This window comes from Mercenaria mercenaria, chromosome 2, assembly GCF_021730395.1.
Source record: "Mercenaria mercenaria strain notata chromosome 2, MADL_Memer_1, whole genome shotgun sequence".
In the NCBI taxonomy this organism is placed as follows: domain Eukaryota; kingdom Metazoa; phylum Mollusca; class Bivalvia; order Venerida; family Veneridae; genus Mercenaria; species Mercenaria mercenaria.
Window position 1 is genome coordinate 51,636,826 of NC_069362.1, and position 65,675 is coordinate 51,702,500.

General features: G+C 35.6%; 1 protein-coding gene across 2 annotated transcripts; it reads right to left on the minus strand.

The window, feature by feature from the left end:
- Nucleotides 1-11,084: 11,084 nt before the first annotated feature.
- LOC123563952 (cytohesin-1-like) lies at nucleotides 11,085-53,941 on the minus strand. Of its 2 annotated transcripts, XM_045357143.2 has the most exons (13): nucleotides 53,923-53,941; nucleotides 53,742-53,809; nucleotides 53,081-53,147; nucleotides 36,090-36,208; nucleotides 35,444-35,524; nucleotides 32,700-32,812; nucleotides 31,911-32,059; nucleotides 27,886-27,997; nucleotides 25,564-25,578; nucleotides 17,935-18,011; nucleotides 16,626-16,779; nucleotides 15,644-15,713; nucleotides 11,085-15,408 (listed from the first exon to the last, which is right to left on the minus strand). In XM_045357143.2, exons 2-13 carry the CDS (start codon nucleotides 53,771-53,773, stop codon nucleotides 15,336-15,338), a joined length of 1,062 nt encoding a protein of 353 aa, XP_045213078.1. In that variant the 5' UTR covers nucleotides 53,774-53,809; nucleotides 53,923-53,941; the 3' UTR covers nucleotides 11,085-15,335. The 2 variants fall into 2 exon arrangements, with proteins under 2 accessions (XP_045213078.1, XP_053392570.1); XM_053536595.1 differs by lacking the exon at nucleotides 25,564-25,578.
- Nucleotides 53,942-65,675: the final 11,734 nt, after the last annotated feature.

Below are 65,675 nucleotides of genomic sequence, written 5' to 3' on the forward strand. Positions count from 1 at the left end.
TCCCTTTATTGTTACTATAAATAGCTTATATTGTAACTTCTTCATTACTAGTCGTAGGGAAAAATCGAGACCACTTTTATGTAGTACAACATGCATGCTACATCCAATTTTGAGGTGTATTTTGACCAATCTCTACCTGGTAAAGATTTTTGTGTGGACATACAATTTTTGGGGGGATTTTTTTTTTTTTTTTTTTTTTTTTTTTTTTTTTTTTTTTTTTTTAAGATTTACTTCCCTTAGTTGTTACTATAAATAACTTATATTGTAACTTTTTATACGCCCGTTTGAAAAATGGGACGTATTATGGGAACGTCCCTGGCGGGCGGGCGGGTGGGCAGCGTCCACAGACCTTGTCCGGAGCTTATCTTCTACATGCATGAAGGGATTTTGATGAAACTTGGCACAGTTGTTCACCATCATGAGACGGAGTGTCATGCGCAAGAACCAGGTCCCTAGGTCTAAGGTCAAGGTCACACTTAGAGGTCAAAGGTCAAATTCAAGATTGACTTTGTCCGGAGCATATCTTCTTCATGCATAGAGGGATTTTGATGAAAGTTGGCACAATTGTTCATCATCATGAGAAGGAGTGTCATGCGCAAGAACCAGGTCCCTAGGTCTAAGGTCAAGGTCACACTTAGAGGTCAAAGGATACAAGAATGAAAACTTTGTCCGGAGCATTTCTTCTTCATGCATAGAGGGATTTTGATATAACTTGGCACAAATGTTCACCACCACGAGACGTAGTGTCATGCACAAGAACCAGGTCCCTAGGTCTAAGGTCAAGGTCACACTTAGAGGCCAAAGGTCAGATACAAGAATGACTTTGTCTGAAGCATTTCTTCTTCATGCATGGAGGGATTTTGATGTAACTTGACACAATTATACACCATCATGAGACGAAGTGTCATGCGCAGTTCCCTTCTTTCGAATTACTTCCCTTTGTTGTTACTATAAATAGCTTATATTGTAACTTTTTCATTACTAGTCATAGGGAAAAATCGAGACCACTTTTCTGTAGTACAATATGCATGCTACATCCAATTTTGAGGTGTATTTTGACCAGTCTCTACCTGGTAAAGATTTTTGTGAGGACTTTTTTTTTTTTTTAAGATTAACTTCCCTTAGTTTTTACTATAAATATTGTAACAGGTATCTCTACCTGGTAAGGAGTTTTTTTTGTGGACTTAGAAAAACAAAACACTTAGTTATTACTAAACAACCACAAAGTTAAAATTCCATTTGCAAATACAGGTGCTAGAGTAAAGAAATTTGCTGTGACGGGCGTATATTGTGACATTCTTGCACTCTTGTTTATAATTGACCATAGGGAAAAGCCAAGACCACTTTTCTGTGGTACAACATAGATGTTACTTTCAAATTTTAGGTGTATTTTAAGGTCTCTCTACCTGGTAAGGAATTTTTTTTGTGGACTTAGGAAAACAAAAGACTTTCAATGATTACTTAAAACAACCACAAAATTAAAAATTCATTTGCATTACAGCAGCTAGAGTAAAGAAATTTGCTGTGACGGGCGTGTATTGTGACATTCTGGCACTCTTGTTTTTTTTTTAAAATGTTCAAACCTCCAACATGTTAAGTTGTGACTGCACAAACCTTGTCCTCAGCCATGTTCAAGATATCTTACTTGATTGTGTTCTCTTAAGGACATCTGTTCTTTTAAGTTCAAAATGTACATGTTAAACAGCAACACCTGGTGCCAAACTACTCAAAGACAATATTTCGTTTCAGTTAAACTTAAGCTCACATTTCAATTAACTGCATTTAATTTTAAAAGCTAAGCTTATTACAGTAAGCATATCCCATTCAAAATAAGTTCTTTAGTCAGAATCAAAGTATCATACATTTATTATGTACTCTTTAATTAAACATTTGTTTTCTGTTAAATTGATTTTGACTAATGAAATTATTTGCTTCTTAGTAACATCCTTAACTTTTTGCCGGATATATTTTTTTGCCATTCCTCACCACAAACCCTTTCGGCGGGGGATACCAATTCATCGAATTTGCTTATTAAATATAGTAACAAATATGCTTCTGTTTTGGTGGCTTTACAAGCCATGTCCAACAGTTACGCAATTTTTGCAGGTACATGCACTGTATTATTAAATAATGACCTGCTAACTTTTAATGTGACATTAGGAACAATGTTACTATGTACACTTACACTGGCCTCAGTGCTGGATATCCGTATATTTTGTTTTTTGCTAAGAAATAATATGAAATAAGGCACTGCCTCAATCAGGAATCGATCCAACTTCAACTCATCCCGTAAGATTTGAAATGAACTGTCTAATGACAGCACGGAAGAACACACTTAATTCAATAGTAAATATTTCATATCGCATGTTACCATAGAGGGATCGATTCCCTATCATTTTAAAGGTAGATTTTGGAATAAAAACAGCAATGCCCATATTTGTACTGATGTGCAAGACGTTGCGGTTCGGAAAAGTTATGTGGACGCTTACTAGGCACAAGGAAAAAACGTATTCTTCCAAAAAAATCCTGTCAGACGCTCTGTGCATGTGCCAGAAAGACACATTTTTAGCTCACCTGAGCCAAAGGCTCACGGTGAGCTTTTGTGACCGGTCAATGTCCGTCGTCCGTCGTGCGGTGTCAGTCGTCCGTCGTGTGTCCGTCAACATTTTCTAAAAAAATCTTCTTGAAAACCACTAGGCAGAATTACACCAAACTTCACAGGAATGATCCTTGGGTGGTCCCCTTTCAAAATTGTTAAAAGAATTTCATTCCATGCAGAACTCTGGTTGCCAGGGCAACCGAAAGGAAAAACTTTAAAAATCTTCTTGTCCAAATCCACAGGGCCTAGGGCTTTGATGTCTGGTGTGTAGCATCATCTAGTGGCCCTCTACCTAAATTGTTCAAATTATCCCCCTAGGGTCAAATACAAACATTTATATAGACTTATATAGGGAAAACTTTGAAAATCTTCTTGTACAAAACCACATGGCCTAGGGCTTTGATATTTGGTATGTAGCATCATCTAGTGGTCCTCTACCAAGATTGTTCAACTTATTCCCCTAGGGTCAAATATGGCCCCGCCCCAGGGGTCACATGGTTTATATAGACTTATATAGGGAAAACTTTGAAAATCTTCTTGTACAAAACCACATGGCATAGGGCTTTGATATCTGGTATGTAGCGTCATCTAGTGGTCCTCTACCAAGATTATTCAAATTATTCCCCTAGGGTCAAATATGGCCCCGCCCCGGGGGTCCCAATTTCTACATAGACTTATATAGGAAAAAAAGTTTTAAAAACTTCTTGTCTTAAACCACAAGACTTAGACCTTTGATATTTGCAGGGTTGCCAGCACTCTGGGTGAATAAAATTCCCTGACTTTTCCCTGACTCTTCCCTGACCAATTCATGTTTTTCACTGACCAAAACAGCCAAACATTTAAACGGCCTCCTGACCTCCCCTGTAGCCGTCCAATCCTCCCATTATTTTTTTTCCAAATGTTTTGTATTTATTTTCCAATATATTAAACATAAACATCAAACACAATGATAATAAACATGGTTTTCTTTCTTGTACGACTGTTTGGTGGTCAAGTCAATGAAACATAATTGTGACTATTGGTCAGTGAAACCTAATTATTAAGAGATACATATCAAAAGCATCTTTGCAAGACATGTAACTATCAAAAATCTAACATCTTTTAAGGTACACTTTCCTCATGGTAAAAACAATGAAGTATGGTTAATAACAAGACCATTGGAACCCTGCTAGTATTAGCAAAATATCATTCTCAAAAATCCAAGATCTGTTATTATACAGTTTCCTAGAGGCAAAAACAATAAAACACCATGACTAATAGCAAGACCATTGGAATCATATTGACAAAGCATCACTCAAAATCCAAGATCTCTTAATATACAGTGTCCTAGTCACTGTGGCAAAAACAATAAAGCATCATGACTAATACTGTTGTAGCAAGACTATTGGAATCCTATTGGCAAAACATCTCTCTCAAAACCCAAGATCTCTCAATAGTTTCCTAGTGGCATAACAATAAAGCATTGATAATAACAAGATCATTTGAAGCATATCTGCAAGGCATAATTCTTAAGGCACACTTTCTTTGTGGTAATTACTTAAATTTAATGCTTGAAGACTGCCATAGCCACAAAAGTTTAAAATGATTAACTTCTTCGAGCTTTGAAATCATTTTTCCCTGACTTTTCCCTGACTTTCCAGGATTTTCATTTTTCACTGACCAAATTTTAAAATTCCCTGACAATTCCCTGACCTTGAAAAAGAAACCAATTTCCCTGACTTTTCAAGACTGCTGGCAACCCTGATTTGGTTTGTAGCATTGTCTTATGGTCCTCAACCAAAATTGTTCAAATTGTACCCATTGGGTGAAAAGAGGCCCTGCCCTGGGGGTCCCAAGTTTTATATAGACTTACATAGGAAAAAGCTTTAAAAATCTTCGTTTGAAACCATACGACCTAGGCTTTTGATATTTGGTATGATGCATTGTCTAGTAGTCCTCTACCAAAATTGTTCAAATTATGCCCCTCGGGTTAAAAGAGGCCCCGTCCTGGGGTCACTTAGCTATTATGTGAGTTTTAAAGGAAAAATACTTTAAAAAATCATCTGATCCTATTTCCAAGACTGTTTAATTATAAACTGTGACCTTGACCTACTGACCTACTTCCTTGTTTTTAGCTCACCTGAGCACAAAGTGCTCAGGGTGAGCTATTGTGATCGCTCACCGTCCAGCGTCCGGCCGTCCGTGCGTCCATCCTTCCGTCCGGCATCGGTCCACACTTTCCTTTAAACAACATCTCCTCCTAAACCACCAGGCCAATTTTGATGAAACTTCACAGGGATGTTCCATGGATGGTCCCCTTTAAAAATTGTTCAAAGAATTGAATTCTATACTGAACTCTGGTTGCCGTGGCAACCGAAAGGAAAAACTATAAAAATCTTCTTCTCAAAAACCAGAAGCCCTAGAGCTTAGATATTTGGTGTGAAGCATTGCCTAATGGACCTCTACCAAATTTGTTCAAATCATGACCCCGCCCCAGGGGTCACTTGATTTTACATAGGAAAATCTTAAAAAATCTTCTTCTCAAAAACCAGAAGCCCTAGAGCTTAGATATTTGACATGTAGCTTTGCCAAGTGGACCTCTACTAAAGTTGTTCAAATTTGACCTCTGGTTCAAAATTGACCTGCCCAGGGGTCACTTGATTTACATATGAAAATCTCAAAAAATTTCTAAAAAATAACCAAAAGGGGCCTAGAGCCCAGAAAATTTGAATGTAGCATTGCTAGTGGACCTCTACAAAATTTTGTTTAAATCATGACCCCCAGGGTCAAAATTTGACCCCACCCCAGGGGTCACTTAATTTTACATAGGAAAATCTTAAAAAATCTTCTTCTCAAAAACCAAAAGCCCTAGGGGCTTAGTATATGGTGTGAAATTTATTACCTAACAGCCCCTCTACCAAGTTTGTTCAAATCTTGACCCCGGGTTCAAATTGACCCGCCCCAGGGGTTACTTGATTGTACATAGGAAAATCTTAAAAAAAATCTTTTTCTCAAAAAGCATAAGCCCTGGAGCTTGATATTTGAATGTGGCATTGCCTATTTGGACCTCTACAAAAATTGTTCAATCTTGACCCCCCCCCCCCCACCCCCCAGGGTCAAATTGACCCAGCCCCAGGGTTACTTGTTGTGCATAGGGAAAATCTTCATAAATTTCTAAAAATAAACCAGAAGGCCTAGATCCTGTTCAAGTAAGCAACTCTACTCAGGTGAGCTATATAGGGCCATCATGGCCCTCTTGTTTAAAATACAGCCTTGAAATTTTGATGACATACACAGTTTTGCACACAAATCGTAAAACTGAATTTCATTGACCATGAATGTGACCTACTGACTTTCTTATATATTTTATTATCAGTTTGACATTTGAAACATGTAGCTCGTATTACTCAGGTGAGCGATCCAGGGTCATCATGACCCTCTTGTTTAATTCAATAGTATATATCTCATTCGGTATATCGCATGTTACCGTTGAGGGATCGACCCGAAAATCGGTAGGATCAGTTTCTTATAACAGTTTTCTACTTCATTTTATCCCTCTATCATAATTATCTACTAGCTTCATTTCATTCTAAATAAGTTTATCTGTGTGTTCATGTTCAAATTGCAAGTCGCCATGCAGTTAAGTCCTTGCCAAATCTTGCATTCAAAGAAATGTTTGTTAATCTGCATGCCAAAACATCATTCTATATAATGTTCAATGATTTTTAAACTAAACAACAGTCTGCAACATGTTACTCTATTCACATTCTTCTTATTGATGACATAGTTTATATGATGTCACCTGTTCACTAACTGGTTCCATGTTAAAATTGATCCAATGAAATTCATTTAGTTATGGTTGCCTGTTGATAAATTAAGATTGGAAATAAGATGATCATGCCTGACTGCCCTAAGCCATAATGGGATGGTTTCTCTCAGAGTGAAAAAAGACCATCAGAGCCTATTGCCCCCCCCCCCCCACCCTTTCAAGTAATAAGAATAGAGAATGGTTTTTATACTTATATAAATGGATTCTCTTTGTAACACACAATTACGAGTTTAATTTTGGCTTGACTATACAAAGTATATAGGGAGCTAGTCCCCGTCCGTTCTGCATACTACCTTGGATTAGTTTTGTTGCACTTCCTTTTCATTCTGTAATTAACTGAAATGCCTTGCTTCAAACCTAAAATAGTTATTCCTCATAATCACCCACATCATATTGCACAAGGGCCGTAACTCTTCCACCAATATGACCTGAATCATACCCACTTTACTTAGAATTTCAGGTTAAAGTTTTGGTGCACTTTCACTGTTATTTTCAAATGGAATTTATTCAAAGTTAAATTACTTGTTCCACATAATAATTTTATGACACAACTCTGGCACCATTTTTAGCTTGCCCGAGCACTTTGTGCTCATGGTGAGCTATTGTGATCGTGCTGTGTCCATCATGCATCTTTCTGTCATCAACAATTTCTTTAAACATCTCATCCAAAGTCACTAAAATGTAATTTGATGAAACTTGGCCTGAATGTTCCTTGGGTTGTCCTCTACCAAAGTTTTTCAAATGGTTCCGCTTGGCTGCAGATAGAAGCCAGAGATAAAAATAGAAAAATCTTCAATGGTCCTTGTGTGATCCTCTACCAAGATTGTTCAAATTAGTTTGATTCGTCAAAAAAACATGGCGACCAGAGGGTGTAAACTTTTCCCTATATACATATATATATATACATTTGTAAATTTTGTATATACAGTAGAAACATAAAAAAAATCTTGTATGAAACTGCTAGCCTGATCACACAAATGGTCCTTGTGTGACAATCTACCGTATCTGTTTCTTATGTGTTCCTTGTATCATTTTTAGCTCACCTGTCACGTAGTGACAGGGTGAGCTTTTGTGATCGCCCTTCGTCCGTTCACAATTTGCAATCAATTTGTTCACAATTTGCAGTCAATTTAAATCAAACTTGCACACAACTTGTATTGGCATAATATCTTAGTTGCTTTCGAAAACTGGCCAGATCCCATCATGGGTTCCAGAGTTATGGCCCCTTAAAGGGCCAAAATTTACTATTTTTGGCTTGTGAACACAATTTTGCAATAAACTTTAATCAAACTTGCACACAACTTGTATAGGCATAATATCTCTGTTCCTTTCGAAAACTGGCCAGATCCCATTATGGGTTCCAGAGTTGTGACCCCTTAAAGGGCCAAAATTTGCTATTTTATGCGTGTGAACACGATAAAGACCACATTTTGCAATCAACTTTAATCAAACTTGCATTGGTGTAATATCTCGGTTCCTTTCGAAAACTGGCCAGATCCCATCATGGGTTCCAGAGTTATGGCCCCTTAAAGGGCCAAAATTTGCTATTTCAGCTTTTGCAGCCATATAGACTTCATTTACGGTTTGATTTGATACAAACTTGCTTAATATTTTCAACAACAATAAATCTTGGATTCCATGATGAATCTGTCAGATCCAATCATAGGTTCCTGAGTTACGGCCCCTGAAAGTGCCAAAATTTGTTAATTTTTACCTTGTGAAGACGATAGAAGTGACATTTTATATTTGATTTTAAACACACTTACACACAACTTTAGTCACACTAAGATCTCAGTTTCTTTCAAAAACCGACTAGATTCCATCATTTGTTCTAGAGTTACTGCCCCTGAATCAAAGAAAAAGCTTGTTAACATAGAGGCCACATTTATGACCCTATCTTCATGAAACTTAGAATGTTTATCTTGATGATTTCTAGGCCAAGGTCGAAATTGGGTCATATGGGGTCAAAATCTAGGTCACCCGGTCATATCAAAGGAATAGCTTGCTAACACTATGAGGCCACATTTATGACCCTATATTCATGAAACTTGGTCAGAATATCTTGATGATTCCTTGGCCAAGTTCTAAACTGGGTCAGTTGGGGTCAAAAACTAGGTCACCTTGTCAAATAAAAGGGAAAAAAGCTTGTCAACACTCTTGTTCATTTGATGTGCATGAAACTTGGTCAGAATTTTTGTCTGCAGGGAAATATCGCAAAATTTTTTAAATTTTGGGTTTCATGGGGGGGTCAAAAACTAGGTCAACCAGGTCAAATAAAAAGAATAGCTTGTTTAAAACCCTTAGGGGCACTTTTTTAGATTTCTATTTTCAAAATTTTTTATTATTATAAATCTTGGAATGATTTTAAATCTGGGTCATGTAGGGTCAAGAAATGGTTATTAGGTCAAATCGTAGGAAAAGCTTGTATACACTCTATAGAGGCCACTTTTTTGGTCCAATCTTCCTGAAACTGTCAGAATGTTTGTTTTCATGAAATTGGACAAGTTCTAATCTGGGTCATATGGGGTTAAAAACTAGGTCAAATCAAAGAAAATGCTTGTTTATACACAACAGGTCACATTTTTTGGTCCAGTCTTAATGAAAATTGGCCAGAATATTTGTCTCAATGAAATCACTAGGTAAAACATGTCTACACTGTTATGGTATGTAACTTACTCAGGTGAGAGACCTAGGGCCATCTTGGCCCTCTTGTTGAAGAGTACCAGTGTATTTCACTGCAGGTCCTGCCTGAAAGCATTATTCTACTGGAAATACAAGTAGTGTTAAGGTACTACAACAGATAATCACACTATTACGCTGGAATTCATTAACTCTAAATGGACAAGGGACTATAACAGAAAACATGAAGATTGTGTATGAATAATTTTATTAACTTTCTGATACATGTTATGCAAGTAAGCTAGTTTGTAAGTTTATTATGTCATCCTATCTTCTGTAAATGAAGAAACGACTAGTAGAAACTTGAGCAGAAATCACCTAGTAGATTAGATAGGAAGCAACTGAGTTATACACACCCTTCTATAATGTTTTATATACTATGGCTTTGTTACAAAACTTTCAGTAATTCTTGAAAAAGCACTTTTGATTTATCATAATTGTCAATTTTTTGAATCCTAGTATTTAATACATGATCTTTAGACACTGGTTTGCAATAAGCACACATATGTGTAAGTTTGATAATAGAAGTTGTCAATGATATTCCTAGACATTTCACAACAACCTCTTTCTATTACACAAGTGCTGAGTAAAATTATATTATAGAATGGAATAAAGTGGACTAACAATGTTTCAAATTCTATATATTACTGTCATTTTTAAATTTATTTATTTATTTGGGTTTTACGGCACACCAACACAGTATAGGTTATATGGTGCCAAACAGGACTACAAAGGACATTCTTTACTATACAGTAAGTTTGAACTGTGATAAAAGTTAAATCACGTACAACATGACATTTATTTTAGACGAAAAATAATTTGTACTAGCATGCATATTTTTTCAAACTTTTTTGCCTATAGTCCTAAATACCAAAACAATTATGGTTTTTATTAACTGAGATTTAATCTAACTGGTCTTTTCTGCACATAAGGAAAACTAACTTATATGCCTCAGGGGTCTAGCTAGGTCCAAAATTTTTTGGGGGAGAAGTCCTTCTCCCTCAAGCTGTTTTAGGGAAGTGGGGAGACTTCAGGGAGAAGTGGAAGACTTTCTACCGCAATGATGTTGAGTGTTTCGAAAGGTGGCTGTAATTTTCTTGTTTCTTAATAAAAAACATTGTTTGTGACCGTTCATTTTCTTAGCTAGATCATTTCCCATACAGTTGTTATCGTTTTCTTACAAAATTCTGAAAAAAGTTGTTTTCAAATTTCAAGCCGATGCTATAAATGTAACACGCCGAACTTTGGTTATATCTTGTACATGTATGAAGTGTTTATTATTAACACCGAGCAAAGAAGTAGAAGTGTATTTATTTTTTATAGCTCTTTGCACCGAGTCATTCACCGAAGAATGTCAGTATCTCACTCGAAATATAAAACTGAAAGTAAAATGTGTACAGTAATCTAGAAATACATATTCAAATAAATTCTCGATGGGGTAAATTTTAACCCGTAGTTAATACATTACATGTCGTTCTTTTATCATAAAATAACAAATAATGTGAACCTATTCCAAATTATCGCATAGTTAATCAGCTTTTTCTTTAATAAAACATTGTTTTTTTTGCACTCGAACATGTTGACAATTAACGCGAAGTGTCAAAGACGTAAACGCGGCGCTGATTGGCTTAACACAATAGACTCTGGTGTATCGGATAATTTGATTCGCTTTCACACTTCTCGGCATAATCTCGCAAGTACCTGAGGTAGGTGGAGCTTAAATTATGCTGGGGCGTGTGTTTGTGTATTCGACACTCATAAGACACGGTGCAAATTTGTCACAGTCTGGGTAGCAGTAATTAGCGAAGTGCGGAAATCAGAAAATGCGAGTGCGGAAATCAAAGAAAATCGGGCGATTTGCATTTCGCTTTGAGGTTAGATTTGAGCGAAGTTTGAATTTCTGAGCGCCTATTTCGCTCAAGTCGCCCAGTCGCGAGAGCCCTGTGCCTACTAAAAGAATTTGTCCTTTCTTAATTTGTAATTTTCATCATAATACAGGAAAAAAGGCTTTAAAATCTATCTAATTATATATAAATATTAAAGTATCCCTATGGATCAATCATTTAACAAGATTGTCCATCCAGAAAATATGCAAATTAATGATACTAAGGTTGCCAGCAACCTAGATTCATTCTGGTTATAATTTAAGCTGATACATATTTTTACACTGACTTAGGCTATGACAAATTAAACCTGTAGATTTCAATACATTTCTACACATTATTCATTAACAAACTTTTTTTCAAAATAAACTGCATGTACTTTGTATATCTGATCAAGTTTAAAATTAATGTATCAACTAGTGTTAGAAAAGAAGTCTATATGTAAAAATCAAGGCTTATTTTACCCTACCTAACTGTACAAGCATGTTGCAAAATGTAATGCCACTGTTGTATACATAACTAATGTATCAACGTCATATTTTAAAAATCTAGCCAAAACCTTTCCCTTTAGCCCATATTTCCAATGTTCCCTTACAGATGTGTTTCAAAATAATGATCGTACCAAACTACTTTTAGTTAATCTTACCCTGAAGTTTTAAGTCATTATTAAAAGACACTTACTCCCCCAATGGGACTTAAACCTCTTGATCTTACAAAATAATCAAAACTCTTAGCCTACCGGTATTTGCAAATCTCCTAATTTCTTACAGAACACAGTATATGTAATAAATCATTAGCTGAAGAAACACTGCAGCGGTTTTCTGTATTTAAGTTGTAGTATTCACATACCTGATCACGATACACATTGAGCTAGTTACAACACATGGGCATGAAAATAAGCAAATATCATTTACAACTAAAGCTACTAAGCAATATCTATATAGAAGCAATACAAGACCAGATTGTTTGACAGGAGACAGCAGATGCTTAAAAGTATGTTTATGTTTGTATCAAAAGAACCTTGTCAAGAAACCGCCTAGACAGCCTAGTGGTAGAGTGTCCGCATCAAGTGTGGGAGGTCATGGGATTGATCCTCTGCTACGTCATACCAAAGACGTAAAAAATGATACCAGTAGCTCCCTTGCTTAGCGCTCAACATTAAGTTGTAGAACTTGTTTCACAATCGACCTAAATTATGTTAGTATAAACAGAAGTTACCTAGACTGACCAATGGAAGACATAAATTCTTTTTGATTTTACAACTGATACTATTGAAAATTCAAACAATTAAACTGTGCTACCAGAGAACCCAATAGTGCTAATGCAAATTTATATAATTTTATTTCTAAAACAATCTTAAATCCATAACCTAGCAACACATATTCAAATACACAAAACTTATATATTTTAAGAATTCGATAGGGTTATTTTTAGATTAACATGAAAATCAAACTTAAACAGAAAAATTGTGGATTATAAACGGTGTTGGTTTGTTTTGCACAAAAACTGAATAATTTACAGCACTACCTTGCATATCAATCAAAAAGACAATTCCACATTTTTCTTCCTACACCGGATAGACAGACCCGAATCATTCTCCTTAGAAACTGACTGAACAAAATCAAATACCATTCAAATGTTTAAGACACAATTTTAATGAAATAACCATTATTTACTCTGTGCTATGGCTATGGCTCTGTCCTGTTTTACATCTGTATCCAACTGTATCAATGGTGAATCATTTGGTGAGTTTTCCCAGAAGAAAACACTTGTATTATTACATATTTCATCTTTTAGAATAATACCCATTTATACTTTTTCTTAGGCAACAAATTTCTAGTTCTGACAGTGTAGTGTATAATATTACAAGCCAAAAACCATTTCAGCACTGCAGGAAAAATAAATAGAAGTGGGAACATGGTGTCACTTTAGAACTCAACAAATCATAAAAGCTGAGGATAGTGTAACAGTTGCAAGGTTAAATGAAACATACAAGACATAAATTTCACTGAAATCAGCGACAAAGGCAAATACACATTTCTATACAGGTGACTGTTGTTATAATAACATTAAGATTTATTTACAAAAATATACAAAACTATGCCATCCTTAGGACAGCCTATCAATTATGTATAGGAAATATATTTTTTTACCATAATATCTATCATTCTGTGAACAACTGTTTATGAATTTATGAAGTGTGGTTGTTGATGACTGATGAAAAGTGACTACTTATGACTGATGAATAGTGACTTATATGTAACTGATGAATAGTGACTTCTAATGACCAAGACTAATCAATGATGACTGATGAAAAGTGACTATATGTAACTGATGAAAAGTGACTTATATGACATAATGATATAGGATTACTTCCAATTCTATGACTATGGATGAAAATCATGACCTTTGTACAAGAAATCTAGAATTTAAAGATACTGATGCATAAAGGGGGGATTTTTTTTCTACAAGCTGTACATACACCCAAGTTACAATCGAAGCTGTAATGAACAATACAGATGGTCTATATGCATAAGTAAGTTGCTTAAAAAGTAAGAAAACTTCATATCCATTAATGTATATGGAAACTGTTATTCGCAGTTCCTCCAAAGAAATGTAGTGGGAATACCATAAGACAACTACATTGGGTGGACACAGTGGTCCAGTGGTAACACTGTCTCACTACCAAACCTGGGAACGCGAGTATGAGCTCCTCCTCTAACTGAAATGCGTAACACAGGGATAAGAGTCCAGTGTATGCCTGCTTTATACCTGGCACATTAAGGAACCAGGGAAAATTCTGGAATTGGAGCGTCTTCTGTATTTTGCACTATTCTACCACAGAAAAGTTACTAAAAGTCGCCCATATGGGTTACCAGTGGCAACACTAAGTCAGCTTAAAAACAAACAACAGACAACTAAATGGCTGCCATTTGTCCTCAATATCCTAAATTAGTAACTTACTGTTTTCTTGTACAAAGGTCAGTTTAATAATAATTATCTCCCTGACTTAATTTTAATATAGTAAAATCTCACACAATAAATAATTTAAAACAAAAGTTGCAAGAAGACAAGAGATCTTGCTGTCCTGGTACGCACTCAGTAACTAGCTTTTTATAATCACACCATTTATATTGATTGAAATCTTTTCTAGCATGTCACAACAAAGCACGCTATTTAATATCAATTCCATGAAACAACATACCAATTTCAATTTGATTATACATGTATCTAGCAATTTTCTAACAAACAGAAGGTTAAACATAAATGTAATTCTTTTCAATTTCTGCCATAAAATGGCAAAACTTCATTACCTTTACAGGTCCAACAAAAAACATTAAACAACAAACTAGTAGCCCCAACAAATGTGCTCAAAATTAAAATGCAGCCTATTCAGGAGCTGAACCAATTACAACTTTTTTATTTTTCAAATTCAAAATATAAAAATTTCATTGTTAATTCAATCTGAACTTTATTAGTTAGCTAAAATACTTTTAGAAATAGTTCTGATGCAGTAAACCTGATTTCAAAAATAAAAGCAATTTAAGAACAAAAAAAAACATTGAATTTTTAAAATTTCATTAAAAATGTCATTTAAAGAGGAAATTAATTTTATACAAGTCTATGGCTATATAAAGGTGTTTCCTTCATGTATTTTCCGGTAAAACATCATGTCAGGTGTATCACATATAATATCCTGACATCTTTCATTTGCAGTATATACAATTACAGATCAAAATATAAGGGAGGCAACTGATATATAAAATCATGATTACACTTAAGTATCACAGTGTTAAAAGGTTCAGATGCCCCAACATTTTATACTGGCATACAAAATAATCATACAGTATCTTACAATTTTACACAACAACTTTCAAATCTCAATAAAAAGGAAATCTTATTCTGTCTACAGATTTCACAAAGCATCAGAAAAAGCGGATCAGACTTACACATCTTCTAATAGTATATAGAATTCAGATTTTTTTTTATACTGTCACATTAAAGCAAGTGTGCTGAATATATCAAAAAAGTATATATTACAAGAAAGCTTCTCAAAAATGCTTTTCTGTAATTTTAAAGATTTCTTTCTTTCAGTAAAGAAAAAGCAAGTTTACAATTCTACTTAATGGTAATGAAGTTTTAATAAATCACTATGCATATTTGACACTCAATACTGTAATGGTTGTAATTCTGGTTTAAAACTGGTGTAAAATAATCAGCACTATAAGTCTTCTTGGTTTCTGGAACAGTCTATTCTATGTTACCCAGTCTATAAAACAATTGGTACACAGTCTAAAAATCTGGTCTGGTGCTGCTGGGAAGCTTGATTTGGTATGTCTTCCACCTGATCTGGATCTCTAAAAGCTTATTTAGCCTGTGCAGCTTTCTTCCTCCTAGCATTCAGCATGTCATAGAATGGGTTCTCACTAATACAAGACCTACAAAAGAACAAATTTCTCAGTGAATGCTGTATTATTTGAGGCAACTGAACTATGAATAGTTTAAATTTTAACATATGATCACCTACAACCTGTCTGGATTCTGTATCCAAATAAACCCTCTATATGTCATACTCATTTTTTAAATGGCTTTTTTTGTCGATTTTGAGAGGTTTCTGTTATTTTTTTAAAAAGATTGCCAGGTAACTCCTGTCTTCGCAAACTGAGATCTTACTTTATACATTTGATCCATTCTTCCTTCTCATCTGCAGTAGCAGCTGACATCTTGTATACATTATGCTTCCCTGAAATAAACAATAACACACATTTCGGTCAAATAGTCAAAAGATATTTTGATATAATAGCTAGATGCAATGTTCTATGTTACAACAATATTTCAATGATCTAGAACAAGTCGGCATCTTTGTCATTTGTTTATCTCTCAAAGGTCACTGGTTCTACTAAACATGCACAAACAGACAAGCAATATCCTTGTTCAAAGACCAAATCAATGTTTTATGGAACAAGAGAATATATGACATGTAGTCAGACAATAATTCTGCACACTTTTAAGTTTTATTAAATATGTAGCATGCATACATAAATTACGAAGTTGAAGATATTCAAAGTTAAGAAAGGTGTGATTTTATAGAATATACTCCAAAATGACGTATTTTTCGCAATTTAAGATGTTCACTCACCTAATCTGACTTCCCAAAACTTACTGCCATGGGATACTCAAAAGACAGTGTCTACGAACTTAATCTATGACAATAGTTGATTTAAACACCCCTATTAAACAGGAAATAGGGAAAATATGAAACTTTACCACAGACACGTGTGTCTATGAAGAGATTGCAGGCCATAATTTATTAGTGGCAAAGGGCATCATTTTGAGTATATATGGTACAACTATACCTTATGAAATATGACAGATAGATCTGACATTTGAGCACATTTTGTGACCATAACCTCTCACCTACAGACCAAATGATGTGCTCTGAAAATCATCTCATTGCCCCCTACCTATTTGCCAAGTTTGAAGTCGATACCTTCAATGGTTTTTACCTTGTGCTTAAGGTATGAACTAGCATACATGCCATCACATGATACGTGTAACACTTTGCATGCCATCACATGATATGTGTAACACTTTGCATGCCAAACTGTTAGAAAAATGTAGGTCATACTAATGTTTTTAAGCAAGTGTGAATTACCTTCTACAACTTTTCCCTCCTTATCCACCTTACACGCCTTAATGATTTCATTAGTGGTGGCATACAGCTCAAAACAATGAGGCTTGTTTGATTTCTCGTTGGACACTCGTACCTGGATATTCTCAAGAGGTATTATACCCTTTGGTTCCTTGTCCTGTATAAAATATACACAATTTCATCATTCATTACACATATATTTTAACACTATTCAAATATACAGAAGTATTGCTGAGAACCAGTCAAAATATCTGTGCTGATTTACCAAACTTAACCAAACTGGGATGCCAATGCTGACACATGTATGAGTGCAATAGCTCCAACCAATTCTTTGAATAGTCAAGCTGAAAATAAGAAAACTGAGAATCCCACACATTTTCACATTATTATTTATTTAGTTATCAACTTATGGTGGTAAGAGGTACCAGTTTTAGCTCTTGATAAATCTTGTACATAATTTTTGCTCACTTTTCCAGATAGGATAAAAAATGAAAAAGATAATGGAAATCATGAATATTTATACATGAAAATTCAGCACATTTCTAACTGGTTATTAGCTCCAGTATTTTCAAAGAATCACTGTCGAAATGCATCAATAAAAGTACAAAAACAGATATATGAGGTTTTCGAAGAAAGCGCCAATGTATTATAGTGAAAAACCATGTAAAAACACACGAGGCATGTATTAATCAGTGTTGTCAATGCATGAATGTTTGCAAAGAAAATAACTCTATAAATTTATTATTCTTCCTTGAATACAATAAACACACACAATAAGCAAATATATAAAGGCAGTCTGCTAAAAATGGAATTAATTTTTTTTTCTTAAACAACTAGACATAAATGGCCAATTAGTGAGATGATAACTTTTAGACCTCATTTTGCTGAGAACTACAAACAGTTAGTGGCAAGGAACTTTCCCAGCTTTGCATCATCTTTCAAAATCATTAAGTATTATTTTATGTTTTTCTGTCTAGGAAATCTATTTCCTGCACTTAAGCTGACATCAGATATCACGAAAAAAAATTCTGGCACTTCAGGCAATTTCTCAACACGTTCAGACTGTCTTCAATTTACCACCTCTCCTTTTCTTAACATCTCAAAGTAGACAGAATTCATTATGTTGAAAATGTAACAGTAGCCTTTACATCATGGACAGAGTCTTTCTTGTACATATATATGTATACTGTCATACTCGGAACATTTCTGGTTCCCCACATCATCAACATTCCTCAAAGGTTGAAAAACGTGAAAGGATGTATAATGTCACTTCCACAAACAATTAGTAAGTTGAGAAGCTTTGTGGACTTACCGTTGTGAACTGGAAGTAGTACAGACAGTTATCGTTAAGTATAAACCACCTTCTCTTCCAGTTTTTGTAACGACCACCTGAAAGAAACAAATTACAGATTAAAATTGGCAAGTTATGACAGAAGCTACTTTATGAACTGTTCTTACTTTCCAGATACTGGGACTTTAGCTGACTTTGTGCTTGAACACCTTGAAATTTGGGATCACTTTTCCAGTGAATAAATTAGAAAGGAAAGGTGGAGGGTAGTGTCGGAGAGGGGAGGGGAAGGATGGGAATAAAGGCAGCGAGTGTATGGGGGAAGGGTTTTGTGAAAAATAAAGGACTGCATACTTATCTGGACCCTCACATATGACTTAAATGACAATAGAACTCCCATGCCAAAAATTTCTAGAGTCAAAAATATAATAGGAGATATAGCCCATCACAAACTGTTTAATACTGTGCATAATTCTTGCTTGATGCACACAGAAAATCTTTCATGGGTAATTTTTAAGTTAATTCTCTTTCTATTGACAGAATTGTTTCTGTCTGGATTTGTTATTCTAATTCACCATCCCTGTGACAATAATAACAGCTCTCAGCAAGAAGACAATACAACCTTAAATGTTAGGGATAAACTAATTCTATTGGATTCTACATTTGTAAAACTGTCTTGTAACTTTGTCAATATAGCTGCAACTCCAGAAATTTAAAATTATTTCTAGTATGAAATTACAGGAATGGCAAATACGGTACCGAAAGCTTTCTTGTCATTGATATAGAACATTATGTTTTATTACTCATGCAGTAAATGGCAAAAATAATTTCAATGTACTTCTTGTTTAACATTTTTCAGACTCTGAAGAAAATATCTGCTTGGCACAAATATTGCTTTCATAAAAAGACCATGTTGAGAAAAGTGTCTTTCACAGCAAAATATTTGAAATTCAAAAACAATGTAATGTTTCAATACTAACATGCAGAATTATATCATATAATAAAATACCATATACAAACCTTGTAAAATGACTGATTGATATACCAGATTTATATAGCGCCCTTTTCATGATAAACGCGTTCAACAGCGCTTTACATAATAGCTAACGCAGCCACACAGGGCGCGAAATTCATCCTCTACTAGTACAAACACAGAGCGATCTGACCAGCGGGACAGAGTGAGATAAAGCCCCCAGAACAGATAGAAATCCTTTTTAGATACCGGCCTGTCCGGCTAACTTAGCCTAGCTCTTTGCGAATAGACAGTCTGGTTCTTTGACGTGCCCGGTGTATAGCACCGATACACACAAAGCAATATTTGCTGGGAAGAACCAGTACAGGCTTCTTAGTTAGGTGGGTGACACTCAAGAGCATCTCAGAAATTTCCAGTGTCTTGACCGGGATTCGAACCCCGGACCTCTGGATTGACAGTCAAGCGTGTTACCACTAGACCACCGGCCCACCTAGACTATGATTATAAATGTATATATTTCTATACCCATTTACAAAATATCTTAAATCCAATACCATCTGTTAGCAGTAAAACAGGCATTTATATCATCTGAGGCTCTTCCCACTCAACAAGTTGTCCCCATCATGATAAATAACAAGGCATTTTCGATTTTTGTAAATAAGTTCCATTTGTAAACAAATATGTTATTGTTTTTTCAAACAGTATGTCAGTGCTTTCCCTACTGAGCTAAGTTGACAGACAACCAAGTAAGTTATGCTCCCAATTTCTCTCAGTGATATTTTTTCTCAACTACAGAGTGGAAATCCCCTTAGTAGATCAGCCAAAAAAAAGTTACAATAATTTTCATTTGAGATTGACCATGTGCAGTGCTTAAAACCCCTGTATTCAGTAACAAACATCAAACACACAAGTGGAAAAAACTTTGTGAAAAACAGGAGATGTCACTAATGGTGACAAATGCCGCCGCAGCACCTTGACCTTTGACCTGGTGACCCCAAAGTCAGTAAGGGTGGTGTACTCAATAAGTACTATCAGCATGTGAAGTTTGAAGGTCCTGGGTGAAGTGGTTCGCATGTAAAGTGCCTTCATGCAAAAGGTTAACGTTGGCCCCTGTGACCTTGACCATTGACCTGGTGACCCTAAAGTCAGTAGGAGTGGTGTACTCAATAAGTACTATCAGCATGTGAAGTTCGAAGGTCCTGGGTGCAGTGGTTCGCGAGTAAAGTGCCTTCATGCAAAAAGTTAACGTTGGCCCCTGTGACCTTGACCTTTGACCTGGTGACCCCAAAGTCAGTAGGGGTGGTGTACTCAATAAGTACTATCAGCATGTGAAGTTTGAAGGTCCTGGGTGCAGTGGTTCGCGAGTAAAATGCCTTCATGTTAAAAGATAACGTTGGCCCCTGTGACCTTGACCTTTGACCTGGTGACCCCAAAGTCAGTAGGGGTGGTGTACTCAATAAGTACTATCAGCATGTGAAGTTTGAAGGTCCTTGGTGCAGTGGTTTGCGAGTAAAGTGCCTTCATGCAAAAAGTTAACGTTGGCCCCTGTGACCTTGACCTTTTGACCTGGTGACCCCAAAGTCAGTAGGGGTGGTGTACTTAATAAGTACTATCAGCATGTGAAGTTTGAAGGTCCTGGGTGCAGTGGTTGGCAAGTAAAAGGCCTTCATGCAAAAAGTTAACGTTGGCCCCTGTGACCCTGACCTTTGACCTGGTGACCCCAAAGTCAGTAGGGGTTTGAAGGTCCTGGGTGCAGTGGTTCGCGAGTAAAGTGCCTTCTTTAGTTAACGTTGTGACGAACGAACGAACAAACTAACTAACGGACGGACAGTTGAAAACTAATATGCCTCCCTTCGGGGGCATAAAAAAACAACATTTACAAACAGTAAGTATGTGTCAAATAGACTGAAAATAATAAACATTATTCTAAGGGAAGTATTTTTGTTAAACTGGAATTCCAATCCACTTAAGGTCTATTTAATCATGATAACACTTACTTAAAATCTAAAACAGGAAAAGTACAACATTCCCCCAAAATTACTGTATTATTTTGATGACATTTATAATACGTCACATACCAAAAATAAGTCACGAGTTAAAAACCCAAAGTAAAAATACTGATGTGGGAATACCATGCAGCTTTTAAATAAGATGTGGCAACATGCTTAATCATACATGCCATATTTTCAGATGGTCAATAAGGGAGATTTGCCTCAACAGGGCTTTTTTAAGGGAGATTTGGGTAAAAATAAGGAAGACTTTAATTCGCTCATTTTTTACGCATTTAAAATAGCTGTTTTCATTAAAAAAAATTCATCAAGTTTCCTATATTGAATTGAGTGGAGTCAACAGTTGTGTACATAATGCATGATTATTACTTATAGCACTTTACTTAATCCAAGGAAATTCAGAATTCTATGAAAGATTGAACCAGATACTTTATTTTTGCTTTATTTTTATGTGTTGATGCTTTTGCATCTGGAGAGAGTGGTCTTTTTGACATGTTTTAGCATACAATACTCAAAAGATTGCAGAGAGATCATGTCAAAACAGTCTTTTAAGGGCAATCATTTCTTTTCAGAAATGAAGTTGTTAAAACAAAAATGAAAGTCATTCTCTTGCTGGATTGTCCATATTTAGATTAAAACTACATGTATTTAAACTGGGAATTCTTCTCCCGTTAATTATTGCAACATGACAATATCACAAAGGAATGCCAGTCAATTCTTAGGGAAGTATGAATTGCAATTTATTTCATAAAATTCACTTATCCGAATTCATGTTTGTCCGAAATTCTGTGTAGTTTCTGACATTAATTCGCCGATTTTTGTTAAATCGTGGTTGATTTATTGCATGTTGTGCAAGTATTTAAATTGAGAAGCATAAAATCGATGTAAGCACTAAACTGTCTCATCCTCTGATCACTTGATAAATATTGAGGTCAGCGAAAACGAAAGTACACTTTGGCAGGTGGCGGTAAAATGACATAATTTTAAGAATGGTTTTCATATTGTTTTGAAAACTACAGATCAGCGACTTTGATGTTATTGGATCAGTCTAAAATCTCGCATGCACATGTTTACAATTGCCTACGGGTAAGATTAAATGGTTAATTGTTTGCAGATGGTGACAGTAAGTGGTAAGATAATTAATGCCTCAGGCGTGTATCTCTCGATAAGCTATAGGGATTACAGTCAACTATCAAAATTATGTCTGAAGAGTATTTCCGGGCTACTTGATATTGAGTTTCAAGTATTTTCTAAAGGTCTACATTGGGTCCGAGATACGATTTTTCGACAGATGACTTTTTTTCTGAATTAATTTTTTTACGGGAGGTTTTCATGTCCCGGCGGGAGACCGGGAGATATACTGAAAATACGGGAGAAAAAGTCTCCCAGCGGGAGATATGGCATGTATGTGCTTAATATTGCATCTTTCGCATTTTCGTTTTTTGAGATTTGCTGCTTTGTTTTGCACTCTTTTCTGTGTATCAAAACATCCCCAAAGTTCAGAACTGTAAGTATAAAATTTTAAAGATCATTAATTGACCTAATGAAATCAAGTTTTGCTGTAACAGAGCACATGTTTGCCAAAAAGTAAAAAGATTTTATTAATGATTTCACCTTATAGGTACTGCGCAACTTGGCATAATCAAGCAATAACTGAGTCAAACATTTGAAAATCTCTGGTTGCTGACTTGATGTATAGACTTGTTAAACTATAAGTCATTGCTTTAACTTTGCTGTTCTCCGTTATTGCAAAACTTTATTTAATGAGGAAGTCAATTAACGATTTTTAACCTACAGTTTGAAACATACCAACATCTACTTTTCACAATTTTTGTGGTCTAAGCAAAGTTACTTGGGATTCCCACATTGTAAATTTTTGCAGGAAAAATCTTTAATACATGTATATATAGTTTTATAAAACTACCCTTTCTACCCCACACTTTTAAACATGAAATACAAGTATATAAAACAATTAGTATCTATATGGAAACGTATAATGATATAGTAATCCTGCTTGAATACTTTGGATTACAGTGCAAAGTTAATGTCCAAAGTAACCTGTACCTCACACAACACAGTTTTCCAACACAAAGGGAAAAAAAAAAAACAGAAAAAAAAAAACAAAAACAAAATTAGGACATCCATGCTTGGCTAGCCTATTTGGTATGAAAAGAGTAAATAATCATGCATTGTTTGGTTCATGCAGATGCATTATTTGAAAAAGGTATATATTTAAATATATTTAGCATATGTATGGTTTAAAATTACATACAATTTGTAAAAGTTGCAATACGTAATTATATTTATCATACATTTATCAAATATAAAGCATGTGCTTGTTAGAAATGAAAAACAATTTTATTAAGCATGACATTAAATATATAATGATATATATAATGATATATAAATAAAATATAAATGAAATATAATTTCTCTAAAAAGCAGCTTTTTGGATATGCATAGTATGATAATGCAAGCTCAAAATAATCAGAATATTTCCAAATGATGTCAAAATGACGTTCATTTGTAACATTCATTTCTGGCATCCATTTCTGACATTCATTTATGACACACAGACAGAAAATGGGTCAGCTGTACAAAATAGTAAGTTTTTTTCTCAAACAAAAATAGCTTAGTAACTGAAAAAAGTTGCTTCTGTTTTTCACTGTGCTAAAGTATATTTACGTAAGCAAGCCGTTAAAATCGTAGCATTATGTTTATTTATTTCAGTCACGAACACCTGTGGACTACATTAGATTTACTCTGTGTAAAACTGTTTTGAAAAAACTGCAAATAAGGTATACACAGTAATTATTATATATGATCATTTTCTCTCTGATGTGTCACATAGCTTCATGCAAAATGGAATGAAAATTATAAAATATTCTTCAAAATATAATTTCGAGCTTCATATAATGCTGTCCACATTATATTTCTTTCACATTAATTTGCCAATGTGCAGCCCTGTATGTTACTGGCAGTTGAGGAATACACATGGACAAAACTTTATATTATATACCAGATTTAAAACATTAGCAGGACATTACTAAATCTTCCGAGATTAAAAAATCTTCAAATATGTTTGGCAGTACCTGCATGCCAACAAGTCAAGCACAACCTTATCATGAGACATTGTGATATAGGCTAAGATTCAAACCTCACCTTCAAGAAATGACAGACTGGCCACTGCAACCTAACAACACCACAAACTAGCTTCCTAGACAATCTTAATGTTTTTCAGATAAAACTTAAAATGCTTTTTTTTGGTAAGGTTTAACATCGGACTGACACTATTATAGGTCATATAGTATCTATCCAGCTTTATATGGTGGAGGAAGATTGCAGGTGCACCTCCGGGCATTACTGCAGACACAGCCCAGGTACCTATGATTTTTAATACATATTTCCATTTTAAACTTGGATTCTTAGTCAATACACAAAGTTTAAAGAAATTCTGCCTATATACATATAGAAAACTGTCTGATATGTCTTTAATGTAACTGGCTTCTAAAAGTGTGCTTCAACCTGCCTTTACATAGCGCAAAGATTTCTAAAAACTGTAATACTAAGTTGTGAATGTGCCACATGACAAAATTCATTTAATTATAAATGGACAGCAGTATACATGTATGAACTTTGATGAATGATGTTTTTATGTGATGTATTAATAAAATCCATGATGTAAACTATTACACAAGTTATTTCTGTAAATATCTGAGAAGAAATACATTTCAAAAATTAATTAATATTTTAGTTATAGCTATGAACTGCATAAAAGTAATCCCCATGACAAAAAATCAACCACAGGTATTTTCACACTCTAAAAATACCGCGTGTCTTATCTTGTCACAAATAATACTTTCTGATTTACACACAACATATGAATTTAAAGAGGCACACCTCTAAATTTATATATATTTTAACAAATGGAAAATACTTTCATTTGTTAATGCGTATAAAAAGTAAAAACAAGGTTATTCTGTGAGTTATTTGCAGTATTTATGTACAAAACATGTGAAGCCTATTGAGTATCTAGATTCAACCTTAAAAGCATTAGACAGGCATAAATGAGATGTTATTTAGCAGGCTGTATTGTGTTTGTCTGTCATGGGTTTAGAGCCATTTTTCAACTGTATTTCAGTTATGAAGTTGTGGGCAGTTCATTAAACCAATTTTCCTGGACTCAGTAACAGTACTAACCTGTTCTCTGCAAGTAACAGCCAACTTCTCCACAAAAATCATAGGTGGAGGATGAATGATTCAAGAATAAACATCTTTTATCAAATCATCAAGGAAAAGGTATGCCTCTTGCAGGGATCGAACTCAAGACCCTGTGATCTCTAGATCTGAAGTCTACTGAGCTAAACGGACAGGCTAGCAGGCTGTTTTTATATCCTGCTCATAAAATATCCACTTGACATATACCAATTTATGATTCGAAATACACAACAAAAATTATGATATCCTCATATAAATCTGGAGGTAAACCCCTTTAAAGACTTACGCTGATGAAACTAAATCAACTCAAAACAGTTTTGAATAGTATGGAAGAACTTCAGAATTTTAAAATGGAATGATTGATAAATGATGGTGCAGATGAAAAAAATTAAAACTAAGCGAAATCAGCCAACCAAGCAAGGAAATCTTAACTGCCATAAAAAATTCACCTACCAAACTTAGTAACCCCTGTTGATATAAATAATGTTTTAAATTGCTAGTGTTTTCATAGCAGTAAAGTGAGGTAACTTTAAAGTGCAAAAAATAATTCGGAAAACCATTGTGTTGAATAAAGCAAGATAATTAAAGGGACCATGTCAGCTCATCTGAAACACTATTTAATATACACTGCTGCTAGGGTAAATGAAATTTCTTTTATCTTCTGACAGCAATTACTTTGTCAGATAATATCATATGGTTTGCTTCAATCCAAAGCAAACATACTTGTTAGGGATTTTTATTTAAGAATTATTTCTACATGAAAGTTACCCCATCTGATGCAACTCATTTTATGTTACGGAACTGTCCTCAGAGTAAGTACATGTAAGTGATACATGAACCAGGGCTAAGATTTTTTCTGCATTTTTATTTTGAAATTTAGACTTTTAAACCTCTTAACATTAACATAACTTCTTTTAAATTGCACTTAAACTGCAGAAATTTAGACTCTGAATTACTTAAAGTTGACATAACTTCTTTTGTTCTGCACCTACTATACTGTTAAATAACTTCTTTTGTTCTGCACCTACTATACTGTTAAATCACTTAAAGTTGACATAACTTCTTTTGTTCTGCACCTACTATACTGTTAAATTACTTAAAGTTGACATAACTTCTTTTGTTCTGTACCTACTATACTGTTAAATCACTTAAAGTTGACATAACTTCTTTTACATTGCATCTGTCTATCTTTATTTTTTTTTGGTAAATCTATATATTTACCCAACAGTAAGCTAATGAAATGGTTGAATCTAAAGGAATTTGACAACAACAGAATATTTGAAAGATTGACCAAAAAGGATGAACAAATGTCAGCCATAAAACAAAAAAGTACTTCAAATAAATTATTCAGGTGAGCTGATCATGTAAACATAAATGAACAGGGCATTTGAATCATATTATAAGTAAGTTATCCAAAGAATGTGTAATTATGTTACCAAAAATGTTATAAGAAAATGGCTACTTAAGAGCCAAAAAGAAAAAAGGTATCATGTCCTTGTTTTAGAATAAATAGTTATTTGAATTGATATACAAAAGATTAGACATGGGAAAAACAATCAGAAAAATTACAAAAATACAGACAAAAGTATCCAAGAAATAAATCAGGATTTGAAGAAAAAAGACAGAGAACAAAAGCAACTGACAAGGACTAATACAGAAGATAGAACAAACAAAAGTCAAAAAAAATGTTGGTAATTTTCCTTAAAACTGTTCATATCAATATTAATCAGTCTTTGTTAATGTCAAAATCTCATCAAGATGTCTTTTTTTGTCTCCAATCCTATCAACAGGAAGTTTAGTATTACAATAAAACAGGCATTAATCAATTAAGGTCACATCTGGAAATTTCTATCATAAAACTATGAAAAGAATTCTAAACAGAAAAACGAAGAATTAAGATAACATAAAAAATGTCCTACAAAATGCCCTATAAAACTGTTCTTTCAGAATAAAGAAATACTATTAGCAGAATTGTACTATTACATAGAGTACAAATTCCGTCTATTGTATTCACCAAACCCATGTATCTTTTTGCTTAGCCTAAACCGACAACACTAAAGCATAACATAAAATATCATGCCAGACTAGAAACTTAATCATGCTTATGACTTTACTATAAATCAGGAAGTGACCTTTTCCAAGTTAATTTTCTCCTTCATGCAAGAGTTATGTGCCAATCATTCCTTGTCCTTAAATAGCAGCAAATAATCTTCATGCTTTGGTGTTTTTCAGAAAAATTGTGTTTGTGCAAATAAATTCTAATTTAGCCATCATTTTGTAAGATTGTTTCCGCACTAAGGCACTTTTCAAACTTGCACTAAATCACTTTCATTCCTACTTCAGGCAAAATGGTTCAGGAAATAAATAAGAAAACATAAGCAAGGGTTCAAGCTCCGTCATACATACAGCTAACACAGGGTGTGGGATTTGAGGTGGAGGAAGAGTGGAACTCTACCCCTAGCAAAGTAAAAGATCATCTCATCTTGGCTAGAGACAAAACTTATTGCATTAATTTTAAAATACTATTAGACAATCCACATTCAGATATACAAAACAGAAAGCTTGTTTAAGAAGCAAAACTGAGGACAGCTATTCCTAAACAGTTTTTATTCAGAGTTAGAAGTTTAACATTATTTTCCAGACTTTTTTTTTCAAAAACTGCATATTTTGTTTACATCTGTTAACAAAATAATAAAAAATTTTTTAAAAGGAAATGGCGAAAAATTTGCAAAAAAAGATTTTTTTTTGTAACATTTCTAGGATCAAAGATCACACCTTGTTTCCACAGCCATCCCTCCTTGTCTGGATTGAAGAACGTGTGCATCAGATCATTACCATCGTCCTCGGGGATCTTGAACGGCTCTTTCTTTATACTCTCATACAGGCTCTGTTCAAAACAATATCACAAACTTTATTCAAGGTTTTATCTTTAAATAGCATGTTTGTTTTTGTTTTTGCAGACAGGGTCTTTGAGATATATGATTATTCTAAATTTAACTGTCTTTCCTGTTTTTCTCCTGAATCTTCCTTTCACTTTAACATGAGAGTAAAGGTCAATTACATGGGTATATACCTACATGAGGAAACATAATAAGGTTTTATAAAAGTACACAAGATTCTCTTCAGTTTATCATTTTTATAAGGAGCAATGTATAAATGATGCCTTATACCCATTTGTTTTTTACTTTCTATTCAGAATAACTGACAAATTCTCAATTTTACAAACAAGAGGGTCATTGACCCTAAAGCACTCATCTGTGTTGTATAACATAATGGTACAAGTATAGAGTTAGGTTTATATAAATATCAAGGCTTTAGCTATTATGGATTCAGAGAAGATGATATTCAAAGTTTCTTTTATATTAGCCTATATTATATACATGTCACACACATGGGCATGGCCATTTTTTAACCTAGGGCAATAATTTGAACAATTAAGGTAGACAAGTCAAACCCTAGAGCACATGCCGAATATCCAAGACATATTTTGTGTAAAACTGTTTTAAAATAGGGCCTGCTGTTTCTGAAAAGAACATTTTTAAATTTATCTATTTATTTTGTTGGGTTCAACGTCGCACCCACACAATTATAGGTCATATGGCGACTTTCCAGCTTTGATAGTGGAGGAAGACCCCTGGTGCCTCTCCGTGCATTATTTCATCATGAGTGAGCTCCTGAGTAGAACCACTGGCCTTCTGTAAGCCAGCTGGATGGCTTCCTCACATGAAGAATTCAACGCCCCGAGTGAGGCTCGAACACACATTGATGAGGGGCAAGTGATTTGAAGTCAGCGACATTAACCACTTGGCCACAGAGGCCCCCAACATTTTTAAAGTTTCCACTATATACATATAGGGAAAAAGTAACTCCCCCTGGCATCCATGTTTTATGACAAATCAAAATAATTTGAACAATCTTGGTAGAATGTTACACAAGGACCATTTGTATGAAATTATTTTAACAAGAGGACCATGATGGTCCTGAATCGCTCACCTCTTCCCACATGACCCAGTTTTGAGTATGACGTCGTTTTTTCTATTATTTGACATAGTGACCTAGTTTTGAACTTGACCTAGGTATTATCAAGATAAAAATTCTGACCAATTTTCATGAAGATCCATTGAAAAATATGGTCTCTAGAGAGGTAACAAGGTTTTTCTATTATTTGACCTATTGACCTGGTTTGAACTTTACCTAGATATCATCAAGGTGAACATTCTCACTAATTTTCATGAAGATCTCGTGAAAAATATGGCCTCTAGAGAGGTCACAAGGTTTTTCTATTTTTATACCTACTGGCCTAGTTTTTGACCACACGTGACCCGGTTTCGAAACTGACCTAGATATCATCAAGGTGAACATTCAGATCAATTTTCATGAAGATCCATTGAAAAATATGGCCTCTAGAGAGGTCAAAAGATTTTAATAATTTTAGACCTACTGACCTAGTTTTTTATCGCAGTTGACCCAGTTTCGAACTTGACCTAGATATCATCAAGATGAACATTCAGACCAACTTTCATACAGATCCCATGAAATGTATGGCCTCTAGAGAGGTCACAAGGTTTTTTTATATTATTTGACCTACTGACCTAGTTTTTTAAGGCACGTGACCCAGTTTCAAACTTGACCTAGATATCATCAAGGTGAACATTCTGACCAATTTTCATGAAGATCCATTCACAAGTATGGCCTCTAGAGAGGTCACAAGGTTTTTCTATTTTTTAGACCTACTGACTAGTTTTTGACCGCAGTTGACCCAGTTTCGAATGCGACCTAGATATCATCAGAGAACATTCAGACCAATTTTCATACAGATCCCATGAAAAATATGGCCTTTAGAGAGTCACAAGGTTTTTCTATTATTTGACCTACTGACCTAGTTTTTGAAGGCACGTGACCCACTTTCGAATTTGAACTAGATATCATCAAGATGAACATTCAGACCAACTTTCATACAGATCCCATGAAAAATATGGCCTTTAGAGCGGTCACAAGGTTTTTCTACTATTTGACCTACTGACCTAGTTTTTGATGGCACGTGACCCAGTTTCGAACTTGACCTAGATATCATCAAGGTGAACGTTCTGACCAATTTTCATGAAGATCTTGTGAAATATATGGCCTCTAGAGAGGTCACAAGGTTTTTCTATTTTTAGACCTACTGACCTAGTTTTTGAAGGCACGTGACCCAGTTTCGAACTTGACCTAGATATCATCAAGGTGAACATTCTGACCAGTTTTCATGAAGATCTTGTGAAATATATGGCCTCTAGAGAGGTCACAAGGTTTTTCTATTTTTAGACCTACTGACCTAGTTTTTGATGGTACGTGACCCAGTTTCGAACATGACCTAGATATCATCAAGATGAACATTCTGACCAACTTTCATAAAGATCCCATGAAAAATGTGACCTCTAGAGCGGTCACAAGCAAAAGTTTACGGACGCACTGACGACGGACGACGGACACCGCGCGATCACAAAAGCTCACCTTGTCACTTTGTGACAGGTGAGCTAAAAATGGGAAGCATTTTAACATAAAAAGATTTTTAAAGTTTCTGCTACATACATATTGGGAAAGTGTACACACCCTCTGGCAGCCATGTTTTTAAATAAATCAGAATAACTTGAACAATCTAGGTAGAGGGTTACACAAGGACCATTTGTGTAAATTTATTTTAAAATCGGGCCAGCAGTTTCACACAAGAAGATTTTTAAAGTTTCCAAATATACACATAGGCAAAAGTATCCACGCCCCCCTGGCGGCCATGTTATTTGACAAATCAGAATAATTTGAGCAGTCTTGCTAGAAGGACCATTTGTGTGAAATTATTTTAAAATTAGACCAGCGGTTTAAGAGATGTGTTTTGAAGATTTTTTTACTTTTAGCTCTGGCAGCCCCTATGTGCAACCAAGTGGAACTGTTTAAAAAACTTCGGTAGAGGATCGCCAAAGGAACATCCAGGCCAAGTTTCATCAAAATCAATTTGGAGGAGATGTCGTTTAAAGCAATTGCTGAAAACCAACAGATAACTGGACAGACGCATGCATGGCGGACGGACAACAGCGTGATCACAATAGCTCACCATGAGCACTTTGTGCTCTGGTGAGCTAGAAGCTGACAAACAAGAGCTGTCAGTGGACAGCACTCAACTATTCTCAGTGCTTGATAGTATAATATAAGCTATGTGTAAAACTTTAACATTACAATAAGCATATTCTAAGTCGAAAAGTGGCCATAATTCAGTCAAAATGCTTGATAGAGTTGCCTCCTCCTTTTTACAGACTGGGGTCATGATGGTTAACAAGTATGCAAAATATGAAGGCAATATCTCAATGGACTTTGAAAATATTTGGGGTGGTACACAAACTTTAACATTATTCTAAGTCGAAAAGGGGCCATAATTCAGTCAAAATGCTTAATAGAGTTGCCTCCTCCTTTTCATAGACTGGGATCATAACAAGTATGCAAAATATGAAAGCAATATCTCAATGGACTTTGAAAATATTTGGGGTGGTACGCAAACTTTAACATCTGTGTGACGCTCACGCTAACGCTCACACCGACGCTGAGGCGAGTAGGATAGCTCCCCTATTCTTCGAATAGTCGAGCTAAAAATCTACGATCTTTGTCAGTAACTGGTTGGGAAAATGCTGTCTGATACCTGTCACTACTTTTGTTTTCACTTGAGGGAAAGAAAAATGATGCATTTTGCAGTATAGCTGTCTACATTAACTTAACTGACATACAGCAATACACAGCTTATCTTACCATACACTGACCAGCTGGTAGCTTACCGTAAGGAGTTCTGGTGGTAGATCACCCCCATCGTTGATCCCCCGATTCATCGTTATAAATCTCTCCACAGTTGGCTTGTCTTTCACACTCGGGTTGTGTAAACTCGTGTTCAGCATAATTATGGCAAACGACAACACGTAGCATGTGTCTAAAAATATGTACAATTAAACTGACTGATATACCAGTGGAGGAAAATATCTGATTCAAATTGATCTCCTTTACTCTTTGAGAAAAGGATCTACATTTGTCAGCGGGAATCTATAAATTCATATCCCTATAAAACAGCTGTTAAGTGCAACCCCCCCCCCCCCACAACCCCCAGAATTTTATACCTACAAAACAAAGGACTTTGCAGTCAAGCAAAAGGGAAAGGTTCAACATGCCATCTTTCCATACAGCATGTTACTGACCAAAGGACTAAAGCTGAAACACTGTAAATGAGTGGGAAATAAAATTCAAAGAAATAAAATTACAAAGTCTCCTTAACAAGTCATTCATATATCATGTCCAAAATATCATACAGCAATATTCTTTCACTGGACTGTAAAACATCTCTCACAAGAGCCTGCTATCTTAACCCTTATCATGCTGGACACGACTGTTCTGCCTTTGCGACCAGTGCAGATCATGATCAGCCTATACATCAGTTCAGTCTGATCAAGATCTGCACTGTTCGCCATTCAGTCAGTATCTTTTTGGTAAGCACCCCTTTTAGCAGTTAACGGTACTGTCCAAATTGAAAGATGGACAAGTTCATTATAGAAATTTAGCAGGGTAAGGGTTTTTACCTGAGCTTGTGAAAACCCCTGGATTCAGGACACAGTATCTCTCAGCAAAACATTCCATCATCCTGTCTATTTTCTGTGCCTCTCCTGGTAGACGGAAACTCCATAGGAACTGTCTATAATATTGTTAAAACAATTATTAGTCAACTTAAACAAGAGGACCATGATGGTCCTGAATCGCTCACCTGTTCCCACATGACCCAGTTTTGAGTATGACGTCGTTTTTTCTATTATTTGACATAGTGACCTAGTTTTTGAGCTCATGTGACCCAGTTTTGAATTTGATCTAGATATCATCAAGATAAAAATTCTGACCAATTTTAATGAAGATCCATTGAAAAATATGGCCTCTAGAGAGGTCACAAGGTTTTTCTATTATTTGACCTATTGACCTAGTTTTCAAAGGTACGTGACCCTGTTTTGAACTTGACCTAGATATCATCAAGGTGAACATTCTCACTAATTTTTATGAAGATCTCATGAAAAATATGGCCTCTAGAGAGGTCACAAGGTTTTTCTATTTTTATACCTACTGGCCTAGTTTTTGACCGCATGTGACCCTGTTTCGAAACTGACCTAGATACCATCAAGGTGAACATTCAGACCAATTTTCATGAAGATCTATTGAAAAATATGGCCTCTAGAGAGGTCAAAAGATTTTTCTAATTTTAGACCTACTGACCTAGTTTTTGACCGCAGTTGACCCAGTTTCAAACTTGACCTATATAATCATCAAGATGAACAGTCAGACCAAATTTCATACACATCCCATGAAAAATATGGCCTCTAGAGAGGTCACAAGGTTTTTTCATTATTTGACCTACTGACCTACTTTTTGATGGCACGTGACCCAGTTTCAAATATGACCTAGATATCATCATGATGAACATTCTGACCAATTTCTATGAAGATCCATTTAAAAGTATGGCCTCTAAAGAGGTCACAAGGTTTTTCTATTTTTAGACCTACTGACCTAGTTTTTGACCGCACATGACCCAGTTTCGAACTTGACCTAGATATCATCAAGGTGAACATTCAGACCAATTTTCATACAGATCCCATGAAAAATATGGCCTTTAGAGAGGTCACAAGGTTTTTCATTATTTGACCTACTGACCTAGTTTTTGAAGGCACGTGACCCAGTTTCAAACTTGACCTAGATATCATCAAGATGAACATTCTGACCAATTTTCATGAAGATCTTGTGAAATATATAGCCTCTAGAGAGGTCACAAGGTTTTTCTATTTTTAGACTACTGACCTAGCTTTTGACCGCATGTGACCCAGTTTCAAACTTGACCTAGATATCATCAAGGTGAACATTCTGACCAATTTTCATAAAGACCCCATGAAAAATGCGACCTCTAAAGTGGTCACAAGGTTTTTTCTATTATTTGACCTACTGACCTAGTTTTTGAAGGCACGTGACCAGTTTCGAACCTGACCTAGATATCATCAAGGTGAAACATTCTGACCAATTTTCATGAAGATCTTATGAAAATATATGGCCTCTAGAGAGGTCACAAGGTTTTTCTATTTTTAGACCTACTGACCTAGTTTTTGATGGCACGTGACCCAGTTTCGAACTTGACCTAGATATCATCAAGGTAAACATTCTGACCAATTTTCATAAAGACCCCATTGAAAAAATGTGACCTCTTAGAGTGGTCACAAGGTTTTTCTATTATTTGACCTACTGACCTAGTTTTTGATGGCACATAACCCAGTTTCGAACTTGACCTAGATATCATCAAGGTGAACATTCTGACCAATTTTCATGAAGATCTTGTGAAATATATGGCCTCTAGAGAGGTCACAAGGTTTTTCTATTTTTAGACCTACTGACCTAGTTTTTGACCGCACGTGACCCAGTTTCGAACTTGACCTAGATATCATCAAGGTGAACATTCTGACCAATTTTCATAAAGATTCCATGAAAAATGTGACCTCTAGAGTGGTCACAAGCAAAAGTTTACGCACGGACGCACGGACGGACGACAGACGACGGACGCTGCGTGATCACAAAAGCTCACCTTGTCACTTTGTGACAGGTGAGCTAAAAAAGAAAAAAATTGTGAACTACCCACTGTAAACTCTAAGACTGTAAAAATAGCAGCTTCTTAACAAATATGGCTGAGGTGATTTTGATGATCACTATATTACCATCCTTAATTCGGTTGAACTCATACCCTACCAGCTTACTTTCATTGACTGTAAAATATGTTTATTACTAAATAGAAAACACAAATATTTAGTTATCTTTAACCAACACTATATTGTAAGAGTAAAGTAAAGTATGTCTCGGATACTCAACAGCTTCTAGGATTTGACTGACATAAATTTTCCTCATCTTTACTTTCCAATTTTCACCTACATTTTTTTAACTATTATAAATCTTCTATCATCATAATGATAATTAACCCTTACAGACTTCAAAGATTGTACATAATTAACATTTTCCCCATCACAGACATAAACAATTACAATCACTTATATGTTTAACTATCGTGCAAAACCTACTGCAAAACCATTAATGATTGTTGGCATAAAACTTTGTAGTTATACCCAAAATGGCTATTTCATTGAAATATTAAATTCATGGAAATCAAATTTTGAAAGAAGAAAATAAATTGTAGGTGTGTTAAAAGGATAACTGACCTTCAGGTTGAAATCATATAAGACCTTGAAATCCACAAGAGGGAGTCCAACATGAACAATAATGATTTTATAATATATATGTAACAAACCTGAGTGCCTGTACAAGAATCATGTCCGAGAACTCGTGCAGGTTGACAAACGCCTTCAGCACATCAATGTTGAAGTCAGACCTGCAAAATAAATGTAATCAGTACACAGATTCAGTCGAAACATAATAAATCCTAACTTGGACTGTCACTCTATCTGCCTACACAATTTTGGCCCGTCTCAAAATATTTCATAGCCATTATCCTTTTTCCACTGAGGGATTACAGGGGAATAAAAAACACAAAGCTGATGCTATAAACAGTCTGGTTGATAATCTATCACATTCTTATATCATTTTCATTAACATTCAAAGCAGAAACTAGCATCCAGCTTTATATCGTTGGAAATGAAGGTCTTAGTATTTCTGTATTCAACCTGTGATTGTATGGTACAAAACTTCATTTGAATAATTCTATTCTCTAATGGTCACCAATCCATAATTATTCTACTTAGCTAATAAACATAGATATACCTTCTGTAATATCAAGTTTTCAAGAAGTCCTTGACAAAATTCAAAATCTGCACACTAAACACTACATCCTAACAGTCTCCAATAGTTGTTCCCTTGATGAAACAAACCTGCTCTTACTGTCCACACTTTGCTCTCATCCAAAAATTATTCCAAGATTAATCTTGTAAAATACTTACTTTTCACCCAGGTAGTCCCCAATGGCTGTTTTGTTGAGTCCCTCCCCCTGGTATAGGAACTGTGCCACATCTTCTGGTGTATTCTGTAGTAACCCATGCTCTATCAGGTATTCAATACCCTAGAAAAATAAACAACAAGAGCTGTCTCCGTAGGATGACACATGCCCCCGATGGCACTTTGAATGAATAGTTATGGCCGATGTTAAGAGTTTTGGACCTTTGACCTACGGAGCTGGGTCTTGCGCGCGACACATCGTCTTACTGTGTCACACATTCATGCATAGTTATTTTAAAATCCATGCATGAATGACAAAGATATGGACCGGACATGCCCATCAATGCACTATCATGAAAAATGATCTTTAACGTCTAAGTGTGACCTTGACCTTTGAGCTACGGACCTGGGTCTTGCGCACTGCACATCGTCTTACTGTGGTACAACATTCATGCCAAGTTATTTGAAAAATCCATCCATCGATGACAAAGATATGGACCGGACACGCCCATCAATGCACTATCCTTTAACGTCTAAGTGTGACCTTGACCTTTGAGCTACGGACCTGGGTCTTGCGCACTGCACGTCGTCTTACTGTGGTACACATTCATGCCAAGTAATTTGAAAATCCATCCATCGATGACAAAGATATGGACCGGACACGCCCATCAATGCACTATCCTTTAACGTCTAAGTGTGACCTTGACCTTTGAGCTACGGACCTGGGTCTTGCGCACTGCACGTCGTCTTACTGTGGTACACATTCATGCCAAGTTATTTGAAAATCCATCCATCGATGACAAAGATATGGACCGGACACGCCCATCAATGCACTATCCTTTAACGTCTAAGTGTGACCTTGACCTTTGAGCTACGGACCTGGGTCTTGCGCACTGCACGTCGTCTTACTGTGGTACACATTAATGCCAAGTTATTTGAAAATCCATCCATCGATGACAAAGATATGGACCGGACACGAAAATTGCGGACGGACCAACAGACTGACAGACCGACAGACCGACGGACAGACAGACGGTTCAAAAACTATATGCCTCCCTTCGGGGGCATAAAAATGATATACTTAAACTAGAAATAGCTTTTCTTTAACTTTCACTGAGAACACACAAGCTTCCTCAAGCATAATTCTACTGGACATAAACAATCCGGTGAAAGAAATCTTATTTTTCTCTGGTAATATAAGAGCAACCCCTATGGCAATGTTGTTATACATTGCAATTACACACAAAGGAAGTATTTCATTAAATCTGAACACACAAATATATCTCCTTTCTGGAGCTGCAGGTCAATCATTAAATATCTTCTCCCTGGCTACACCAGAGCTAGAAATGTCTTGACATTTTTTCATACATCAAATTATTTATGATTAGGAAGAAAACCCGACATCTGTCATTTATTTCTGTCTGATTACGTGACTTATCAATGAAAGCCAAATTAAGTGTTTAGACAAAATTTCTGATAATTCTGAGAAAGTTCCTATAATAACTCAAGGCACAATTTATCAACAGAAAACTAGAGCTATCACTAAAGGTGATGAATGTACCCCCCGCATGCACTGACACAGTACATTGCAATTTGACGCACACAAGATTGCATAATTATGTGGACTGTATGTATATAGACTGTATGTATACAGTATAGTAACAAAAAACAAAGTCCCATAACTATGGCAGAATATTTATCTAAAAGAATGTAACATGCACCATGCACAACTAGGGTGGTACTGATCACTTGGTGAATGTTTCATTAAATTGTGATGATAAGGGTTTGGTAGATTAGGCACGCACAAGATTGCATATGCAGACTGTATGTACATAGTATGTTAACAAGAAACAAGTCCCATAACTCTGCAATTTTTGTCACTGAAAGAACCTAACATGCCCCATGCACAAACTACTGTTGTTACTGATCACTTGTGTGAAGTTTCATTAAATTGTGTCAAGGGATGAGGAGAGATGGTGCGCACAAGATTGTGTCCATGTATTAGTTATAGTAACAAAAACAAAGTCCCATAACTCTGCAAATTTTTTTTCTGAAAGAACCTAACATGCCCCATGCACAAGTACTGTTGTTACTGATCACTTGTGTGAAGTTTCATTAAATTGTGTCAAGGGGATGAGGAGAGATGGTGCGCACAAGATTGTGTCTATGTATATAGTATAGTAACAAAAAAACAAAGTCCCATAACTCTGCAAATTTTTTTTCTAAAAGAACCTAACATGCCCCATGCACAACTACTGTTGGTACTGATCACTTGTGTGAAGTTTCATTAAATTGTGTCAAGGGGATGAGGAGAGATGGTGCGCACAAGATTGTGTCTATGTATATAGTTTAGTAACAAAAAAACAAAGTCCCATAACTCTGCAAATTTTTGTCGCTGAAAGAAACTTACATGCCCCATGCACAACTACTGTTGTTACTGATCACTTGTGTGAAGTTTCATTAAATTGTGTCAAGGGGATGAGGAGAGATGGTGCGCACAAGATTGTGTCCATGTATATAGTATAGCAACAAAAAAACAAAGTCCCATAACTCTGCAATTTTTTTTTCTGAAAGAACCTAACATGCCCCATGCACAAATACTGTTGTTACTGATCACTTGTGTGAAGTTTCATTAAATTGTGTCAAGGGGATGAGGAGAGATGGTGCGCACAAGATTGTGTCTATGTATATAGTATAGTAACAAAAAAACAAAGTCCCATAACTCTGCAAATTTTTTTTCTAAAAGAACCTAACATGCCCCATGCACAACTACTGTTGGTACTGATCACTTTAGTGAAGTTTCATTAAATTCTGTCAAGGGGATAAGGAGAGATGGTGCGCACAAGATTGCGTCTACGGACAGACGGACAGACGGCCAGACGGACAGACAACCTGAAACCAGTATACCCCCCCTTACAACTTTGTTGTCGGGGGGTACAAAAAGCTGCAATTTTAGCTACCAAGAACAGTTTCAAGTTCATACGAGACAAAACTAAACTACTGAACAAGAACTCCGCCAAGCAGGGCAATATACGCCCAAAGGGTTACAACAATGGATAATGGAAGCAAAATTTCTTTTTGGTGGGAGGCGTGAGTGGACGGGGGGAAGCAGGGTGTGTGTGTGTGGTGGTGTGGCAAGACACTAAATGATTTTTTTTTTTTTTTTTTTTTTTTTTTTTATTCTCATCACCACATGCTATTATATTCCAAGTTTCAAGTTGGTACCTTTAATATTTTTTTAAGTTATGCTCTGGACACGTAATATGATGGGCAGATTTGACCTTGCTGTGAGCTTGACCTACCTACACCCTAAATCCCAAATTTGAAGTCAATACCTTGAATGTTTAATAAACTATGCTCTGGACACTAAATATGTTTTTCCAGAACAGGGATATGAAAAGTCTTTTACATATCAAAATTGATTTTTTAATTATTCCACCATTCATTTCCTTAATAAACTTCTAATAGGACTTATTTTAAGTAAAGTCATATCATATCTAAAGGCCCGGTCACACCGCCGAACTTTGTTGGAGCGTTCCTGGAGCGGTGAAAAAATTTCATCACCGCTCGTTACCGTTCACCACCATTTAACAGAAGTTGGCCCCCGTTAAGGCAACGCCGTATACGCTCGGCCACCGCTGATGGTCCCTCCTACCGCTCCGAAAGTTTTGAGCTGCACAAAATATTGCGAGCGGTGAGGAGCGGGCAATTTTCCGCTCCGGCAAAGTTCACCACCGCTCTAACAACGCCCAGTCAAGTTTGGCACCGCTAGACGCAAGTTCGTGGACGCTTGGGTCCGCTAGGCCAACGCAGAAATCTTGAACGCTGGACCACCGCTGCTTCGCCAGCTTTGCCCGGGCGGTGATTAAACGTTGCACAAACTTTGGTGGAGCGGTTGTAAGCATTTTACGAGCGGACACGGGACTGCTGGAACGGTGTCGGGCGTTGAAGCAGCGATCCATTGCGGTGATGAACTTTGGTTTGGCGTTGGTATGGAGGTGTCGGAGTGGGACCAGAACTTCACTATCGACTTCTATAAAAAAAATCTATCAGAACTTCTATCAAAGCGATCCATTCAGCTCCGTAGTCAAAAGCGGTATGCCGCTAAACCAACTTTAAAACCCCGCCGAGCCAACGCACGCATGCGCGGAACGTCGCTCTGTCAACGCTCGCGTCACCGCTAAACCAACGCTCGCTACCGTTAAACCAACGCTAAAGCAACGCCGGCTTCAGCGGTGCACCTCTAAGGCAACGCCCGTGTTTTCGATTTTTTTCCTATTTTGTGCGCGGTGACGAACGTTGTCTAAATTCCGCCCCCTCTCCCTACCGTTGAAGGAACGCTCCAACAAAGTTCGGGCGGTGTGACCGGGCCTTAAGCTTCAGACATGACTACTTCCAATCAAGACAAGACAAGAATTATGGAATGACTAGAACATCACATTAACCAGGACTTAGTCTAAGTTATCCTTTATATAAGATCATAGTCACTCTCACACAAAAACAATAAAAAAATCTATCTGTTAGTTTATTTAAAGTTGACACTGGTTGCCAACACATTTTAGGTTTTGAAGGAAAATCTAAAAGCTTCCCCTGATTTTTTCATGAGCAAGATGTAAAGCATCTACACTGGACCTTAAGACTATCAGTTTATATATATGGAGAGCCATTTGAACCCATAACATTCCGCTTGTTAAGCCTGAGAGCACTAACCATTGAGGATGGCTGCAAAAGAAGTAAGGTAAAAGTTCTGTTTTATACTGTAGAAGAGGTGGGCGTATCTCCTAGGAATCACTGAGCTAAAAATAAAATTACAAAATCAACAAGTATAAGATTCCACATAAAATTTCTATTCTATATTTAACATTACTCTAGAGATCTTTCTGTGAACATAAACTTAATTAATTTGTGATTTTCTTCCATGTTCCATCAATACTTGGATGTAGGAGTGCTACTTGGAGGAGATCAATGGCATGATTTAAGAAACTTTTAGTAAAGTCATATTTCTGTAGCTAAATTTATTTATTTATTTATTTGGGTTTAACGGCGCACCAACACAGTATAGGTTATATGGCGCCAAACAGGACTACAAATTTTGGTTCCACATCTCATTTACATCGAAATAAAAACATGAGGTATGGAATCAAAATTTGCATACCAGTGCTGGAATCACAGAGTTACTGCAAAACCAAGTGTTAAGACCCTAATAGTCGCCTCTTATGATCATGCAAGGGTAAGGCAGTGGTTCCAATTCTTTTCATACACAGACCGTCCCAGAACCACATGGGGCAGTTGGGTGCCTCTCTTGTTTCTGTAGTACAGCTACATTTGTTTTCTCTATTTGAAAAAAGATCAATTAAATCAGAGACTGGTGACAATCTAAATCTATGAGAACATTCTAAATTTTATTACTTTTATTTCATTTAACAAGAGGGCCCTGAAGGCTCTGTATCACTCACCTGACCTAGTTCTAGGCATAGATCTCCTAGAGACAAACATTTTGACCATGTTTTATTTAAATTAGGTAAATTGTTAACCAAATTTCTCTATGATTTGACCTAATGACATAGTTTTTAACCTGAGGTAAACTACTTTTAAACTTTACCTAGGTTTCATACAGACAAACATTCTGACAAAGATTATAAATTTTATGATGATAAAGCTGAAAAAGTGGCATCTACAGTGATAACAAAGTTTTTCTATGATATGACCTAATGACTTTGCTTTTTCCCAAAACGACCCAGTTACAAATTTGTCCTAGATTTTAAACAGGCAAACATTCCTCCAAAGTCTCATGAAGGTCAGGTAGAAAATGTCTTTTCAACAATTTAACAAAGTGACTTCGTTTTTAACCTAGATTTCATGATAAAAATTTATAATAATTATGCAAAAATGTTGTATCTAGAGTGTTGACAAGCTTTTTCTATGATATGACTTAGTGACCTAATTTAAGATTTCAAATAACCCAGTTTTGAACTTGTCTTACATTTCAAAGACATTAACATTCTGACAGAGTTCTATGAAGATCAAGTAGTAAATGTAGCCTATAACAGTATGAACAATGTTTTTCTATGATTTGACCTAGTGACCTAGTTTAAGACCCGAGGTAAAGAAGTTTTGAACTTTACCTAGATTTTATAGAAGCAAACATTCTGACAAAGACTTATGATGATCAGGTAGAAAATGTTGCCTCTAGAGAGTTAACAAGGTCTTTCCTTGATCTGACCCAGTGACCTAGTTCCTGACCTCATGTAACCTGTTAACAAGCTTTTTCTATGATCTGACCTAATGACCTAGTTTATAATCCCTGGAAACCCAGTTTTAAATCTGACATAAACTTCATACAGACAACCATTCTGAAGTGCCAGACTGTCACAATATAGGCCCATCGGATGAAAACTGTTCGATTTGGAGAGCGGACAAGGATAAATTTGCAGTTTTTCGAGTAATTCAAGGGCCATAATCCAAGAGTGCCTGGGGCAATTTGGGTGGATATCGAACTTGGCCAAGATATTATGCCCACAAACATTGTCAGCAAGTTTGGTGAAGATCATATGAAAACTGTTTGACTTAGAGAGCGGACAAGGCTAAAGTCACAGGTTTTCAAGTAATTCAAGAGTGCCTGGAGCGATTTGGGTGGTTATCAAACTTGGCCGAGATATTACGCCCACAAACATTTGTCATCAAGTTTGGTGAAGATCGGATGAAAACTGTTCGACTTAGACAGCGGACATGCTTTGGACGCCGACCACCCGCCCGCCACGGGTGTTCACATAACAGGCCCCGCTATTTCAGAGACGGGCATATAAAAAGGTGAAGCAGAAAATGTGGGCTGTACAGTGTTAACAACAGGGTTGCCACTTTTTTGATGACACATGACCACAGACATATGGTGACTAAAATACTCTTGTGCTGAAGTGAGATAAGAATATCTAGTCCTTATTTAAACAATTCTTAATATTAATTCTTTAATATATCATTTCTATTTGGATATGAAGCATAACGGATTTCTTTAAAGTTTACAACTAAGTCGTTATTCTAAAGTATGACAGTAGATAGGAAAAAAAACTGTGGTTTACCAAACTGTTTTACCATTAACCAGAATAGTTCAGAATGAATATTGAGTCTGACAAACAGCAATAACTCATTACCATACTTCTGATGACCATATTATCATTAATGAACTTTTTCATTTAAATTAAAGGTCAAAGACCCACAGTGCTTGACTGGGTTTTTCTCTTTATGGTCATGGAATGATACCCATTTTTGTTCATACACAGTTGCCTGGATTGAACTAATTAAAACAGGACATAGCTTGAACCACATGGCCACAGAATCCACAGCAAATATCAGTGAAATTTTCACGTTATTAACCCTATCTGGTAAAACCATTATCTCACAAAAATATGAGATGATTCAATCCTAAATTATTCCACCAAATATGTTATATAGGTCTCTGGTCCATCTCAAATATACAATTAACCAGGTAATCAGAAAGAGAGAGAAAAGAAGTGCCGGTGTGGCTACAAGAATTAGTCTTCATTGTAAAATTATTAGTAAACAAAGACTTTCAGAGATCTGATTATACATTTCTTGACCAATGTCACTTGAAACATTTGCCAGTTCCCTTAGACTCTGAACCTTAGCACTGACAGTCTGAAGCCAGATGATATGACATCAACTAAGCTGCATTCTGGTCTAGACTCACACCTATGACAACTTCACATGACAGGGCACTGATTTTTCCTCCTACTCTGTTGTAACATTATTCCTGTTCTAATCTAAACCGGAGACATACATCTTATTTCTTCCTGTCTCAACTTACACACAATTTCCCTGATTTGTTCCAGTATCTTCAAGTTTCCATGAGACACTATTATATTTCTTCCTGCCACTTTTACATATACAGACTTACTTTCATTCAAGCTGTAAATGACCTGAGTGGAATGCAGAACAAGAACCAGTCCTTGTATCTCAGGCTATCATTGGCCGACTTATTTCATACCAGAATAGACATCTCAACAGCAACAATGGCAGCAAGATAGCAATGGCAAAACAATTGAAGTCTGTAAAACTTCTTTCTATGTCTTAAACAATTAATGGACAATTGCATACATTTTAAATATTTCTCCCTTTGCTGGCCTATGTTTATTCATGTTCTGTTCACAGTATCTGTACTGACACAATGATTACCCAATGCCTAATGTAGATGGGAAAGTAATGGCATCCATTAACACTAGTCCATCTTCCTTGTCCAAGAAACAGAACAATAAATGTCAAGTTAAGTATTGTATTCATTTACAACAGACAGGAAGAAATTGAGAGTGTTTAGACTTTTATTCTTTTCTAGCTTTGTCTCATTAAGGAAGTAATGTAGTTGTGACTACTGCACATAATGATGTAAGTATACACTTGTTTAATTTACATCAATTAAAGACCATTATATAGACCAAGTTCCATGACTACTTTAATAACAGTTACTAGTACTTGACTGATAGAGTTTCACGCATCCTCCACAGACCACAGCATCCTCAGGTTGACATGTATACAACTTTACACTCCAAACCTGTCAATGTAGAGTTAGGCTTCCCTTCATCTCTGATACAGTGTTAAAGCAAGATGTGATCTTCACTCAATCTAATTGACAGAAATGGACAGAATTCATGAAAGCAAATGAGATTCTGACAAACATGTAATCTGTCTTGCCACAACAACACTGAATGGCCAGCTGGCCTAGTTGTTGCTGTTTTAAGTCTGTCTATTGCTCGCCCCGCCCCATCCCCCCCCCCCCCTCCCCCAACAAACAGTCACCCCACTCACTCTCCACCAGCCACACAAAGAAGAGCAAAGTAATTTTTTAAAGGGCAAACTAATAGAATTTATGCATGGTTATTTCTTTAAAATTTATGAAGTATCTTACTTCCATTTAGCTATAGAATTAAAGTTTATGCAATATATTGGTGTAGAAACATTGCAATGTCTCTTTAAATGTGTTGAAAATACTTCAAAACTAAATACTGCAATTTATGTAAAGAAAACTGCAGAGAACAGAAGAGAAAGCCTGACAGAACTTTTGAATGGAATCAGATCTTGAAACAAAGAAGCACCTGTATTCAATACTTATTTCTAACCACTGCTTTTTTCCGAAACAAAAAAACACAAGCTTTCCCACCTGGCATCCTAAATCTGAGGTGATATCAAGTACACCCAGGAAATAAAAGTGAGAACATTTCACTGCACTTAAATCCAAAACAAATATGCAACATTTTATAAACATTAATCTATTTTGGTCATGATTTATTTAGTCAAAGTATATCTGTTGCTGATAATTCAATTATGCCATATCATTAATTATTTTCATAATTCATTTATATCTTACAGAATTTACATAAAGTTGCCAAACGGTATGTTTTTATCTCAGGTGAACATGTTTCAATTTCAAAAATGCATCAAGCATGCATTACATTTGAATTAGAAAAGTCAGGGATCAGCCTAGGTCAAAATTTTAGGGAGAAGTGACTTCTCCCTCCACAGAATTTAGGGAGAAGTTGAGAAATTTAAGGAGAAGAATCGGCATAGCATTCAGTTTCTTGCCCATATATATCCACTTTCTGTGGGTCTAGCTGTAACTTATAAACAGTAAATATTTAAGGAAATTGATTCTTGCATTATCATTTTCATGAATTTCTAAATAAAGTATAAACTTAGCTATGAAAAAGTCGCCTTTAAATTTTTATCCGAAATTTACATGTCCGAAATTAGTAAATTTAACAGGTGCACGATCAAAACGGCGTGAAAATTTTCATTAATGTTTCGATTCTCGTACTTTTATAATGCCGATTTTTGCACCAATTTGTTCAGATTTATACATTTAATTTATTCATTTATTATTTTTTTCGAAAATAATACCAAACTCGTAGTTAATGGCGATCTTTTTACAATATTTTGTACGGCAGTTCTGACGTCCGCGAAATCATTTTTTATCCACAGTACCCGTGCCGTTCATTTACAGAAATTGACCGTAATTATGGTAATTGAAATAATTTTTGAAGTAATCTTTAATAAAATGAAAGAATAATATACAATTGTTGCATAAAATCATGCTCTCGTTAAGTTTATCGGCTTTTTACACGCCGATTGAAAATTTTCAAAATGGCGGCGGCTTACAATATTATTGATTGACACTGTTAGATATTAACGCTACGATTGGCTGAAGTTTGACAGGCGAGTAGGCGGGGTTGACTATGGATTTATCGATAATTTAATCTAGAATATGCATCAAGTTTTGCAACTTAAGTAAACAGATAATAACTCGCTGAAAAACTCGGCGATTTGGATTTCGCCCGGAGGCGATAATTAAGCGAAGTGGCCGACTTTAAAGCGACGATATCGCTCAAATCGCCTTGTAGGCTGATCCCTGAAAGTTAGAAATTTATAGTGTGAGCCAAAATCTGCAATTCCAATAAAACATGCTGAATCAAATTATCTACTTATTTGATTCCCCACTCCCTATTTTAAGTAACAAAAATAAATACAAACAAAGAATCTGTTTTGCTATACAACAAGAAACATATTGCCTAAGGATGTATGCATTCTGTTTTATAGGTCATGTCTTCAGAGTGAAGGAAGGAGAGATTGCAGAAATTCATAAAGACCAGTGCCTGGTATAATAATAAAAAGTTTCTGCAAGAGGGGTGAGCTTCTCCTTTTTTTATTATAAAGAGCCTGTCACCATAAAAAGCATGATCATTTCCCTAAGGTATTGGCTGGTGTCAGAACACTTTCTTTTTTCTCCAGCTCATCTGCATTTACCACTTACTGTTAATGAAGTTGGGAAATGAAGACCCTACTAGTAAGAAGTATGAACTAGAGAATGGGTAATATAACTTTAGAGCTTTTGTCTGCACAATTTTCAGCAAATTTAAACAACATAGAACTGGCTGTTCCCTCCCTGGAAAAAAAAGCACATGAAAGTTCCGCTTAATTAAAATCAACTTCTTTCCCTTGATCTTGAAGAAAACTTGATTACATGTAGACCTTGAAGAGTTCTTGATTACATGTAGATCTTGAAGAGACCTTGATTACATCTGATTTACATGTAGATCTTGAATGGCCCTTAATTGTACACTTAAGATCTTGAAGGGCCCTTGATTACACGTAGATCCTGTTGGGCCCTTGATTACACATAGTTCTAAACCAGTGCTCTAAAGGAGGTTATAGCGTAGATTTTCCCCCCAAGACTGATATCATTCCAGCTCTGGGAGTAACTAATATGTGATATGTACAAGCATAATTATGGAAACAAAAAGGGACTGATTAAAAGAGAAAAGTGTTATCAGGTTAACATAAAGTACCACCTTTGTCCACTGAAAGCCAGTAATCTCCCCTAATATACATGCAATTAATGCCTTAATTAATGAAAATGATGTCCCAGTAAAAGGAAACACTAGCTTAATTAAGAAAACTATTCCACAGAGAAACCCTAATCCTTACAGAAAATTACCTTAATTGAAAAGTAAGATCTGATTTCACCTTTCAAGTAACAAGATATGATTCATGAAGAATCATTTACCAAGTAAATCAGTCACAAACTAACTGTGCTTGACATAGATTACATAAAAGTTTCACTTGAAAGCTGGGCTATCTAAGCAACTGCATAATCAAGTGTTAAAACAGGCAATGAAGTCTTTAAATCAATCATATCTGACAGGGAAATGGTTTAGTATCTTATAAAAAGTTCCAAAATATATTGAGAAAAAATATTTGTTTCATTCACTGAGAAATATAAACAGATGTGTTCCTCTTCTAAACTAATGTAAACTGAAGTATAACCACAGTAATGATATTTTATGTCTCTTTTTTTAAAGGATAATATGATTTTATTGAAAATACAAGGTGTTCAGAATCAACTATATCAACTGGATTTTGGTGCTTTTTACATCATTATCCTATTGGTAAAGAAATACTCTATCAAATACCAAAAACTAACTAGATTCCACAACAATCGCAGTAGTACATTAGGTTACTCAGAACAACTAAGTGTATGGACTATAGTATGACCCAACTAGAAAATCTGCTGTATCTTAATTAATGAAGTTATATTTTGACTGCAAACTTAACTGAGTTATGTTAACTTATAACACTATCTAACAATACTAAAGGTTTCATTGATTTCTAACTGCTATTCACAACTTGACTGGTTTGTGAAGATCCCTTCCCTGTAACCTCTGGCTGTATTACCTAGACAGAAATTTACCCCTCTGAGACAAATTCTTAAAAACAAGTTTTTTTCGTTTTTTTTACCCCTCATTTTATTACCTACATCAACCATGTATTCACCTATTTACTTTTGTATCATCATAATTTTTTCAGTGTACAATAAATGAATAAATATTTTCCTGATCGAGTACCTCCTGAGTACCTCCTTAAATTGAAGAGCCCCAACAACAGACATTGTGTAAAAACTCAATCACGACTGTAACAGAAATAAAGATCTTTAAATATATTTTTTCCGCAGGAAAGAAGTGAGTAAGTCCACTATCACTGGCAAACAACATGATCCAATCAGACAGTGATTAATTTCCGTGGTATCAATAGCGGACAAACACGAACCATTGCAAGTGGTTAGGCAAACATTTACAGTAACCATAATAACAAAATAATTTCTTCTTATATTCCTGATCTGTATCAATATATACGTGCTGAATTGGTTTGTATTGATTAAAGGTATCCAGCATTTGTTTTATCAAATGATATATTTAAAGAAAAACGATGCTTATAAAAAGCATAAAAGATAACTTATCATGTACTTAAAAGTGCCTTAAAATCAGATCATTCACTTTAAATAGTAACATTTTCCTTCTTACTTTGCCTCGATTTAATACCTTTGCAAATAAATGAAGGCACAAAGTTATAAAATTGATGTAAAACTCTTCATGATTCCACACATAGCATTCCACCCATAACATTAATCCATAAAAAGAAAAACACTGATAACCTGAACTGCATATGAGAAAAAAATCGAATGATTCCAGACGCTTTCATGATTTTTAGTTTGTACGATGTCCATACAAGTCCTGTTGTAACTAGAAATGTGTCCATAGGACATGGATAGCTCTGCTATATCATCTTAGAACACAGAAAGTAAGTCCTGTCAGTACTGGCACTATGACAATAGAACATGTATACATTGTACTGAAGCCATAGACTGGAAAAGAAATATAACAATACATATTCATTTCAGTTTGAACAACATGATTTGAATACCCTTCTATGCATATAAATTTTAGTTATAGACCTGACAAGAAAAATGACACTAAATCTTTTGACTTTAAAGTGTGAACTGGGTCTAAGTCTTGCACTTGATACACCGCATTACTGTGGTGAATGTTTGTGCTACTTGAATATTCGTGCATGTGTATAGAAATACAAAAGTAATTGACGAAACAAGAAAAATTCCGTAAAACCTTTGAGCTAAGTGTCTACATCTTACAGGCAACACATCATCTTGTAAAGTCAAGTTATATGAATATTCATCCAAGCATACAAAAATTATGACCTTGACCTTTCGGCTTGGGGACTACGAAAGGTCTTGAACTAAACATACTTATAAGATATGTTGACTGTTTGTGCCAAATTACTTGAATATTAATCCATTCATACAGGAGTTGCAGAACTTTTAAATGTTACCTTGACCTAAAAGTTACGATGCGGACAAGAAAAATGACCTCAAATCTTTACCTCTTTGATCTAAGGGTCTGGACTTGCAAGCATCATGTCATCTTATTATGGTGGTGATATGTGCCAAGTTATTTCAAAATCCAGCTATGCATAACAAAGTTATTGACTGGACTTGATTTTCTGAACACATAAACATTTAAATCTTTGACCTTTAAGTGTGACCTTGACCTTTAAGCTAGGGGTCTGGTGTTGCACTTGACATGTTGTGCTGTTGGTATTTATTTGTGCCACATTATTTCAAAATCAAGCAATACACAACACAGTTATCAGTCGGACATGATGTTCTGCACCAACACAAACACTCCGAGGACACACACAGACACATACGAGAAGGGTAACACCATGGGTATGAAAAATTAAATATTCTCTGTTAGAACTTTGACAAATCAAGAATACAAAAGGAGCTTTTATATATTTTGTTATTTATATGTATGGTATCTACATTTACTTCCTGCTGATATATCAGTTATTTTCTCTGGTTATTTGCTCTGGAAACCATTACAATTATCATGATAATTACTCATGGAAGCTATTTCCTTCTGCTACTGACTCTTCCAAGAAATTTACAAAAAAACTCATTCATTTATGTACATTCCACACAACATCATGATATATAGAGGATGCCATGCCAACTGTCTTAAAATGACCCTCCAAATCATTAAACAGGACAATAAAGTTCTTGTTCCTAAATTTTTCCCCTGCCAAAAAAGTCACTGACCCAAGAAAAGAGAGAGCTGACAAGTTTATCAGAAACATTTCAATCATAATTCCAGGAGAGATTATGTCTGATTATTGATGGAAACTTCATCTCAGCACAAACTGTTTAACAGCTGACAGCATAAGAAGAACTGGTTTGAGATTATTAGATGATGGATTAAATTCACATTATGCAAATCCTCCTAAATTAAACAGATGACCTCTACCAAATTTCATTTAAATCTTTGGTGTTACTCTATGATTAAAACTACTCTATGATTAAAACTAGGGATGGGAACAAATATTCGAATATTCGAAAATCGGTCGAATATTCGAATATGAAAATCAAATTCGAACATTCGAAATTATTGTTGTGTTTTTTTTTCAAAGTAAGTATCATTGATTTTGGGCAATATGAGCATGCTAATTCTACAGAATAAAACCATGTCATGTTTGTTTATTGCGTATCAAAAGATGTCCAATTAACAAGAAAATAGCAATGCATAATTGGCAGGGGCCATCGTTACGGATTAACAGTTTGCAACAGGCATCAATGTGTCAGATGCATGTCAAAAGATGTCCAATTAACAAGAAAATTGCAATGCATAATTACCTGGGGTCATCGCTACGGATAAACAGTTTGTATTTGGTGTAAATGTGATATTTTTTTTATCTTTTGTTCATTTTTATTGGCGCCTGTTTTATGTAACAAGTTATAGAATTTTTTTTTTTGAAAACAATATCAAACGTGTAGATATTGTCGATCTTTTCACAATATTTTGTATGACGTTTCAAACCATCCGCAGAATCGGTTTTCATCCGCCATCGGCAGTATTCGAATTAAATTTTGAAGTACTTTATAATAAAATCAAGAAATAACATATGATTGATGCATAAGTTAATGTTGAAGGAGGTTTAAGTCTGCCTTACTTGCTTTTTACACGCAATTTTTACACGCCGATTGAAAATTTTCAAAATGGCGGTGGTAATACAACAGCGCGTCATGTGTTTAAATGGGACGACCTGCTATTTTTAGATAAAACTGCGACGGTCTAAATTATAATCATTTTGATTTTTTGTATCATTTTGAAGCTAAAACACTGAATTAGTTAAATCTTTTCATGATTAAACTGACAGAATCGTGAAATAAAACGCTAAGATCGGCAGGTTATGCTAGGTAGGATCGGGTTACCCGAAACACACATTTTTTTGCCTTATTACGTACAATGATCCACGCTTTAAACAAATGAATACCTTGAGTATATGCCAATCACTTAATAAGAATTTAAATTTTCCATTAAAACAAACCGAATATTCGAATATATTCGAATATGGCAAACCGAATATTCGAATATTGATTTCAGTATTCGTTCCCATCCCTAATTAAAACAGTACTGTTCCATTTATCATTGTATATTTTGCAATCTAAATCAAGGGCCATAACTCTGGTCTGGCTGAATGAAATCTCTAAATAAAAACCCAGGACCAAAACATCACATGCTGAATAATATTCCTGTAATGTTTCATATTCCTGGGTCAAATACTTTTTGTGAGACATGTGACATGAACTGTTAGGCCCTTTTTAAGCATATTTTTACTGTGAAGGGCCATGGCTCTGTTGTGGCTGTGTGAGATCCCAAGTAAAACATCAAGTGCACAACTTTACATGCTGAATAACAATCCTATGATCCAGAGTCATCAAAACAGAATGAAAGCACATCAAAACCTTAACATGAAATTCTAAGTAAAAAGGGGGCATAATCATAGAATGTTGGGGCAAGAGTTATGGTAATAACACAGATAAAATGAAAGTACCATGGTGCAAATGCAGACACATACACAGACGCCAGGGCTGGTAGGACAGCTCTCCACATGCTTTGTATAGTCCAGCTGAAACCCACACAGAACTATTCCAGGTCACAAAAGCTATTCCTTGAATTATACCTATAACAATTAGTAAGCCATAACATCACATAGATGTAATCAAACTAAATCGAAGCAATATGTCTAAAGCAGACATTATCCTGGTAATTATCTCTGAGATTAACAGTGCCTCAACCTCAAGGTAAGTCAGGCTGCCAGCAATGTGAGGCCCAGAACTTCCAGATGTTATAGATCATAATCAGAAGCTAGTATTCTTTGATCAGATTTTATACCAGACTATAATGGTGATTCTACTGAAGATACTAACAACAAGAAGGAAAAAGACCTCCACACAGTACAATACAACCCTACAAAATCAAAGTATTTATGCTATGTGCATAATGTACAGAGATATCTCTGAATAAAAAACTACTTTCAAAGGAAGTAATTTTTATTTACAGTTTATCTGTTACAAGGTAAAGGAACCTCTGCTTTTCTGCCTGAAGTTCTCTAAAACATGCTCACTGACCTCATAAACAATAAGCATGTTTTTTTCCCAGACTTTATCAACATTCTCAGAACCATTTTGCAATGATAAGTAGCAGCATAAATGCTGACTTATGTAATATTTCCTTCGTTTCATCAAAACTGAATCCTGTACAAGTCACATTTTTTCTGCCCTTCAACATAGGAAACGTACCTTTTTAGGGTCCATATTAAACTTCTTTTTGCCAATGTTGATCTGCTTGGTCTTCGGATTGTTCTTACTAAAAATACGAACGTTTTATAATGTAATATGCATAAATCTGAGTTTATTACTTATTCTAATATGCTTGTTTCTGTTAAAACATGCTAACGCTAAAATGACGTCACGTTAACGTGCGATGACAACAATATTTTTGCTGTGACCAAGAAAGAGTGCTACTATATTTTATCTACTGTTTTATATCAAGAGCATATTTGAATCGAAACAATGTATAGCAAAATCGTGTTTTACTTAAATTAATACACTCCAATCAGTTATATGTCCCCAAAATAATTAACTAGGGATACGCCCTCGTGAAATTATTCCGCAGACGTATAACCTATTTTCGTGCATTAAAGATGTTAAAACACAGTTTTTCTATACATTACTTCCAAAATGCAAAAATAAACATTTTTCTTAATAGTGGCTATTAGTGGACAATAGAATCGACACAAAAAAGGCAGAATGATGTAGTGGGGGCAAACCAAATACAGATGGTCCATTGTTAAGCACTAAGAAATGCGGTCTTTATTAATTTTGAATTTTATTTACATACTCTAATTTTGATAAAACTATGAAGAAAGTCTCCATTGATTAATGAGATAAACATAAATACCTTTCCTCAGACCCATCATCCATCTGTTCCATTTCATTGGTAACTTCTGCTATCTCATCTTTCAGTTGCTGAAATGTAAAACAACACACATCACTTATATTATATTGCTGTTGATTTTTCCTGGAAAGAATTTATAATATTCATACACTTCTTTTTATTATGTAACAGCAAGTTAACTTACATCCGGATTTCATTCCAGAACAAACCAAGTCATTAGAAAAGATTGGTGAATGGGAAAATTGTCTATTTCAATATATTGGCCTAACTCTAATTTTGATGTAATCAACATAAAAACCAATAGGAAAGTTGTATTTATCTACTTACAAACAACACTCTAAAACACTTGTTTATAACACTTAATATTTCTGTCTTCTTTTCACTTCTTCTTTCATTTCTGGTCATTGAAAACAGATTATATTCTTAAAACAATGCAAGTCCATGTTTATAAACTGTCTGATAATCCATTAATTAACATCACAGCTCCATGATTAACACTCCATTATATCTTGGTAAACAAATGGTCAGGGAAGACCTGAGAAGACAATATGGCCCTGAAGACATCTGCTTGCCATAGATAATGTAGTTAAGTAGAGGTCAATTCTAGAATCATAAACCATTTTAAATATGGACAGTTTATGTCTATTTTATGTCCTCAGTTAAGATAGCTACCTAATTGGATAATGACTCTCTTAGACCACACATGTCAGACAGGATCAGTAACAAACTATTTAAAGAGGGAACAACACTAGCTGAAAACTGATGATCAATGTAATATATCAAAAGAACTGGAAGTCAATAAAATGAAATATAAAAGTTATTGATATTACTGAAGTTGGAGATCATGTGCACCTGGCTGATGTGTAAATGGCTGTCTTGTAGTAAAACTGGTACAATTATTGCTCCTATAATCATGCTACAAGTGTCAATGTCACTGTTCACTTTTTCATTTTCAGATCTGCTGTGCATTACTTTATTTTCTAAGAGCTACTCTAAATATGATAACTGGTAGTAAACTACACATCTCTCCAAGTATTTCTAACAGCTTTGATCAAAACATAGATAGAAAAGATGACAAGTATGCTGCTTCAGGACTGTACACAGAACATTTCTTGCACACAATGAAATATAGACTAAGGTTAAGAAAACAGAAATAAACAAACAAACAAACAGTCCAGAAAGTTACAAATATAAAACAATTTTCAATGATTTTCTTTCCAAAAAGTTTCAATTTGTTTAGAGTTTTGTCCAAGTAAAATACATGTTTTAAGCTTCACAACTGAAACTCTATATCTGTTGTAAAATTTCAACGTGACTAATGAAACTGCACACCTAATGAATATTCATTTGTGGGGGTAGAATTACTGCATCTCATGAAATATGGTATCAGCTTGTTACTGTAACTGTCAATGACCGTATTATTATGACACTTAAAAATTAATGAAGAGCATACAGTATATGAAATAATTAATAAGCTGTACATTAAATGGGAAGACATGAGCATTACCAGCTATAATATATACATGACTGTCAACAAACCGGAGTCATGATATGCAAATGCAGCTGTATTTTGTTATTATATGTGTACACAATTGAAAAGTAGCAATAAAACTGTCATATATATGTAGATAACATGTATAAATAAATAATCATCATAATTTATAACAGCCTGAATTCTTTAACCCAACTGATATATTAAATACATGTGCATGTTTTAACTCACATTCAGAGCAATATATAATGAAAACCAGTTCAGTGTACACAAACATTTTCATTTTGTTTTACCTTTTACCCTGAATTTCATTTGTATAATATAGATAAATCATAAATACTCTTGGGGACTAATTAAATTTCTTGTACTAGCAAAATTTGCGAGTGCAAAACAAAGTTTAATTCTACCCCTGAAAAATTTTGTTCCAACATTCATTTTAATCCTGAACTGACATTCAAGCCATGGTCAATGAGAAGACATACTACTCAAATACAGTACAGATCTTATCATTAACAAAACATGTATATTCTCTAGCAAAACATGTATAGTGATACCAATCTACATGCCAAACTTGAGATCTACATGTGAAAACTCCTGGAAAATCTCCTCTTGACAGTTTCCAACACAAAAGATAAACACCAGTGCACAGATGTTGTGGGACTCTGTATTTTCTGAATGGAAACTTGCACTTTTTTAGCATTTAGAACAATTCACTTATAGATAATACAAAACATGTATCTATGCTCTATTCTGAAGTATGAGAACAGCTGTACCTTTATCTATCCCTAATGAACATTCTTATTTCTAACTTGCATTAGTTTAGTTTTGCTAAAATGCATTTTCTTCTTCTTCCATGAATGGCCATTCAAAATGCCAAACTGACATGTCTGTAACTTTCTTGCATAGTATTTCAAAACAAGAACTCATAGAACACGAAATGCCCAGTAATTGTACAAGGAACAGAAAATATTTGGTCACTGTACACAAAAGTTCTACTGTTCTGGGTAAATGTGACCTTGACCTATTGACCTTCATCTGCTGGTCATGATCAACCTCCCTATTAAGTTTCGTGGTCCTAGGCCGAAGCGTTCTCAAGTTATCTTCCGGAAATGGTTTCACTGTTCCGGATCAATGTGACCTTGACTTTTGGCCTACTGACCTCAAAATCAACTAGAAAATGCTTTTGTAAAAAAGCGCATGTCTCCCCCAATGCAAAGTCCTATAGGCAAGAAGTCAATAGGGGTCAGGAGCGAAAGTCAAAGAGACACTGATGGTTGGCTGCAATAGGGATCATCTACTTGGCATGTCCAGTCATCCCGCTAAATTTCAACACTCTTGGCCTAGTGGTTCTCAAGTCACTGTTCAGGCTCCTGTGACCTTGACCTTTGACCAAGTGACCTCAAAATAAATAGGGGTCATCTACTCTACTCTGCATGTCCAACCATCCTATTAAGTTTCAACATTGTAGGTCAAGTGGTTCTCAAGTTATTTCCAAAAAATGATTTTACATGAACAGGCCACTGTGACCTTGACCTTTATAGGTCTGACCCCAAAATCAATAGGGGTCATCTACTCTGCATGTTCAATCATCCTATGAAGTTTCAACATTCTGGGTCAAGTGGTTCTCAAGTTATTGATCGGAACTGGTTATCAATGTTCAGGCCTCTGTGACCTTGACCTTTAATGGAGTGACCCCAAAAACAATAGGGGTCATTTACTCTGCATGAACAATCATCCTATGAAGTTTCAACATTCTAGGTCGAGAGGTTCTCAAGTTATTGATTGGAAATGGTTTTCCATGTTCAGGCCCCTGTGGCCTTGACCTTTCACAGAGTGACCACAAAATCGTTAGGGGTCATCTACTCTGCATGAGCAATCATCCTATTAAGTTTCAACATTCAGGGTCAAGTGGTTCTCAAGTTACTGACCGGAAATGGTTTTCAATGTTCAGGCCCCTGTGACCTTGACCTTTAATGGAGTGACCCCAAAATCGATAGGGGTCATCTACTTTGCATGTACAATCATCCTATTAAGTTTCAACATTCTGGGTCAAGTGGTTCTCTAGTTATTGATCGGAAATGGTTTTCCATGTTCAGGCCCCTGTGACCTTGACCTTTGATGGAGTGACCCCAAAATCGTTAGGGGTCATCTACTCTTCATGACCAATCATCCTATGAAGTTTCAACATTCTGGGTCAAGTGGTTCTCTAGTTATTGATAGGAAATGGTTTTCAATGTTCAGGCCCCTGTGACCTTGACCTTTGACGGAGTGACCCCAAAATCAATAGGGGTCATCTACTCTTCATGACCAATCATCCTATTAAGTTTCAACATTCTGGGTCAAGTGGTTCTCTAGTTATTGATCGGAAATGGTTTTCAATGTTCAGGCCCCTGTGACCTTGACCTTTGACGGAGTGACCCCAAAAACAATAGGGGTCGTCTACTACAGCAGCCCTACAACCCTATGAAGTTTGAAGGTTCTAGGTCAAATGGTTCTCCAGTTATTGCTCGGAAATGAAGTGTGACGTACGGACGGACGGACGTACGGACGGACAGGGCAAAAACAATATGTCTCCTGGGGGAGACATAATAAGGGTCATCTGTTGGTCATGATCAACCTCAATATCAACTTTCATGATCCTAGGCCCAAACGTTCTTGAGTTATCCCGGAAACCGTTTAACTGTTCATGTCACTGTGACCCTGACCTTTGACCTACTGACCTCAAAATCAATAGGGGTCATCTGCTGATCATGATTAACGTCCTTATCAAGTTTGGTTATCCTAGGCCCAAGTGACCATCCTCTCTGTCAACTTTCATAATCCTAGGCCAAAGCGTTCTTGAGTTATCATCTGGAAACCGTTTAACTGTTCCGTGTTGCTGTGACCTTGACCTTTGACCTATTGATCTCAAAATCAATAGGGGTCGTCTGCTGTTCATGGCCAACCATCCTATCAACTTTCATGATCCTAGGCTTAAGCGTTCTTGAGTTATCATCTGGAAACCATTTAACTGTTCTGGGTCACTATGACCTTAACCTTTGACCTACTGATTTCGAAATCAAGAGAGGTCATCTGCTTGTTATGAACAATCTCCCTACTAACTTAGATGATCCTAGGCCCAAGCATTCTTGAGTTATCATCTGGAAATGGATTGGTCTACATACCGACCGACCAACAGACTGACATCTGCAAAACAATATACCCCTCCTACACCCCTCCTTCTTCGAAGAGGGGGGGGGGGGGGCGGGCATAAAAATAACAAATATGCTTATAAAATAATGATTTTTTGTTCCTTCACCACTTTGAACGGACACAAATGACGATTTGTTTCTTTAGCTTGGGTTTAATTCCAATTAAGGTATGCAACAGCAGTTGCTTAATCTAATTAGTGCTCCTAGGCTATGTCTGGACAACTATCAGGCATAAATCAACAGTGGAGAACAAATGTCTTGTTCTTCCCAAGTTAGGCCAGCATTTTTTAATTTTCTGGTTTACGGGAGCGCCGACCCTATTTTTTGACAAAACCTAATAAAAATAAAAGTCATTTTCAGTACTTTTATTTTCATTTTACCCGCCGACTGTCTGTAATTGCTGCTGCCAAAAATAAAAGTTTAACTGTATGGTAGAGGTTTTTAATCTAGATCAGTAGACACATGAAAAATGGCGGCCTGCATAAATGTAAATTGTGTGAAATTAAACTGGAAAAATATACAAGTTTACAGACAATAATCTTTGGAATGAGTTGGCAGAGATAACAAGTGTTGTAAAGAAATTGGATCTGAGTAGCAATAATGGCACCTAAAGCTCAACATTAGGAGTAATCACCTACGAAAAATGGCCTTCAGGTTTCGATGGAGGCATTGAGAAACAAAAATCAAACAACACCAAATCATAGAAAGAAAGAGTTGTTTGGCATGAAAATTGAACAGCATGTAAAACATGTATATTACTTTAAGAAACAAGTGTCAGTATACTGATATAAACATTGAATTCCGGAAAAGGGCTGCCAAAAGGGGCTCCACTTCCGGACAGTTAAACGCCTTTAAAAACTCACCATTTTCAAAGAACTGTTACACATGTTCGTTTTGATGCATTTGCAATAGCGTGCGAGTGGTGAAATTTCGCATAACAAGGTGGAACACAGTTTTCAGCAATTGTTTAGCTTTATTTCTTTACAAATGGCATTCATTTTCAAAGGGAGACAACTTTTTCTCAAAGATTACTTAAAAATAATCGGGAAAAGTTGTTTCCCTTTGAAAATGAATGCCATTTGTACTTAAAATAATCAGGAACAGTTGTCTCCCTTTGAAAAAAAGATAAACAATTGCTGAAAACTATGTTCCACCTTGTTACGTGAAATTTCACCACTCGCACGCTATTGCAAATGCATCAAAACAAACATGTGTAACAGTTCTTTGAAAATGGTGAGTTTTTAAAGGCGTTTAACTGTCCGGAAGTGGAGCCCCTTTAGCTAGCCCTTTTCCGGAATTCAATGTTTATATCAGTATACTGACACTTGTTTCATAAAGTAATACACATGTTTTACATGCTGTTCAATTTTCATGTTAAACAACTCTTTCTTTCTATGATTTGGTGTTGTTTGATTTTTGTTTCTCAAGGCCTCCATCGAAACCTTAACTATCAGTATCAAATATGTCTAGATGTTGAAAAATCTGGCGTATCACATGTACAAGATTTGTTGTCTGTATATTATAATTGGACAACGATCGAATTCATGTGGGACTGTCAGAAAAATACCACAATTGATAAAAAGGAAAGAAACCAAAGAAATGGCAAAATGGAAAAGCAAAAGTGAGTATCAACTTGCTAAACATATTTTTTTTACTTTGAAGTCTTGAGGGTTAGAGAAAAAAAACTAACTAATTTAATACCACAATTTTCAGTAGTTCTGTTCGAAACAAAGTGCAATTTTGATGTAAAATGACATATCCCTGCAAATGCTTGACAATGCTACATGTGATAGAAGATTCAAACTAGTCAAAATAACTGGACCGTCAGATTAACGGTTGTTTAATATTTGTGACGGGCAATCTAATCCAGTGGAGATATTGGCCATATATAAAAGATTATCTCAACAGTTCCTAGGATCAAGTTCTAGCCAGGTACTATAACTCAAAAGATTATAATTATGAAACATGAAACTCCGAGCAATATATAATTTGTCATGTTCACTTAATAAAGTATACCACAAAATCTGTAAGAAGACCCTTTGAAAGTATGTTTGGGACAAACATTCAGACACTATATGCCACATGTGCCTTTGACACTGAGGAACACATGACATATCCAATAATAAATGTTTTTTCGGACTCATAACTTATTAATTCCAAGTCCCACCTCAGTGAAGAGTCTTATAAATCTCCGATATTGTTGTCTGAACATCGGCTGATAAGGTTGTTATTTTGTACACATTTTAGCTGAACCAAAATTCAGACTGTTTTGGCTTGTCGTACAATATAGGTGGCACTGACAGTCAGCAAAATATAAAACAATATTCAAGCCACTGAAACTTAACCAAAGCAATTTAATTTTAAAGCCAGTGTCACTGAGTGTGCATAATATTTATCAATTCATAATTTTTCATTTCTAGTATGACAATGCCTATCTTTTAAGACTCCCTCTCCAGCCAGTCAATATGCATGTATGCAGGATGCAGACCTAAAGTAGTCATTGCATATACAGGGGTTCCATTTGACCCGGGACCCCGGGTCCGGACCCGGGAGATTTTCAAAAGACGCTCAAAGGACCCGGCATGATACTTGCCTGTGCGTCCTTCGGGACCCGGAGGCATTTTCCTTTGATAATCCTTTCTCTTATCATTCATTTCCTTCAGTAAAACTATTTCCACGATAGACACGTGTATTCCAAAATAAACACTGACGCGGTCATGCCCTCCTGCCTTTGATCTTCTGCTAAATCCCGCCCTTTTTCCTGTAGACTTGCCTCGCTGATTTTTTTTATCAGCAAGTTACGTCACGGCGAGTGCACATACCGGTAGGTAACAAGAATCAATGAAGTGTTGAAGATAATTGATAAAGCGTATTGATCCCGTGTACTGTCAAAAAAGGCGCCAATTATTAAATTATCGTAAGCAGCTGATTACCGAGCATGTGAAAAGTGCCCTGCAAGATTTTTTCATGCAAACTTTAAATTAGACCATTGCTTAGTGATCATACCGTAATTTCAACAAGAAGCTTCACAAATTTAGATGAATTTTGAAAGTAAAAATAAGTTCAGAATGTCCGTTCACGAGTCTAATTACACCCGATGTCATAATGCATATTTCCAAAATTCCTTAAAAAAACTGACTTTCAATGCAGTTTTTAATGATAAGCAGCATCATTATTTGAGGAACTATCTCTGATTTAGCTTAGTTTGCCAAGTAAACTGAGCAAAAACTACTTTCCGATGACATTCCGAAAGTGTACCAGTATCCGGACAGTACATTTTGGATACACTTTTATATAGAGTGTTATAGCACTGTTCTGTTATTAAAAATTAAATGAAACTTAGAAGAAAAACCTAATAAAAATAACATGAATTTTGATAAATATTAGTTTACAATATATGACCTGAAACTGACATTTTTATTTAATATGCTGTAACATGATCTTGGGTTTATTGTTTTCTTATAATATAGGTAAAGATCTACGAATTACTAAATAAAAAAATATAATCAATTATATGGACATGTTGGGACAGGACTCCTGTATTTTGGAAAAGGACCCTTCAAAATTTGGGCCCAAGGGTCCTGGGACTCTTGGGTTTTCAGGTCTAGTGGAACCCCTGATATACCCATTTTAAAGCAGTTTTTATGCCCCCGAAGGGAGGCATATAGTTTTTGAACCGTCTTTTGGTCTGTCAGTCTGTCCGCAATTTTCGTGTCCGGTCCATATCTTTGTCATCGATGGATGGATTTTCAAATAACTTGGCATGAATGTGTACCACAGTAAGACGACGTGTCGTGTGCAAGACCCAGGCCCGTAGCTCAAAGGTCAAGGTCACACTTAGACATTAAAGGATAGTGCATTGATGGGCGTGTCCGGTCCATATCTTTGTCATCGATGGATTGATTTTCAAATAACTTGGCATGAATGTGTACCACAGTAAGACGACGTGTCGCGCGCAAGACCCAGGTCCGTAGCTCAAAGGTCAAGGTCACACTTAGATGTTAAAGGATAGTGCATTGCTGGGCGTGTCCGGTCCATATCTTTGTCATCGATGGATGGATTTTCAAATAACTTGGCATGAATGTGTACCACAGTAAGACGACGTGTCGCGCGCAAGACCCAGGTCCGTAGCTCAAAGGTCAAGGTCACACTTAGACGTTAAAGGATAGTGCATTGATGGGCGTGTCCGGTCCATATCTTTGTCATCAATGGATGGATTTTCAAATAACTTGGCATGAATGTGTACCACAGTAAAACGACGTGTCACACGCAAGACCCAGGTCCGTAGCTCAAAGGTCAAGGTCACACTTAGACATTAAAGGTCATTTTTCATGATAGTGCATTGATGGGCGTGTCCGGTCCATATCATTGTCATTCATGCATGGATTATAAAATAACTACGCATGAATGTGTGACACAGTTAGACGACGTGTCGCGCGCAAGACCCAGCTCCGTAGGTCGAAGGTCCTAAACTCTAACATCGGCCATAACTGTTCATTCAAAGTGCCATCGGGGGCATGTGTCATCCTATGGAGACAGCTCTTGTTATTCATGTTTAAATAATAAATATTATGCAGTGGTCTTACGATATGATAATGTCAACTGTGGTATATGTATATTTAATAATGAGTCTATTTTTACCTCAAAATAGATACATACAAAAACACAAATAGTGCATATCCTTGGTGACTTTGAAAATGGCATTATACATACAAGCTACACATAAAGAAAACAAAAGTATACTGAGATGATGAGATATAAACCATTTCAGAATAGGTCATTTGTGAGTGTGTATGCAATTTAAGCTTGCAAGCTTCGTTTTCTGTGGTTTACAAAAAATAAAAAAATTGTATCCTTTTGGATGTTTTATTTTTATTTATTTGGTCGACTGCTCAAAATTGGGACTTTTATTTTTATTTTTATTTGTCCCCCCCCCCCCCCCCCCCCCCCCCCCCGACCCTAATTTTTTGAAAAATCTCCCGTAAACCAGAAAATAAAAAAATGTTGGCCTTACTGAAAACGACCTAACATAAATCAATGGTGGAGGACCAATACTTTTTTCAATCAAATGAGGACAAAGAGCATTCTGCTAGACTGGGGGGACCTCTCAATCTACCTACAGAAGTAACTGGATGAGCAAAAGCAAAAATTAATTTTGTTCTCAGAATGTAAATTTTACTCTCAAATAGTTACAGGAAAGACACCATAGAACAGAACTGATACATCTTTAACTCAAATCATCAAAATGCTTTCCTCGGGTAATTTTTTTCTTCAGTTTTTTTAACCTTGAAAATGGGGGAAAACTTTAAACCTTTTGGCTTGATATCCTGGGGGCACATGTTTTTTTGTAGTAATGAGCTTACAACATCTGCCGATAAGCTGTTGGCCCATCATTCACAGTTTTCCTGCTGGTCTGTGCTGTGTTTTGGTAAAATTTTTCATTTAAAAACCGGGCTTTAAAGAGCTATCAGCAGTGTTTTAGGCCTATCCCTTTTCAAGATGGGGAAATAATATTTGGACCCTTACAAAAAAAAAATAAAAAACTTATATTAAGGATTTTTTAGTATCTCTAAAGAAAATTCCTTACTAAAGGAATTTGAATAACATTTATAACAATTAGATTTTTTCGTGTTTTAAAATAAATTGCTTTTGTGATGATTATTCAGTAAAACATTCAAAATATTTAAACTTTTTAAATCACTAAAAAGCGAAGACGGGAAATTTTTTTACCCCCTTTGGGTGAAAGACGACAGAAAAAACCTATTAAACACCCTTTTAAAATATTCCCATCTTTAAAATTTTGTCAAATTTCCTGTACAGAAGCTATTTTAACCCCTTTTTTTTTATGATTGTCCAAGTGGAAAATATTTCTTCCAGTTCGGGAAATTACCATTTGGAAAAAGAATGTTTGGTTTGTAGTCTTTTTATTTTATATAAAGGGTCTGCAAAATTTCTCTTTCCCTCAGGAAACATATCAAAATTATTTCTGTCAAACTTTAAATCTTACCGAATTACAATCACAGTAAAGGTTAAAGAAAAAGTTTATAGAATTTTAGTGTTTTCAAAAATTTTCGCCCTTAATTCCGATAAATCATTCAGAAACTAGTGCCCAAAAAAACCCTATCTTTTCCTTTATAAAGATAATGAAATATGAACCCCAAAAAAAACTAAAGACTTCTAAAAACAAACTTTTATCCCATGGTTTCTTACAATACAAAATTATTCATTTTTTCTTAAACGGAAAAAAGCAAAGCAAGTGATTTTTTCTGTTCAAGTCATTTTTGTAACCTATTTTAGTATAACAACATGCAGGAACAGCTGAATGCCGTTAATACTGATTCAACAACTTATAAATTATAAGGCACCTTGGCCTTAAAAAAAATTCAATGCTTGAAATTTAATTTCATAAGACTATTTATTTCCCTCTGAACTCAAGGTTTCTATTTGATTACAGAAAATAAACTGTAGCATGTTGATAGCAGGGCATTTTTGAAGGGAAAATCTTCCCAACTTCCTGTATAAACCTTTTGGGATTTCCTAAAATTTTTTTTGTATTTATACTTTGGGTTTAATGTTAGTTCTTCATCCCAGGCTAAGGGCGTGGATGGTACATCATTTCCCTCCACCATAACGGCCAATCAAACGACCTGCAGCTTTTTTTTTTGTCATGTTCACCTTTGGGGATTTTCCATTTTTTTCTTTTTTTGCACAACTTTTACTCTTCAGCTCTATCTCCTCTTGTTTGCACCTCTAGCCCTCTCCCCAAAACCTGCAATTTACCCTGGATTTTTGTAGCAATTTGAAATATTCATGTCCAAATTATCAAAGCTTAATCATTGTAGCTTTATTTAAAAACGAAATGTCTCTGCGATTTTTTTGAATTTTAAATATTTATTTTTTTCACATTGTACTTCAAAAAAAAAAACCCCTTTTGCTTCCCCTTTTTGCCCCCCCCTGACATTAAAACCTTTTTTTCTCATAAACGCACCATATGGCGAAATTACAAATTTGTGATCAAATTTTTTAAAAAAAATGTCAATTTTGAAATTTTTGTGATAAGGTACAAAAGGCAATGCCACTGCAACAAGTAAATGTTTCACTACAGTAAAAAAAATATTCTGAATTTGCAAATTCACACACTAAAATTTTTTTTTAAAACACTGGGAAACACTATTTAAAGTTTTTAAACCTCATAAACAAAGATTTTTTGAACTCCAACAATTTTTTTAAAGTTATAAATAAAAATTTTCTACA

Coding starts and splice junctions, on each gene's coding strand:
- LOC123563952 (XM_045357143.2), bottom strand. CDS start 53,773: ATGGAACAGATGGATGATGGGTCTGAGGAAAG. Junction 53,148..53,741: donor GATGATGGGTCTGAGGAAAG/GTATTTATGTTT, acceptor TCGTATTTTTAG/TAAGAACAATCCGAAGACCA. Junction 15,409..15,643: donor GAATGGATCAAATGTATAAA/GTAAGATCTCAG, acceptor GTTCTTTTGTAG/GTCTTGTATTAGTGAGAACC.